This window comes from Rhinatrema bivittatum, chromosome 2 (genome assembly GCF_901001135.1).
Source record: "Rhinatrema bivittatum chromosome 2, aRhiBiv1.1, whole genome shotgun sequence".
NCBI lineage: Eukaryota > Metazoa > Chordata > Amphibia > Gymnophiona > Rhinatrematidae > Rhinatrema > Rhinatrema bivittatum.
The window spans coordinates 550,411,748-550,483,836 of record NC_042616.1 but is presented as its reverse complement, the minus strand read 5'-3'; positions in this window follow the sequence as shown (position 1 = coordinate 550,483,836).

Below are 72,089 nucleotides of genomic sequence, written 5' to 3'. Positions count from 1 at the left end.
CAAACGGAAACACCTCCCCCAAAGTCTGACCTCTGGTTAAGGATGCTTGCTCTTGGGCTCGCGTGGTTACAAAAGTGTGCCTATCCTCCATTAATTCTCTAAGGCGCCTCCATTCTCTTCCCAGAATGAGTTGCACTGGTAGCCCTTTCACCATAGCTACTTCTATGAAGTCCTCGTAACCCCGACATTGGATCCATACCTTCTGGACAGGGTGTCGGATCGCATGCCCGTGTACACATCTAACAGTTACGTAATTTCCCTGTTCTTGTGTGTCATATAACCCTATTTCCTGCGCTGTGTGGTCAGAGATCAAAGACTGGTTGGTACCAGTATCTAGTAATGCCTGAACCTCATGTCCATTCACTTTCACCCTCTGTAAATAGGGATTGCTGGTAGAGTTATTCCCCTCCTTTTCGGCTTGTGGAGGGTAAGTGTAGGCCGCCGTATAGTGCGGACATTCACTACGGTAATGCCCTACAGCCCCACAATGATAGCATCTCCGGGGTCCGGCCATACTACTCCTTACTGGCCCTTTTCCTTTCTCCTTATCGGGAGGCCCCTCCCACCTAACTCCAGCAGGGTTAACTCGAGGGACACCTAAACCTTCTTGTCCCCCATTACCAGAGGCTTTAGGTCCTTTGTGCTCCTCTACCCTCCCTTTATGGGCTGAAGCTTTTATCGTAGATTCGGATTCAAGATACCTTTCCGTATTTATAATGGCCCTTTCCAACCCTCCGGCCCCTTGCCGTACCACCCAGGTTCTCATTGGCAAGGGAAGCGCCTCTATATATTGTTCTAGTACCACCATTTCTATTATCTTGGAAACCGATTTGCCCTCTGGTTCTAGCCAGCGCTGAGCTAAATCTTTTAGCCTTTGGGCTACGGCCCTAGGGCGCTCATTAGGTTTTAGGCAAGTTTCTCTAAAACGCCGTCTATAGGAGTCTTGCGTTATACCTAATCTATCTAAGATGGCTGCTTTGACTGCTGCATAGTTCAAGGCCTGTTCCGGTGTCAGGGCTCTATAAGCAGCTTGTGCTTCACCTGTTAAACATGGGGCTAGACGCGCTGTCCATTGTTCCCGGGGCCAACTGGCCACGCTAGCCACCCTTTCAAAAGTTACTAAGAAGGCCTCAGGATCGTCCCCAGGTCCCATCTTTTCCAAATGCAGTTTCTGACCCCAGTCAGGCCAGCTTTGTCCTGCCGTATGCACTCCCCTTTCTGTGGTACCTGTGGCTTCCATAGTAGCCTGTCCCTTTAGAAGTTGCAAAGCTTTCTGTTGCTCCTCCAATAACTGCAATAAGGGTCTCTGTTGCTGCTGCTGAAGGTCCATGAATTGATGAAGCATCTGCTGCATGCCTTCTTGCTGCTTTTGCATTTGGCTTGCCAGCCATGTTAGGATCTCCTCCGATGCCATGTCTGTAAAGAAAGGAAACACAAAAAGGAACCCAAGTGCGGTTGTATCACACAACAACCCTTCCCCTTTTTAATTCGGTAACTCCGGTTTTGCCGTGCCCACTGGAGGGGTTTGGCCTCTTACCGGATATTCCTTTTAAACAGCACCCTTTTTTTTTTTTTTTTTTTTCTTTTTTCTTTTTTCTCTATCCCGCCTCTTTAGTGCTCCCTGTGCACCTTTACCTTAAGACAGTTTCATCAAGCCTTTAGGTGCACTTTCACATCCAATCTTCTGTGGTAAGCGAACTTCAGGATCCCACTGCTGCCACCATTTTATGTCGCGGGCACCTCTGGAGTTCTCACCAGCGAGATGTAGTTCCTTCTCTCACAGGGCTGTCCTCCCTCTAGGCATCACAGCAAGGCTGAAACGGCTGGGCTCTGCTGCAAATTCAGACACTCTGGCATTTCTTTAAAACAGTTAGGAGCCAACCTTTTGAGCGAGGTTTCCCCTTCTGTCTCGGACTGGCCCTCATCCAGTCAGGTCTTTTTACTGAGCTCTCACCGAGAGGCAATTATCAGTTCTTCCCCCTCCTCCACAGAGGAAGGATTCACAAACAAACATATAATAGTTTATCAAAATCCAGGCTTTTTGTCCTTTCCTAAGATTGTGCAGAAATTGTAATTCACTATTGCCTCTGCACTGAAACCGAAATGTCTGTAGTCATGCTTCTAACCTTGCACTGACTACCCAGCGTGGGGATCCAGCATCAACTCACCCCTTCTCCCCTACAGTTGTGCTCCCCGTCCTGTCTCACCTCTATCTCTTGCGGTAATCAACCGTGTCCTCCGTATAAGTGTGTAGTGAAACCAGGTAACACCACCGCTGCATGACACACTCATTCCGTCTCCATGTCAGACCCAGATGAATCCTCAGAAGGCAGCTCCCAGTCCATCTCCTCCTCACTCTCCATGCTACTGCTCTCTGAGCTTTCTTCCTCACTCCTGGACACACCCTCGGCTTCCCACAGCATGCTCTCAGCTGCCTCCAATTCCTCCAGATTACCCTCGGCTTTCACCTCAGCCTCCTTCTGGTTAGGAGCCTTCCCCTGCCGCTCTGGGATTCTGGGAACTGTAGTCCATACAGGGTGTCTCCACACCCCCTGCTGTTTCCCCTTGGTATCTTTGGACCACTGCTTAGCGGGGACCTGCAGAATATCCTGCCGTGCTAGGAGTTTGTTACTCTTCTCCTGACAATATATATATATATATATATATATATATATATATATATATAGTAATATACTAATGATTGATCATTTATCTTCCATCCAATCAAACAATGAGGTTGAATTGGCACAAGTTGTAAACTTGTGAGCTGTAGCGCCAAATATCAAGGCTCCATCCCCTGCTATACTGTCTATTCACTCTCCTTTCAAAATCATTCCTGCTCCATGCATACCTTCATACACAAACATTGGTTTTGGAAGTGAATCTGAGTCAGTGACCCCCCCCCCCCCCCCCACCCAAGGTTTTCAGTGCAGACAGACTCACAGCCCAGTAACTCTTTTCGACTATGAGTCTGTCACTGTCACCCAAGGTTTGTAAGGCTGATAGAGACACAGCCCAGAAGATCACCTATGATTCAAGTCTGTCACCCAAGAGTTTCAGGGCAGACAGTCACAGACATTTCAAATGTCCAAATGTTAGAGTTCTAGTCCTGAGAGGCTAACAAACAACACAGATGTTTCAGATGTTCTAAAGTGGGAGCCCCAAGAATCTTAGATGATGCATTCACTTTAGTAGTGTTAAAGAGAGGAAGTTCCTCTCAGAAACTACTGATGTGAGACTTGTGAAAGAGTTTTTCTATCCTACAAACTCTGAAATGAGAAGACTTAAAAAACTTGGAAGGAATTTGGAAACCTTGTCAATTTGTACAGTGGTGGAGACAAAGGCCTTTCAAGTTTCTGCACCAGAAATTGTGTGCCCACTATTGTCTGCCTGACCTCTTCCTTACTTGGTAAACATAAATAACATAAGCAACTTTCTCTCCATTTTTCTTGCCAATCACAGTGAATTTCTGGGAAACCAAGAAGAAAAAGATTAATTTTGATAAAAAAACAGTTGCTCAACCAACTCTGAGACATTAATGAACTGTGTGAACTGACAACATTCCTTGTTATATAAAATATTCATTCACTTGGCACACTAGTTGGCGGAAAGGAAAGGAAGTGTTAAGCTATTTTGGCAAGGCTGGGCCAGGTTAAAGCCTTGTATGCCCAATATACCAAGGGATCTGTAGCTTTGTTCTTAATTGACTCATACAGGTAACACTTGAATGAAATTACTGAAAGCTTCTCCTGAGGGTAGTACTCATCACTTACACTTCTGCTACCAACTGCTGAAGCAATCGCCTTTGACATGGGAGGCACTCAATCATAGATACATAAAGATTGCTGGTGTCTCATGGGAGGGGAATGGGAAGATGATGCAACTAATGGGGAACAGCCGATACTACCAGAACTAGATGTGGGACCTAACTCTTTTTCACTGCCACTCACCCTTTTAGACAATACCTTTTCAATTCTCGCAATCAACTTAATTTTTCCAGTAAGATAAGATCATTATACCTGAGTGCAATATTGATTTTCACACATGGATAACACATAGTAGTTATTAGTTAACATATAGCTATCCCACTAGGTAAGAGGTTTTAACCTTTTTACTACTTGCTTCTTTAAGCATTTCACAAGTACCAATTCCTCCGTTGACAAATCCTGCTGCTGCAGAAATTGCTCTAATACCTGTTCCAAATAGTGTACTACAGGGATGATGCCCCCCCAAAGTGGCCATAGCAAAACTAATTGCATTAGTATATTCTTTGAAAAGCTTGAGGACAAATACCATTTGTGCAATATTTGTCCAGTCCTGACATCAGAAAGGACTTTCCAATTCAATTTTAGCGGCCATAACCAAATCATGAAAAGATGTCTGCTGTTCAGACAACTCTGCAACATAAGAAACGTAGAATTCCATCTGGTATATACATCCTGGACAAGGTCATGCAAGGGTGCCCTGACAGCTTCTTGCTTCTCTCTGAGCAGCTTCCCACTCTGTCCACTCTGATTGAGTGCTCAGCTACTTTGTAACACTTCTCAATCAACTGCTTCAGGACTTGGCTGCCCCCTTCCTTACATCCAAACCCCAAATCATCCCTCACTACCAGGTGCAGCGTATGGGTGAAGCATCGGATGCCCTTGAATCCTCCATCAGTCAGTGCCTTAGTAATATTGGTACTATTGTCAGTAATAAAATAATATCCATTCAAAAAATCCCTTTCATTGCTTCTAACTAGCCCATGACATCTTTTCATCATCCCCAGTATTAGCTCCAGTGTTTTCTGAGGTATGGCTCTTGTCTAGCACTTGAGTGGGCAGCACGTCCCATCATCATCCTGCAGGAGTTCCCTTTTTAGAGGTGCTTTTTTTTTTTCAGCTAATGCCTCATCTATTTCCCATCAGTGTGCTGTTAGTGACAAATAGGTATGCATTGCATTCATACTAGTCCATATGTCAGTAGTGAGATGGATGCTCCTCCCCTTTTGCCAGCAAAGTCTGCAATTAAGCACAGCACTGTGTGCACAGGGAAGGAATCTCGTGATGGCTAAATGTCATTCTGGAAGGAACTGTGTAACTGGGGCAAAAAAGTGGATCAGCTGCTTAAACATTCTCTTTCACCTGCAGCGGATGATTATCCAAAGCAATCATTTTATCACTTTCTTCTGCCAGGGAAGAAGTTGCACAGTACTTGATGAGGGTGAGGACTGGGGTGGTAACAGTAGAAGATTGACTACAATCTCCCCTACCATGCTCCTCTGGCTTTTCTGTTGCATAGTTATTGATACATGAGCAACATCAGCAGCAACCAGTGTACCATCCTCTTCTGTAGGTAACAATGCTCTATGTTGCTTTCCCATGTCACCAATTATACTTTCCAATTTCTAATTCTTTTCCAGTTCTTTGCACCAGCCTCTGTTCAGCTGCTTAGTTACTGTAGGGGCACTAGTGGTGGTACTGCTAGTAGTACTAGATGAAGAATTAGTAGGAATGGTAGTCAGTGTCACTGCCACTGGCTGATGCTCTTCAGATGGTATAGGAGTGCTGCACTTGTTTTTGCACTCTGGAAAACATCTGTTGCAAGTACATTGTTATTATTATTATTAGTACTATTACCATTGCGATTGGTCTCCTCCTTAGTAATCTGATTAGCAGCAGTTAAAACCTCACACTCTTCCTCTGTAACCGTCACTTTGCTGACAATAGCAGCAAAATCACCTGAGATTTGGAAAACCTCATCAGATTCTTCTTCCCAGGCAGACTCATCATCATCTTCTTCATCTGATAAATCATCTGCATGCAAAACCTTATCGAGCACTGATCGCTGATCAAAGAATAAAACACACTGCGCAGATTTGGTCTTTGTCTGCCCCTCATATTGTTCAGGTTTCTCTCCTTTCTTGCTGCTGACCTGAGCCTGCAAACAACCTTCATCTCCATCCTGAGAAGTTTTAGGATCATTGTGCTTTCCCTTCCCAAATAAGCACTGTTTCTTGCTATGGGCTGGGGGGGGGGGGGGGGGGAGGGAGGATGTGACCGTCTATTGCCTGGTAGGGATGTGCAGAGCAAAATTTTATGTTCATATTTTTTATGTCCGAAAGGGGGTCCCACTTGCGGGCAATATGGACATAAAAAAAATCCAATGAGTTGGGTATATGTACATATGTGCAAAAAAAAAATTTAAACCCCCTCACCCTCCTTAATCCCCCCCCCAGACTTACCACAACTCCCTGGTGATCGAGCGAGGAGTGAGGACGTCATTTCTGCAATCCTTGGCGAGAAGCATGTGACGTCGGTGGCACGTCGAGTGACGCGGCGTCACGTGATTCCCGGCGAGTTCGCGCCGGACGGCTCGTTCGGCCCAAAAAGAACTTTTGGCCAGCTTGGGAGGGCCTCCTGACCCCCTCAAGCTGGCCAAAGTTCTTTTTGGGCCGAACGAGCCGTCCGGCGCGAACTTGCCGGGAATCACGTGGCGCGGCGTCACTCAGACGCGGCGTCACGTGATTCCCGGCAAGTTCGCGCCGGACGGCTCGTTCGGCCCAAAAAGAACTTTTGGCCAGCTTGGGGGGGCCTCCTGACCCCCCCAAGCTGGCCAAAAGTTCTTTTTGGGCCAAACGAGCCGTCCGGCGCGAACGAGCCGGGAATCACGTGACGCCGACGTCACGTGATTCCCGGCAAGTTCGCGCCGGACGGCTCGTTCGGCCCAAAAAGAACTTTTGGCCAGCTTGGGGGGGCCTCCTGACCCCCTCAAGCTGGCCAAAAGTTCTTTTTGGGCCGAACGAGCCGTCCGGCGCGAACTTGCCGGGAATCACGTGACGTCGCGTCTGAGTGACGCGGCGCCACGTGATTCCCGGCTCGTTCGCGCCGGACGGCTCGTTCGGCCCAAAAAGAACTTTTGGCCAGCTTGGGGGGGCCTCCTGACCCCCCCAAGCTGGCCAAAAGTTCTTTTGGGCCGAACGAGCCGTCCGGCGCGAACGAGCCGGGAATCACGTGACGCCGGCGTCACTCGACGTGCCGCCGACGTCACATGCTTCTCGCCAAGGATTGCAGAAATGGCGTCCTCACTCCTCGCTCGATCACCAGGGAGTTGTGGTAAGTCTGGGGGGGGGGATTAAGGAGGGTGAGGGGGTTTTAAATTTTTATTTTGGCTCAACAATCGCGATTTCCCACATATCGAACATATCTATGTTCGATATGTGGGAAATCCGATCGTTTATGTCGAATCAATTTTTTAAGTAAAAAAAAAATATGAGTTGCGTTTTACTAATGCGGTCAATCCGAATGCACACCCCTATTGCCTGGTGCTCCTCTTGCTACTGCCAGCACTGCTGTTGCTAGTTGCAGCTTTATTAGTGCCAGTGCCAATACCAGTTCTCTTGCTACAAGTAGTGCTATCATATTTTAACACCTGACAGAGAGCACCACATTTTTTTCTGAATGTTAATGGCATGATTGATTGATTATTTTATCATTGCTAATAGAGTTAGTTAGTTACTAGTACTACTGTTAGAGATGGGCATTCATTTTTAAACACTGCTCTTAAAGGCAAGTGTTGCAGGAGCGGCAAAAACAGGACAAGTATTATAAGAGGCATTCCTATTTTTCACTAATGAACAAAATCTCAAAACAATTCAGTGAGTGAACAGTGTATCTGTGGTGGTAACAACAACTCTTAAGTCTATATGCTTCAGAACTAGGAGGAATGACCCAGAATCGTGTCAGTGATTGAAAATTTCAACAATCATCAAAAACCAAAATGGAAATATAAAGATGCACAGGATGTCCTGTAGATAGAGACCCTCTCAGAGTCTGCACTCAGCTCAGCAGCAGCTACAGAGCCAATACGATCAGACTGCAATTGAAAATAAGATGTCATTGAACATACCTCCACCAACAGTACAAAAGAACAGAAATGCAAATTACTTCTCACTCAGCTTAGTGTGCTAGTCTGAGTCTCCTCTGTGCTGTGCTGAGCTGTTTTGCAGCAGTGCTACTTAAGGACTAGGTATTTAATCCTTATATAATCCACAAGTTGTAGTGAAAGATTAGCTTTGAAAATCCAATCCACTTCCAGCAGCACTACAGTAAAACACAAACTGAATAAGAGGTATTAGTAAAACGTAATCAGAGATAGCACAGCAGTCAGTAGTCTCAGCAGCACTAGCATTAATAATACTTCTTACTGAGATCAGACTGCTACAGTGCCCGCCCGCCAGTCTTCCACTGTTACTTGCTTCCTGTGTTACTTATATATCTCTGCTTTCCTCTATTCCCTGCACACATGCACAATGAGATCTGCTGTAGAATATTAATGACTAGGTTTGAAAATCCACTCTACTTCCAGCACTATAATACAAGACAACTGAATGAGAAATTAGTGAAACAGGAGTCAGTAGTCAGCAACACTAGCATTAAATCAATGAGGTCAGACAGCCACTGTGCCAGTCTGCACTGTTGTGTGCACAAACGGAGAGACCTGTAAGGGTAGGGTCAGTACCTAGCTGCTTGTTGTGGCAGTGAAATAGATGTATCCTTTTATAATTTATTATCGCTGAGGTCAGTTGGTCACAAGGCCAGTGGAAAAATGCCAAGTCACAGAGACATACAGTGAAAACAATCTCACACTAAGGCCAAAGGCACTCAGTGCACAAGCAAAGAGTCAGTGAGCCTTTAGAAATGAATGATATTATAAAGCAGCAGAGACACTCAGCCTCCAGATAACAGGCAGCTGAGGACGGGCACAGAGAGAAGCCCTCCTCTCCCCCCACCACACACACACCTTACAGGCAGGCAGGCACTGGCTGGTAGTGACTAGACTATTGGACCCTGTGCTTCTACTGACTGTGGCCACTGGCTAGCTAGCTTGGCCTTCCTCCCAAGATCGACAATTAGCCAATCATCAACATCAATCAGTTCACTTGCTGCAGGTTAACAATGATTGATTTTATAGTAATAATTTGAAGTTTGTTGTCTTTACAAACACATTCAATTGACCAAAGAGCTGTTGCCGCCTCAGATTCCACAGAGGAAAAATGCAGACTACTACCAGAGCAACCCTTATTATATCAGGCAGCTAGTAGACACTGCTATTGAGTCAAAAAGGTGGGGGTGAAATGGTGAAATGACCACTTGAATGGCGGATTCAAAAACACTTGCACCAATCATCACCAAGGATCTCTGTCTCTTATACAAACGAAGCAGTACTGGGGAAATCAAAGTATGTGTACAAAATACCAGGGCCCCTTTCCTAAAATAATCAGGGATTGGTGAAATCAAAATATGCACTTGTTGAGTTTCTTATGCTACTGCTGACTTCTTAACCGTACTCTTTGTTTATCTTTGTAACCAGGCAATGTGGCAGATGGTTCACCAGCCCCCCCCCCCCCCCCCCACACACATCACTCCCCCAAATGACACTTTTTAACCAAAATGTAACATTTACTGATTCTGCGCAGTAACCCCCATTACCGCACAGTAGCTCAAAGGTACTTTGCATTTACTTCACTTAGGGGTAGATTTTAAAAGAAGCGCGATCAGCCTACTTTTGCTTGCGCATCAGACTCAAGCAAAAGTACGCTGGATTTTAGTAGATACGCGCGGAGCCGCGCGTATCCACTAAAATCCTGGATCGGCGCGCGCAAGGCTATCGATTTTGTATAGCCTGCGCGCGCCGAGCCGCGCTGCCTCCACCCGTTCCCTCCAAGGCCGCTCCGAAATCGGAGCGGCCTCGGAGGGAACTTTCCTTTGCCCTCCCCTCACCTTACCCTCCCTTCCCCTACCTAACCCACCCACCCGGCCCTGTCTACACCCCCCCCCTTACCTTTGTCGGGGGATTTACGCCTCCCGGAGGGAGACGTAAATCCCCGCGCGCCAGCGGGCCTGCTGCGCGCCGGGCCGCGACCTGGGGGCGGGTACGGAGGGCGCGGCCACGCCCCCGGGCCGTAGCCACGCCCCGTACCCGCCCCCAAAACGCTGCCGACACGCCCCCGCAACGCCGCGCGCTCCGGCCCCGCCCCCCCAACACGCCCCCCTCCGAGAACCCCGGGACGTACGCGAGTCCCGGGGCTCTGCGCGCGCCGGGAGGCCTATGTAAAATAGGCTTCCCGGCGCGCAGGGCCCTGCTCGCGTAAATCCGCCCGGTTTTGGGCGGATTTACGCGAGCAGGGCTCTGAAAATCCGCCCCTTACTGCGCGGTGCATCCTTTACCATGCGGTCGCATCATTTCCATGCAGTAACACAAGATATCAGTTTTGCACTAAATATCAGGAATTTTTCCTTCGTTTTCTACCCCCTACCCCCTCCACTGAAATGGGACAAAATAAAAATGTTTGTTGCTGTCTATTTCTTAAAGCACTACAATAGTCTAAAATAGCCACCAGAAATGCGACTTAACTTTTACTCCTTCCCTGACCCTTGTGTTAAATTTCCTGCATTAGAAAACATATGCTGAAAGGTCTCCCTGCTAACGTGACTCTCTTTATTTCCCTGCAATAGCTGAAGCCTTTGTTTACATGAGATTTGCATGCCCCCGCACAAAGCATGCCAGAGTTTTATTAGCATGTGTTTTTTTTTCCAGCGGTGTAACCCATATTTCAAACCTGCGTAAGATTATCGCCAAAAAACACCCACTAAAACCTGAGTAAACCCTGCAGTATGCTCAGCACGGCTTATTACATTGGTCCCTATGATACATGTAGGCTCCTTTCCAGATGTCCACTCTTTCCCCCATTTGATTACCTCTCCCCTTCAATTCACATTAAAACTAATAAAGTATCTAGAATTTGCAATATTTGTCATAATTCTGCCTGAGATTCATCTAATAATGATCCTTTTATTTGCTCATATTTTAAGCCACCTGAATTGTGCAAATACAAAGGTATGACAACCATCCTGCCCCAGATGTTCCAACAGGTGTTCTGGCAGTATGTTCCTAATCCCTAGAGCCTCTGTTAGCAAGCTTTTATCCTATTAATTCAATACTCGGAATTGGAACCTGATTTCTTCCTCATTTGAAAAAAAACAAGTATATTTTGAATGATCTGCTTTATTTATTTGGTCAGTCCACTTTACTCTATCACCTAATGATTTCCTAAATTTGAAATGCCAAGATGGTTCACACACAGTTACTGCATGGAAACCTTGAAAACTGTTTAATTGTAATATTATACCCTACTTCACATCTTCCTCTAGTGCACTGTTTATCCCTGTTGCCTCTAGGCAAAAGTACCACGTAGCTATTTTACTATACCTAATAATTTTGATCCTTTGTTCTCATACTGAATTTCATTATTGATTCTATTGCAGGTGGTTGAGTTTTGTGTAAATGGAAAAAATATGTCAATTGACCTTTTTCTTAACTGCCTATTATATTAATAATCCATCCCCGGAAGTGCTCATTAAATGCCAGGTAATAATGGATTAGTAGACACTTGTTCAATAAAGATTTTTCCAGCGGCACAGAATATAAGTAATTTTTTCAATAAAACCCAGTGTTTAAAAACCTTTTTTTTTTCATTTTTAGGCAGTATTTCATATATTTGACAAGAATAACATTGATTTTATGATAAATATACAAATAGGTTCAGTCTATGCAAAAGAAATTGTAACAAATACTCTATAATCGTAATTCATTCAATTAAGAATTCTAGGAACAATGCAATAAGGGACTGAACATTTAAATGAACTGACAAAGCAAAGATAAAGACAGAGATCAAATATCAAGTTTAGTATTTCAACAAGAAGAAAAATGGACAGATTTGAAGAGATTTTATTTGCCATAATATTCTATCTTCCATTTTTATATGAACTTATTTTATTCAGAGATTAAGGATGTGCATCCATTTTAAATGAATTTTAAAAATGTGACAAATAAGGGCAATTTGTTTCATTTGAGGAGTCCCAAAATAAATTGAGGGCCCCTGAATGAATAAAGTTTATTTGTTGCATTTGTTTAAAATAAATGCATTAGGCCTAGGCCTAGGCCAGGGCCTCACCTACGACATAAGCCGAGGCCCAAAACAGGAGCCATAGTTTATGCCCAAGCTGATGCTGGAGTCTTGCCTAGGCTTGCAACAATTCTGGGGCTTTGGCCGAGACCCAAGAACCCCCATTCAGTCACTTTCCTGATCCATCAGTTATCTGAGGGAAGGCCAGGTCACGATGCCTGGGCCTCAGCCTAGGGACAGTCACACGCTCGGAGCTCTGTCCTCACAAATCCATCAATTCCATCCTCTTCTTTATTTCTTCTTTAAACTGATGCTGTGTGCTGGGATTTCACCAGAGTTAATTAATTCTGGTGCATTCACCACAGCAGATGGCGCCATTTTGATCTAGGGCATTGTATGGCACAGGCGTACATCAAAATGGCACCAACTGCTAGGGTGAATGCTCCAGAGTTAATTAACTCTGGTGTGATCCCAATGCATGGTGTCAGTTTAAAGAACAAAGAAAAAGGAAGAGGATGGCATCGATGGAGCTGTGAGGCCTGTGCCAGGCGTCAGGACCCAGCCTCCAGACTAGGCTCTGGCATTGGTCCTGAGTATGGGCTGAGGCCCTGCTGTCAGGAACTGGCTTCTGTGCCAAACTGTGGTTTCCATACTCTAGCCTAGGCCGAGGCCCAGCTGTTGCGACCTGGGCCTTTGGCCAGATCCCAGTGTTGGGCCTGGTTCACGGCTGAGGTTCTGGCATTGGGATCTGGCCTCCAGGCAAGGATTTAGCATTGGGGCTGGGTCTAGGCTCCAACCTAGGCCAAGGCCCAGATTTTAGGACCTGGCCTCCCATCCATGCCCCAGCATTGGCCCAGGTCAGGGCCAAGGCCCCAGCATTGGGACATGGCCTCCGGGCTGGGCCATGGTGTTGGTCCTTGGCTCAGTCTCCAGCCTAGACTCTGGCTGAGGAGTCATCATTACATAGGCTCAGGCCAAGGTTGCATGAACCTACTGTAGCCTCAGCCTTTGTAAGGCTGAGGCTTCGGTCTGGGCTTTGGCCTCGCCAGAGGTATCCTACCAGACTGGGTAAGTGAGGGCTGGGAGAATCCTGACCCCAGCATTTTTCTACCTGGGTGGGATGGGTAGTGAGAAATGATGCCTTGGGAGGCCCTGTTTTAAATTTTTGGGTTGTTTTTGTCTTTTTTTTTTAATATTTAATTAATATTTTTTATTCTAATGTAGCGAATCAAACATTCCATGTACCAAAATGTATAGGAAAAAACTGACTGAGAATGAACAGGAAAAAAAATGTTTAGCCCTGTACACTCCTATCAAAGATACAGAGATGATGCATATTAAGACAGTGAAGATAGATTTGACATCTGAAGCCTGAAAAAAAATTGTAATAAGGCACAAATTACATTTTTATCTGATACACATTTAAAATGTACTATATGCAAATTTAAAATAAAGAGGGTGTGAAGGGGATCAATGACCCTTATTGGAAAGCCCACAAAAAGTGTTATAACAACGGGAAACATGAAAAAAATACAAGCAGAAAAAGCAGTGCAGGTGGTCAGACCAAATAAAAACATAAAATCAAACAAGGATGGTCATGTTAGAGAACTGTTGAGCCACTGAGGCTCCTGCTTATCCTCCCTAGAAATAGACATCTGGCAGACAGAAGGGATGTGCTTTCATTTAAAGCAACTGTGACATCTAAAACAAATGTTTACCTATGTGTTTCACTCATGGAGACCCAAAATGAATATGGGACATCACACAAATGAAACATATTTTATTTGTTTCATTCAATTCACTCCACATTCATTTCTATAGGCCCATTCTAGACTATGGGCCATAAAAAGCGATTGGGGAAGTTAGGTATAAGTAGCCATAGCAACAAGCCCTTCCTTGTGAGTCATGTTTCACCTCATTACTTATCAGAGACTGGTCAGGACATGTTGGCAGCAATACAATATATCAGAAACATTTTCCAATTCAGCCTGTCTCTGCTTTGTGGATTCAGTGATGAGGATCCTGAAGTCCTACCGTGTAAGAAGAAAGTGTACATTTCTTCTGAGACTTTGCCATGGATGGAGGCTCAATGTTCTTGCAGAGTATTCAAAACTTAAAATTTCACTTGTATTTCAACTTTAGAATATTTTTGGCTGCCTGCTGCTAATACTGTAGCACTGGGAACTTTGCTGCTGATTTTTTCTCCTCTACAGGAGGGTACAAGCACAGTCTGGCTGAGTGTGAGAGAGGGTAGGGAGAATTGCAGCAGATCAGCAATGCCAGAGGACTGCAGGTGGCTCCCAGTGTTTGTTTTCTGGAATCTATGAGAAAAGCAGTCTCAGCTGTGCACTAGTGCATATCATAGACTAAATTGTCTTTCTGTGTGTGTAGTTCTCCACACTTACACACAGATTGGTACATTTAGTGGTATAAACACATTCAGTTACAGTACAACTAATAAAGAAAACATCCTGTTATTGTCCAAATCCCCAGTATGAAGTGGCAAATTCCATGATGTCAGGGAAAGGCAGAGGCTGAGGGAAAAATAGTGTTGGCAGAGGAAGCACTAAAACAGGGAATTCTGCACCTAAATTGAAAAGGAACTTTTTTCAAACCCAAAATAGGAGAAGCAGGCAGTTCCATCCAGAAGAAACTAAAATTTGGAGAGTATGTGCCACCATCTGTTTCTCTCCTTGTTTTGGAGGTAAGGAAAAGGGTGAGGTAGCAGAAGTGCAAGACCATAAACCATCAGCACATCTTCCTCTGCTAGAAATGCAGAGCCAGTGAATGCACTATTTGCATATGATTCTGAAGTAAAATCTTCCTGTATGGAATTCCATGAAGAAGAAATTAGAGAACTATTAGCTGAAGAAAATTGTGAAGGATTAGTTACTAGAATCTTAGCTTTTATTTCAGTGACTGAGGAGACAGGAAACTAATGATGATGGTGAGGAAGAGCAGGCAATGCAGGTACAGAGTGTGACTGCTGCCCCCTGGCATTGTTTCTCAGGTTCCACTCTCTACCTCAGTTCCAGTGCCAGCATCCACTCCAAGCGTATAGAGAAGGGATCACAAAAGAAATCCATGTTCTAGAGGCACTACAAAGACAGCGAGGATCATGTTTGGCTCAGTGTCTTTAATGTGCTAAGGATATCAGATGAGGCAAGCAAGTGTGGCATCTTATCTGGTATCCTTTATCACCTGCAGAAGCAACATCAACTAGTGCTTGTGTCTGGGAAAGGTGGCAGTATTAGCCAGTAGGGATGTGAATCGTTTTTTGACGATTTAAAATATCGTCCGATATATTTTAAATCGTCAAAAATCGTTAGAGCCACGATAACAATTCCCCCGATTTATCGTCAACAAATCGTAAATTGGGGGAAGGGGGAGGGGGAGGGGGAGGGCGGGAAAACCGGCACACTAAAACAACCCTAAAACCCACCCCGACCCTTTAAAATAAATCCCCCACCCTCCCGAACCCCCCCAAAATGCCTTAAATTACCTGGGGTCCAGAGGAAGGGTCCCGGTGTGATCTTTCACTCTCGGACCTCTGTGCATTATAGAAATGGCGCCGGCGCTACCATTGACCTGGTCAAAGGTAGCGCCAGCACCATTTTGTTTTTTTGTCCCCCGATGTCAGGAGCGTAGGAGATCGCTCCCGGACCCCCGCTGGACCCCCAGGGACTTTTGACCAGCTTGGGGGGGCCTCCTGACCCCCACAAGACTTGCCAAAAGTCCAGCAGGGGTCCAGAACGATCTCCTACCGCAAATTGTTTTTCCGTACGGAAAAACGATTTGACTGCAGGAGGTCATTCCGGACACCCGCTGGACCCCCAGGGACTTTTGGCCAGATTGGGGGGGCCTCCTGACCCCCACAAGACTTGCCAAAAGTCCAGCGGGGGTCCGGAACGATCTCCTACCGCGAATCGTTTTTCCGTACGGAAACACGATTCGACTGCAGGAGGTCATTCCGGACCCCCGCTGGACTTTTGGCAAGTCTTGTTGGGGTCAGGAGACCCCCCCAAGCTGGCCAAAAGTCCCTGGGGGTCCAGCGGGGGTCCAGGAGCGATCTCCTACGCTCCTGCCGTCGGGGGACAAAAAAACAAAATGGCGCCGGCGCTACCTTTGACCTGTCATATGACAGGTCAAAGGTAGTGCCGGCGCCATTTCTACAACGCACGGAGGTCCGAGAGTGAAAGATCACACGGGACCCTTCCTCTGGACCCCAGGTAATTTAAGGCATTTTGGGGGTGTTCAAGAGGGTGGGGGATTTATTTTAAAAGGTCGAGGTGGGTTTTAGGGTTGTTTTTATATATTTATATATTTTATATATTTATATTTATATATATATATATATATATAATATATATAATATATATAAATCACTATCCGCTTGCGATTTAACCTCACTCGTCGTATTCCTTTCCAGATCATATATATATATATATATATGTATATAATATATAAATCATTTATATATTTTATATATATATAATATATATAATATATATAAATCATTTATATATATTTATATATATATAATATATATAAATGATCTGGAAAGGAATACGACGAGTGAGGTTAAATCGCAAGTGGATTGTGATACATTACAGGAGGACCTTGCAAGACTGGAAGATTGGGCATCCAAATGGCAGATGAAATTTAATGTGGACAAGTGCAAGGTGTTGCAGAATGTCATAATGCCTCTATATCGCTCCATGGTGAGACCGCACCTGGAATACTGTGTACAATTCTGGTCGCCGCATCTCAAAAAAGATATAGTTGCAATGGAGAAAGTACAAAGAAGGGCAACCAAAATGATAAAGGGGAAGGAACAGCTCCCTTATGAGGAAAGGCTGAAGAGGTTAGGGCTGTTCAGCTTGGAGAAGAGATGGCTGAGGGGGGATATGATAGAGGTCTTTAAGATCATGAGAGGTCTTGAACGAGTAGATGTGAATCGGTTATTTACATTTTCTAATAATAGAAGGACTAGGGGGCATTACATGAAGTTAGCAAGTATCACATTTAAGTCTCATTGGAGAAAATTCTTTTTCACTCAACACACAAATAATAAAGCTCTGGAATTTGTTGCCAGAGGATGTGGTTAGTGCAGTTAGTGAAGCTGGGTTCAAAAACGGTTTGGATAGGTTCTTGGAGGAGAAGTCCATTAACGGCTATTAATCAGATTTACTTAGGGAATAGCCACTGCTATTAATTGCATCAGTGGCATGGGATCTTCTTAGTATTTGGGTAATTGCCAGGTTCTTGTGGCCTGGTTTGTCTTCTGTTGGAAACAGGATGCTGGGCTTGATGGACCCTTGGTCTGACCCAGCATGGCAATTTCTTATGTTCCTGTCATGGGAGGGCTATGGACAAGAAAATAACTCGTGGGAACCTATGGCTAATATGGACAAAGAGATGCTGAATCAGTATCACCAATCGCATCCTCAGAAACCCAAACCAGGTAAGGGGTCTGGAGGAGGTCCTTTGAACAGGGGTACTGTTGCGTCCGTCGGACTCAGACAGCTGCGTCCTACATGCCTCACCTCAATATTCGCTTTCTTCACCAACCTCTGGAAAATGGCGACCACCACATCTGCTTGCCACACTCCCCAGCATCCCCGGAAGGGCTATGGCAAGGCATTCTGCCATGATTCACCTGAGAGCCTCCTAGGATGTGTGCGAGCGCGTCACCGACGTCTTTATTCCAATGTTGGTGCGAACCTCAGGGGTGTCCCCCTTGAGTGACATCAAAACATCTGGGTATTTAAGCTGCCCATTTGCTGACTGCCTTTGAGTTAGCAAGGATTGGATTTGTCTGGTCTAAGCTGCTCTGCTGCTTCTTGCTGCTGCTGGAAGCTCTCGTTAACCTCCGGGGTTCTACTAACTTAGGTACCCGCTTCTCGGGGACCCTATGCTCCTTTCCAGTTGCCTATCCAATATCCAGGAACTTGCTCCTCTAGGGCTTGAGTTGTCTACCTTGGGGCCTGCTACCATTACTTCTCCATGCTGGAAACTCCACCTCTACAGCTACAAGAGTGTGAGCAATATAACATCTACCAGTCTGTCTCACCTACAGCTCCCCATTGAAGATTTGCATCAGAGCTCTTATACCACCACTGTGGGACGGGTCTCCTCAGCTGAGGAGACCCTGCTGCAGGAATCTACTCACTACTGCCACCTCTGGTGAACTCTACAAACTGTACAATAAAAGCTATCTCTGTGTTTGTGCATCTGAGTCTAGCCTGGTACTGCAGTTCCCCGTAGGGCTCCTCTCCGTGGGAGTGGCCATCACTGCAGCACCTAAGAATCCACCAAACACCTCAAAACCATAACAGCCCTGAGCCTCCACAAATCGTATTCACTAAGGGGCAGATTTTAAAAGTCCTGCACACGTAAATCCAGCAGGAGTTATGCGCACAGGGGACTTGCGCGCCGGCACACCTATGTTGTATAGGCCACCGGTGCACGCAAAGCCCCAGGATGCACGTAAGTCCTGGGGCTTGCTTGGGGGCATGTCGGGGTCACGTCGTATGCGTGTCGTGGGTGTTGTGGCATTTGGGGGGCATTCTGGGGGCGGGGCCGTGGGTATGGTGTCAGCCCAGGGGTGTTCCGGGGGCGTGGACGAGGCCTCCAAACCAGCCCCCGGGCCGGGGAATGGAGCGCTGGCAGCTGGCCGGCATGAGCAAGTTACGCCTGCCTCGGGCAGGCGTAACTTTCTGCACAGAGGTAGGGGGGGATTTAGTTAGGGCTGGGGGGGGGGTGGGTTAGGTAGGGGAAGGGAGGGGAAGGTGGGGGTGGAAAACAAGTTCCTTCTGAGGCCGCTCCAATTTCATAGCTGCGCCCGAGCCGATAAAAAAAAACAACCCACTCCGACCCTTTAAAACTACTCCCTTAGCTTCCCCTACCCTCCCGACCACCCCCAAAATGTTTTAAAATTACCTGGTGGTCCAGTGGGGGTCCTGGATGGCCCGTGCCATTTTTAAAGATGGCGCCGGCCATCCATTACCATGTGACAGGGGCCGGCCAATGGCACGGATACCCTGTCACATGGTAAGCGCAAAGGGCCATTGGTGCCATTTTTATTAGTGGCAGCCGATGGCCCGAGAGCGGGAGTTCGCTCCCGGGACCCCCACTGGACCACCAGGTAATTTTAAAATGCTTTGGGGGGGGGGGAGGTCGGGAGGGGGAATCCTAAGGGAGCAGTTTTAAAGGGTTGGGGTGGGTTTAGGACTTGTTTATGTGTGCCGTTTTTCCCACCCTCTCCCAAAATGATAAGAGAACCCCATGAACAATTTCGTGGAGTTTTCCTATCGGTTTCGGGGAGCCCCCGATTTCTAACGACTTTGAAAATATCGTACAATATTTTCAATCGTCAGAAATACGATTCACATCCCTAAAATTGAATATCTGCAGGAACCGATAGATAAGTGCAGAAAAATAGTAGGGCACTGCCACAAAAGCATGAAGGCAGAGCAGCTTCTATGTGAAAAGCAGGATGAATTTGGTTTGCCTCAGAAACATCTCATTAAGATGCTGACATCCACTGGCATTCCACCTATAATGTGCTGCAGAGGTTAGTGGAGTAGCAGACACCTCTTTATGCTCTGTCTCGGGAAATAGAGATTAGGGATGTGCAATCATTTTTCCCAAATTAGGCAATTTCAACAAAAAAGATCTAACCGTCATAGTGGATAATATATTGAAATTGTCGGTTCAGAGTGCTGCGGCAGTCAAAAAAACAAACAGAGTGTTAGGAATTATTAGGAAGGGAATGATAAATAAAGTAGAAAATATCATAATCCCTCTGTATCACTCCATGGTGAGACTGCACCTTGAGTACTGTGTACAATTCTGGTCGCCACATCTAAAAAAATATATAGTTGCAATGGAGAAGGTACAGAGAAGGGCAACCAAAATGATAAAGGGGATTTAACAGCTCTCCTATCAGGAAAGGCTAAAGAGGTTAGGGCTGTTCAGCTTGGAGAAGAGATGGATGAGGGAGAATACGATAGAACCGGTAAATGTGAATTGGTTATTTACTCTTTCAGATAATTGAAGGACTAGGGGCACTCCATGAAGTTTGCAAGTATCACATTTAAGACTAATTGGAGAAAATTATTTTTCACTCAATGCACAATTAAGCTCTGGAATTTGTTGGCAGAGCATATGGTTAGTGCAGTTAGTAGGTTTAAAAAAGTTTTGGATAAGTTATTGAAGGAGAAGTTCATTAACTGCTATTAATCAAGTTGTCTTAGAGAAGAGCTACTGCTATTACTGGTATTAGTAGCATGGGATCTACTTAGTGTATGGGTACTTGCAAGGTACTTGTAACCTGGATTGGATATTGTTGGAAATAGGATGCTGAGCTTGATAGACCCTTGGTCTGACTCAGTCTGGCAATTTCTTATGTTCTTATGTTCTTAAGACTTGGTTCAGCTCCTGGAGTTAATGGTCAATCCTTCTGACCAACACAATGAGAAAGACTAGGGAGTCAGGAAGCTTATGAGCCTCCAGTTCCTCCTTAAATTGGGATGACAATACATCCAAAAAGATGGAGTGAAGACAGTCCTCTCCCAATGGACTTCTGCAGCCAAGGTCCTGAATTCAATGTTATAGTCTGAAAGGGAGATACTGCCCTGACTGATGTAGAAGGGATCCAAAGCAGAGGCTGCCTGACAGCCCGGATCATTGAGCACAGTCTTGAAGAGTTCCAAAAACTGCTGGAGGTCCCAAAGGATACAGTAGAAATGCTCCCACATGGGAGAGGCCCAGGCCATCTCCCATGTGGGAGAGAATGTAAGAAGTCTTTGTGGCATCATCCTGAAACCATGCAAATTGGAGGCAAAAATGATTGTTGCACTGGTTGAGGAACTCCTGAAAGAGTTGAGGCTCCCTGGAATAGCAGGGAGGAACTGGAAGAGGTATGATGGAAAATGGAGGGGCCTTTGGATCAATAGGAGCGGTAGGAGCCGGTGTAGAAGGAGTCTATACTCCCATGGGAATTAAGGAGTCTAGGCGGTCGCTGAGCTACTCCATAGAGGCTGCTAGATCAAGAAAATGCTGCTGTTCTTGATTTTTCTGGGCCAGGTCTGTAATGGCCTGCAGAGCAGAAGCCTCTGCTATGTCCATGGCCTTGGTTATCTGTTATGCTGGTGGACCCTTGGACCAAGGGGTAGTTGGTGCTACCTGTAGGGAGGAGCCCCATAGGTCCCTACCATTGGTAGGTGGAGCTGGTGGAAGCAGAGGCCTGGCTGGAGCTTCACCACTACCAGCTCACATTCCCCTTAGATTGAGCTCTTGGGTGCTGGTGCCAGCTGGTCTTAGGTAGGGCCTCTGCAGTGAAGAAGTCCAGATAGTCAGGAACATTGCAGCCTGCACTCCGAAGGGTCAGCAGAAGAGCAGCCAAAGGTCTAGAGAAACTTAAATGAAGTAGGTACACAAGCCAAGTTCAGGGGCAGGCAGTGAAGCTCAAGGTCAGAGTCAGGGAAATGGTTGAGGCAGGAGGCGAGAGGTGCAAGGTCAAATTCCAGTCCAGTGTCAAGCCAAGAGCAATCCAAAGGGGAAGGAGAAACAAGGCAAAGACCACTGAAGAAGAACAGAATGCTGGAACTAGGTGAAGATGGGCAGGACCAGAAGGCAGAAACTAACCAAAGAGCCGAGGAACTTAGGAGCTCAGGAACTCAGTCAAAATGCTACTCTAAAAGGAGTTGACCTATTGCCCAGGCAAGGATTGAAACCAGGAGCTGGCCTTAATTAGTCCCGGGCCATGAGATCATCATTGAGCTTTGGAACCTGTTTCCTGCCGCTGGCCCTTTAAGAAGGGCAGGATGGGCGTGCCACTTAGGAGAGCAGCTCATCAGGGCCAGAGAGATTGTAGCAGCAGCTCCGTAAGCAGGAGGATGGTTCTATTCAGAGCTCCCATGCAGCAGCCAGACTTCCTTGGCATCGGGGAAAGCAGAGGTTAGTACAGCGGCTTGAAGGATGCCGTGAGCCGCCAAGCTCAACACTTTCTCTCATGCATTCCAATATATGGTGCAGATTTTCTCTCTCATACACATACAGACACACACATAAACACTGCCAACCCCCCCCCCCCCTTTCTCTTTCTCACAAACAAATAAATGTATAGATCCAGTGCCATTCCCTTCTCTCTTCCAATACTTGTCCCCTCTGCCTCATTCCTCCCTTTGGTGTTGATCCTTTCTTTCACATATGCACATACTGCTGCCCACACCTACCTCTTTTTTCACATACATATGAACACACATACATATCTCGCCTGTCACCATCTCCTTTCTCAGGCTCACTCTTTTCACCACCTCACCCCTTCCCCCACTAATTTTTCCTTTCCTTCTTTCCTTGTAAATTTACCCCTTTCAACTCTCTGCCAATTTCTTGTTTATGGTTAGGGATTTCATATGAGCATTCAACTTGGCAAAGTTTAGCCAACCTAATCCATTAGTAATACGTTTTGGCAAATCTCATCTTCCTTCAAAACTGTGAATGGAGCATTCCTTGATCAGATGGTCAGCTATGTGTATTTATTCACATTCACAAGCCAGGGAGGCACAAAGTTTGCAGCTATGAAAACAGGTTTGAAAATATTAAGCCAGCCATTGCCTCTGACTTTTTTCTTGATTTCCCACAATTCAACAGCGATTGAGCAATTCCACAACAAAGTTAGGATTTTATGACCCTTGGCATGTCTGTGGAAGCCAGCAAACATCGGGCTTTGAATATAACCTTTGGACTTCTATCTCCCCAAGTTTTCTGATTCTATTTCCATCATCTGTAACATCCATCTGATCTCCATCAACCTATCCCAGATTTTTAGACTTGTCAACATTCTCAAGTATGCCACAAACTAGATGCTCGTCTTTGTTTCATGCACACTCTGGATTTTCTGCCACCTTTAAGCTCTCTTCATTTTCTGGCCTTTCTTCCCTATTTAGATTTTCTATTCCCTTATAATTGATATTATTTAAAGGTCTCCATAATGCATCCATGATTGCTTTTTGATGAGAAAATTCCTTACTATGCTTTTTTGCTTTTGTTTTTCATGCTGAAAATTGCTAGGCAGATCAAGAAAAGGTAAAATACATTTTTCTTGCTGTAGTTACTTCTATCCTATTAGGTTCTTGTGCACTTGGGAACATTGCCAGAAAATTGAATTAGAATAATATTTATTGGTATTGGAATGTAAATATCTTTTATATATACCAAATTAATTACTGTATAATAAACAAAGTATAGCTAAAGCATGCAATTTATATTTTTATCTGGAAGTATCTACTGGGTTGTAACCCTTATGTAATTAATATCTCCCTATAATTGGCAACCAAAATCTCTGTGGTTCTTTAAATCACTTATACTTTCTTGAACTTTCATATATCCTTAATTTATAACCAATTAGCAGCTTACATCTCTCCATTTTATCCAATTAACAGACTTTTTCCCTACTGTGATTTCTTTCTCACTACGATGTAGAATATGTCTGCATATTGGGACACATTTCTGCTTTCTAACCGCTTCCCATTATATTTCACTACTTTCATAGTTTTCTTTATTTTAGCAATCTGTCATTACACTGCTAAAAAAAATGCTGAAGTAAACACAAGTGATTTTAATTTTAGCAAGCACAAATACTAACTAGGTCTTACATGGTAAATATCATATCATACCAAAAAAATGACCCATCATTGGATGAATAACTGAACACTGTCTGTAAGAAAGGAATCCAACCCTCAATCATTATTTGCTCTTCTAAACTCTATTTATGCTATTTACCATGTGAGAAACACAATTGATGAAGGGACCTAAGTGTTAAATGCTGAGGTAGATCTTGAATAAGTACGCCGGATTTTATAAGATACGCACGCAGCTGCGCGTATCTTATAAAATCCGGGGTTGGCGCGCGCAAGGCTACGCAAAATCACCTGCTTGAAGCAGGCGTAACTTGCACGTGCCGCCTCGGCATCCCCCGGCACAGGCCGCAGTGCCGGGGGACTCAGGACTGCCCTCTCGGCCTGCCCCTGAACTGTCGCCACGCCCCAGACCCGCCCCGGACTGCCCCCTGACCCCAGACATGCCCCTGGACACGCCCCTCCCGCCCCTTTTACGAAGCCCCAGGACTTACACGCTTCCCGGGGCTTTGCGCGCACCAGCGGCCCATGCAAAATAGGCGCACTGGCACGTGCAGGGCTTTTAAAATCTAGCCCTTAAAATGTAACTTAAATTTAGGGACATAAAACAGGGATGGTAACTTTTAAACAGGCGTTTGGTTGCACGTGTATGCGTTCAGTAGCCTGGGCCCAGGGATGTGGCTATTTTATAATATATGCGCATATATGCATGCATGTTATAAAATAGTCTAAATGCATGCAATTGTGCAAGCAATTTTAAGTTGATGCACCTATGCACACAAATGCTGCTTCTACCCTGTATGTGGAGGGATTTTAATAGACAAGTGCCCCTATACCTTTACCAGTTTTCTCAGTTTGTTCCTAACTTGCCCACATAAGGAATAGGAATTCCAAACCCCTCTAGTTTTAATAGCTTCCCTTCTCCCCTGTTAGCCTTGACCCTTAAAACCCCACTGATGTGTTACATTTTTTTTGTTTTATGACTTACATGCCATCCATAGCAGCAGTAAAGTTACATGCTAAATTTAAGTTGAAATCCAGGAATGCCCATACCCCACCTAGACCACACCTATGCCCTGCCTCTTTTTTGGAACTTTTTATTTGTGCGTGCAATGGGAGATACACACGTACTTGGGAGGCTTTTAAAATCCACCAGACATGACATGGAGGGGAGACAAGATGGCCGCTTATTGAGAGAACCAGCAAGGCATTTCTCTCCTGTTTTCCTGATATTGACGCTGTTCTTCTTACATAAATGCCTCATATGAAACAGAAAGCCAAGCTAAGGGAGAGTATTGTTAGCTCTCCCTCAATGGAAAACAATCAACTGTGGATCGAGTCATTATTTTGCTGGAATGCCAGGAACAATGGGTGTGAATGCCTCTGAGGAGATGGGTAGAGATCAAACGCGGCCTCCGCTGGTAGAAGCCATCTCCTTAACCCCTGAAGCACTGAACATGCCAACGCTCCCCCCCCCCCCCCGTTCTCAAGGCCTCCTATTGTCTCTGGATGGCTCATCGACCCCCCCCCCAAGAGGTAACTTGGGAGAACTTTAACATCAAGTGCAAGGCTTGGGAAGGGGTTGGACTCTCAGCTGATGCCACTGAAGGGATGCGGCTCACAGCTGTTTGTGGTGGAGGTTTTCCTGAAGATTTGGACCCTGTTTAGCTATTTCTGTCTTGAAGCCAGTCTCCTTTGATGCCGCTAGTGGAGAGTGATTTGGCAGTGGAAGCATTGAGGTGAATGTAATTTCTTTTAAGTTCTGTCTCCCTAAACCACCTGAAATTACCTTGGAATTGGTTTGGGAAGCTCTGGGAACTCTGGAAGCTTCCATCTCATCCTTAACAAAAATCATGCTAGATACTAAATCAATTGCAAAATAACACGGCTTCTATATCCAAGATTGTAACCAAATTGGATGCATTTGAATCTCATGTCGCTATGATGGAGAAAGTTCAATCTACATTGATTCAGTCAGAGCAACTACATACTTAGAAGTTGGAAAATTTAGAAAACTCTTACAGAAGTTTGAATTAAAGAGTTTTGAATTTTCCCATTATAAGACTGATTTCGCCTATTTAACTTCTCAAGAATTATAATTCTCAGGTTTTGACAATTCCTAGTGATACAATGCTGGTAATAACAAAACATATTATTTACCATCACCTACTGAAGGAGTAGAAGGTGTCTAATCACAAGTTCAAGGCCATAATTTAGATCTCTCAACTGTTTTGGAAACATCGCACGTCCTAGAGATCTCCCAAAGAGGAACTCTTTTGGAGACATTTGCTTTTCATTCAGATAGGAATAATGTTCTCAGTTTCTTTTTTCATAATCGTTTATCATTGTTTTATCAACAAAGGATTTGGATTTATCCAGATTGTACCAGAATCACCCAAATGTACCGAAAAATATTTCTAGCTATGTGTTATGTGGTGGTTTCTAAAGGGGGTCATTTTGTACTTCGTTATCCTTGCAAATATTCCTTGAAGTATCAAAATGTGAATTATATATTTTTTGAGCCATATCAGCTTCAAATGTTTCTAGACTTGCACGCTTGACTGCCTTAATTGATTGACGGTAATAATTAATAACTGGCACTATCTCTCAGTTTTCCTTTTCTGTATTTAAATTTTTCTTTTAAACTTTTGCTTTATTTGCTCTTGTCTCCCCCTATTTCTTTTTAACATATGAGAATGTACAAATATCTTTTGTACTAATACCGCAGTATTGCAGAGAGTATTTTTCCTTTGGTAGAATTTTCTGTACTGCCCTTCTCATTTCTGTAACAAGAATTCTTGTTGGTATATTGTAAAAGCATGAAAAAATAAAATTTAAAAATTTAAAAAATCCACTCGATGCACACCGGCCTGACATATTTGCATATTTCCCAGTTTTGGCATGTGTCAAGCTTTTAAAATTCACCTTTAATTTTGTAATTTCATGGTAGTCAAATAATGCAGCTTGCCTCTAAATTTACAAGCTGTATTATTTAATGAAACATTAACTACATCTCATGAAATAATGCAGCTTGCAAATTTAGAGGCAAGCTGCATTATTTGATTATCTTTGGGTGATGGTGATAGATTTTGACAGAAATATTTTCATAGGTATGGTCAAGCCAAGCTATTGGTTTTGCTCTGAGAAGGTACCTAATGGTATTGGCTGGCTGGCAAATGTGAAACCTAAACTGCCAGGGTGACGCATAAAAATCTCTGTGGCACAGGTGATACTGGATATGGCTGCTGATGTGGCATTTCACCTCTGTTGCTCTTCCAAACACACCAGCAAACAATCCACAAAATGGAGGTAACAAAATCCAATAACACTACATAACCCGCATGAAATGTTTTCTTGTTTTCTTTTCTTCTTCTTTTATCATTCACATCATTGAAAACATGCCGAACCCTCGGTCACCAATATGTCATCAAAACTTGTAGCACACTTTTCACTACAAAAAACTTTTTAAGAGAGGAAAGTGATGTTTCATAACATTCATTCAAGGCACCATCCAGGTTACCTCATTGTTTTTTAATCATGAACACCACCATCCACCCTTTATAGAATTTATTTTTCTTGTCACAAAAACGTATTTAAAATATATTTATATTTTATGAAACTGTTGTGAAAAGTACATCCTTAACACGAATAGGAACAGTCCATCAATTCATTGCTTAGGAATTAAATAAACTTTGATAAGCAATACTTAGCTTTAACTTAGACGCTGAGACAACAATTTGGCACAAGTGTTTTTGCCCAACCAGGCCAAGTTTTGAATGTCTTCTTCATCAGGGGAAGTCACTTATCCACTGCCCATCTCAGCTCTCCAACATTGTTAATCCATAATCTCATACTAACCAGGCCAAGTTTCGAATGTCTTCTTTGCCAGGGGAAGCCACTTATCTGCTGCTCATCTCAGCTCTCCAACATTGTTAATCCATAATCTCATACTAACCAGGCCAAGTTTTGAATATCTTCTTTGTCAGGGGAAGCCACTTATCCACTGCTCATCTCAGTTCTCCAACATTGTTAATCCATAATCTCATACTTCAATTCAAAGCTCTATCTTAAAAAATGCTCGCAGCGTGCTGCCTATATGATAAAAAATGGCGCACCAAACACACCAGCAGAGAGGAGGTACAATGAGGCAATCACATCTATTTGCTCATTCATGCAATGTACCTTTGGTATGCTAAAAATTCATTTTTTGATGTTTAAATAAAACAGGAGGAGGGTGAAGCCTTACATTAAGACCCTTACACAGTAACAGATATTGTTCTGGCCTTCACAATATAGCTATCTCATATGGCATCCCAGCTGACATGATCCAGGATCTTGAGGAGGATCCAGTGTATCCCTCCAACATTTCTGGGGGGAACCACATGGAGTTGCATTCAGGTTTATCACTGAATAATAGAGCACCACTTTGCCTCTAAGTACTGTTTGTTGCCTTTTTATTTTGTTTATAGAACAGTGCTGCTGAGTGACTCTTGCATTGAAGGTCTCCATCTCTCAGTCCTTGCCAATTTTTGTGTTTTGCAGGATTTGCTGGCCCTATATGCATACATAGAATCTATGCCTCTACCAACATGGTATACCTTGGGATAAATCAAGGGCATGGATGAGAGTTAGACTAGCATGGAATAGCAGTGCTATGGCTTGGACATAACATGTTGTCTTTAATGTTCAATTAGAAAGGATGGCTATGCTTCTTCTTTAAAGAGAAGCAGGCACATTTCCTCTTTATGGCAATACCTGACATGGTAGTTCAAGATAATACAGCTGGCACACTTGTGCTTATGAACCTTCTACATATGTGCCTTGCAGTTCACAGGCCATGTAAGGCATGCTGCTATAGTTAGTAAGAGAATGGGTGGATCTTGTTTTGAGCCAGTGATGACATCTTTGTTATCATATAGTTGGCCTTTGAGCTTATTGGTCAGCTAGAGTTCTTAGACGTTTGCAGTCCAAAATCTCTGGGACAATATGCCTAGCATTTCAGATCCTTTCTTAACCTGGCCCACCCACATCCCTGCCCTTAGCCATGAAATGAAGAACTATAATGGGCTTGAGATAGGTTTGGGGAGTTTATATAGTTTTTAATAATCCTGACTGACTATGGCCTTTCGTTGTAAAAATGTGTATTTTCGTTAATATCAGAAGTTGATTTTTGATGCCTGACTGTGTGTCACCATCTGGACTATGGGCTATGATTAAAACCATGACTGCCCTTCACATGAAGTGACTATCATCATATATGTATGATTGCCACTTAGTCCTTTCAAGGTGAACATGCATCTCACAAAAGTGTTATTGTAGCTGTTAGGCCATTACTGCTCTAGCTGATTGGAAGCCTACATTAGTAAAGGTTCAAGTGCTCACAAGCCATGTGTCATGAAACATTGTGTGCCTGTTAGACTTGCTTTTGGAAAGACAGTCTGAGTGAATCTTTAGCCTTGCGGATATCTTGAAGAGGTCAGTTGACTTGCTACCACCAATTATCCATCTCTATCTACCTGTAACTGAATTTTGAAATACCTGTATATGATATCCCAAGAGTAGAAACTATGCTTGGATGCAAAGTCTAAAGGGGCTACTCTTGGCTAATGACATAATAACAAAGTATATTAATGCATTGCTAATGCACCAAGGTGTTTACTAATGAGGATGTTGGGGAGATACCAGTTCCGGAGATGGTTTTCAGGGGTGATGACTCAGACAAACTGAACGAAATCACTGTGAACCTGGAAGATGTAGTAGGCCAGATTGACAAACTAAAGAGTAGCAAATCACCTGGACCGGATGGTATCCATCCTAGGGTTCGGAAGGAACTCAAAAATGAAATTTCTGATCTATTAGTTAAAATTTATAACCTATCATTAAAATCATCCATTGTACCTGAAGACTGGAGGGTGGCCAATGTAACCCCAATATTTAAAAAAGGCTCCAGAGGCGATCCGGGTAATTATAGACCAGTGAGCCTGACTTCAGTGCCGGGAAAAATAGTGGAAACTATTCTCAAGATCAAAATTGTAGAGCATATAGAAAGACATGATTTAATGGGACACAGTCAACATGGAATTACCCAAGGGAAGTCTTGCCTAACAAATCTGCTTCATTTTTTTGAAGGGGTTAATAAACATGTGGATAAAGGTGAACCGGTAGATGTAGTGTATTTGGATTTTCAGAAGGCGTTTGACAAAGTCCCTCATGAGAGGCTTCTACGAAAACTAAAAAGTCATGGGATAGGAGGTGATGTCCTTTCGTGGATTACAAACTGGTTAAAAGACAGGAAACAGAGAGTAGGATTAAATGGTCAATATTCTCAGTGGAAAAGGGTAAACAGTGGAGTACCTCAGGGATCTGTATTGGGACCGGTGCTTTTCAATATATATATAAATGATCTGGAAAGGAATACGACGAGTGAGGTTATCAAATTTGCGGATGATACAAAATTATTCAGAGTAGTTAAATCACAGGCAGACTGTGATACATTACAGAAGGACCTTGCAAGACTGGAAGATTGGGCATCCAAATGGCAGATGAAATTTAATGTGGACAAGTGCAAGGTGTTGCACATAGGGAAAAATAACCCTTGCTGTAGTTACACGATGTTAGGTTCCATATTAGGAGCTACCACCCAGGAAAAAGATCTAGGCATCATAGTGGATAATACTTTAAAATCGTCGGCTCAGTGTGCTACAGCAGTCAAAAAAGCAAATAGAATGTTAGGAATTATTAGGAAGGGAATGGTTAATAGAATGGAAAATGTCATAATGCCTCTGTATCACTCCATGGTGAGACCGCACCTTGAATACTGTACAATTCTGGTCGCCGCATCTCAAAAAATATATAGTTGCGATGGAGAAGGTACAGAGAAGGGCAACCAAAATGATAAAAGGGATGGAACAGCTCCCCTATGAGGAAAGGCTGAAGAGGTTAGGGCTGTTCAGCTTGGAGAAGAGACGGCTGAGGGGGGATATGATAGAGGTCTTTAAGATCATGAGAGGTCTTGAACGAGTAGATGTGACTCGGTTATTTACACTTTCGAATAATAGAAGGACTAGGGGGCATTCCATGAAGTTAGCAAGTAACACATTTAAGACTAATCGGAGAAAATTCTTTTTCATTCAACGCACAATAAAGCTCTGGAATTTGTTGCCAGAGGATGTGGTTAGTGCAGTTAGTGTAGCTGGGTTCAAAAAAGGTTTGGATAAGTTCTTGGAGGAGAAGTCCATTAATGGCTATTAATCAATTATACTTAGGGAATAGCCACTGCTATTAATTGCATCAGTAGCATGGGTTCTTCTTAGTGTTTGGGTAATTGCCAGGTTCTTGTGGCCTGGTTTTTGGCCTCTGTTGGAAACAGGATGCTGGGCTTGATGGACCCTTGGTCTGTCCCAGCATGGCAATTTCTTATGTTCTTATGTTCTTATGTTCACTGAAATGCTTGGGGAAATAGGCCCCAAATGATACCATCTTATTGACTGCATATGTAGAAGCCAAATATACAGTCAATGGTGTCTTTTTGATGAGGAGGCATTAAATAACCCCTATGAATGGCCAAGCCATCAAAGTGTTATAATGATGAATACCTTATAGCATATTAGATCTTTGCTGTATAGGAAGGTATAGTGCACATAGTGGTATGGTATGTGCAATTATATACCTTTCTACCAGCACTTTGGTATAGCTGCTGATACCTGATGTGTGAGGATTACTTTATTTAGTAGCCTCTGATATTTTGGCTTAATCTTTTGAAGCTAAAGCTACCGTGCAAGTTATTTTATAGAGTAAGATACATTATATTTGCTCTGTTGGAGGAAATATTTGTTATCAGCATTTGAAAGCAATGCGACTGTAACTTTCTTTGAATTAGGCATGCACCAGAGGATAAATATATAGCAAATACATCCATGTAGTAGCATTTCTGCAATGTTGTATGCTGTGGGGGTTTGCTACCAAGGCTTTTTGTTTTTCATATGCAATGGTGTCATCACTTGTGGTGTATTTGGATGTCATCCATACTTGGTTGGCATGTGTCACAGAGGTCACATGTATGTATATAATTTGTTATTATTTGTTGCAGTTAAGGCTCTGATATGTTTCACTTTGCACCTCCCAATAAGAGATGAGGAATTTGAATGGAATGTGTATTTTTATTGTTGCACTGCAGCCTTTATGATGTAAACTTTTTTAATACTTTTGTTTGGGAGTATGTATTGTGGGCTTTCTGTTCAATAAGCACGAGTGTGGTGACTTCTGTAAAACATTATGGCCATTGTATAACTTCCAAAACTACTGGGTAAAGGAAGAAGTGTGTAGAATGATAATGGAGGTAATAACATACATTTATATATAAATAAAGACAAGAGATGTGCTACGAGTAAAAATTTTGTGTCGGGCTTCATTTTGCTCCCCCCCCCCACACACACACATGGAAATGTCATTTTTCCCATGGTTCGGGGTTTTATTTTTTGGGTGCCCTGATTTTCAGGTTAGTGCGCACTACCGGGAGTTTTTTGAAAAAATTCAATCTTTTTTTGGTTCTCCAGAACCATTCCGAATTAGGCATTTTCACTGACATTGCCTAATTTGGGAAAACTGATTGCACATCCCTAGTAAAGGAGGAGGAATAGCCTAGTAGAGATGTGAATCGTGTCCTCGATCGTCTTAACGATCGATTTCGGCTGGGAAGGGAAGGGAATCGTATTGTTGCCGTTTGGGGGGGGTAAAATATCGTGATAAATCGTTAAAATCGTTAAAACCCGCTAAAATTGTTAAAACCCGCTAAAACCCACCCCCGACCCTTTAAATTAAATCCCCCACCCTCCCGAACCCCCCCCCCCAATAACTTAAATTACCTGGTGGTCCAGCGGTGGTCCGGAACGGCAGCGGTCCGGAACGGGCTCCTGCTATTGAATCTTGTTGTCTTCAGCCCGCGCCATTTTCCAAAATGGCGCCGAAAAATGGCGGCGGCCATAGACCAACAGGATTCGACGGCAGGAGGTCCTTCCGGACCCCCGCTGGACTTTTGGCAAGTCTTGTGGGGGTCAGGAGGCCCCCCCCAAGCTGGCCAAAAGTTCCTGGAGGTCCAGAGGGGGTCAGGGAGCGATTTCCCACCGCGAATCGTTTTCCGTACGGAAAATGGCGCCGGCAGGAGATCGACTGCAGGAGGTCGTTCAGCGAGGGTTCCGGCGCCTCGCTGAACGACCTGCAGTCGATCTCCTGCTGGCGCCATTTTCCGTACGGAAAACGATTCGCGGCGGGAAATCGCTCCCTGACCCCCGCTGGACCTCCAGGAACTTTTGGCCAGCTTGGGGGGGGGCCTCCTGACCCCCACAAGACTTGCCAAAAGTCCAGCGGGGGCCCGGAAGGACCTCCTGCCGTCGAATCCTGTTGGTCTATGGCCGCCGCCATTTTTCAGCGCCATTTTGGAAAATGGCGCCGGCTGAAGACAACAAGATTCAATAGCAGGAGCCCGTTCCGGACCGCTGCCGTTCCGGACCGCCGCTGGACCACCAGGTAATTTAAGTTATTTGGGGGGGGTTCGGGAGGGTGGTGGATTTAATTTAAAGGGTCGGGGGTGGGTTTTAGCGGGTTTTAGTGTGCCGGCTCACGATTCTAACGATTTATAACGATAAATCGTTAGAATCTCTATTGTATTGTGTTTCATAACGGTTTAAGACGATATTAAAATTATCGGACGATAATTTTAATCGTCATAAAACGATTCACATCCCTATAGCCTAGTGGTTAGAGCAGTGGGCTACAAACCAGGAGACCAGGGTTCAAGTCCTACTGTCATTCCTTGTGACATTGGGCAAGTCGCTTTATCCTCCATTGCCTCAGGTACAAAACTTAGATTGTAAGCCCTCTGAGGATAGGGAAATACCTACAGCTCCTGAAAGTAAACTGATGTGATATCTCAGATCAAATGTTGGTATATAAATAAAGACAAACTTTGGCTATGGTGTTCCAGGAGAAATGGTCCATAATTATTTCCCCCTACTTAAAGATACTTCTTATGGTGGAAGCCTGCCATCGGCTGTCACAACATAGTACATTGGGTGTTCATCAGGTGTAAGTACCTTTTGGAAGCCTTTCCTATATCAGAGAGACCCACGACCTCAGTCCTCTCAGAAAGTTATATGTAACAGCAGCAAGTCTAGGCTTGTAATAATGGAGCCATTGTTGTGCTTCCATAGATCTTAAGGCATCCCAGGTGCTATGAGGACTCTTAAAGCTTGGGTATATACTAGGCATGACCACACTTGTAGTACATCTGATTTCCCAATAATCTACCATTGATATTTCTGTTCATGATATGCTTGGCCTCATCTTTATCCTAGAAGTCCTGTCATAATTGGAGTTATCAATTGGGCTTTATTGAGGCCAGCCTTTGTATCAATATCATCATCAATGCAGCCTTTCAGTTCTGATAATATATTAAAGGTTACAGATATAGGGGCAGATTTTAAAAGAAGTGCGCGCGGCCCATAGGTGCGCTTGCTACCCAGTGCACGCACATGTATGCCTGATTTTAGAACATGCGCTAGGGATGTGCAGAAGGAAAAAAATGTGTTTCAGTTTGGTATTTGTTTCAGTGGGACCCAAATCCATTGCATTCGTTTCAGGGGGGGGGGGGGGGGGGACCCAATTAATTGATTAGTTTTATTTGTTTTCCGATTTCCCATTAAAGTCAATGAGGGAAGTATTTGTAGCCTATTTTTGGCTGCAGAATTGGAGTTTTCTTATGAATTCTGATGAAACTTCTGGAAGCAATCATCAGAATGAGAAAAGAGCTCCAAGGTACTAAGACTGTGGCGAAATGGCACCAAAGTGGCATGGATAGCTTAAGGCACTTTAAAGAGGCAAAGGGGTACCAGGAGTGGCAAGAGTGCTCTAACAGAGGTGCAAAGCAGCAGCGAGAGTGTCAAAAACACACCACAGCTGTTGGATTCGTGGACCCTTGGGCCGATCGGAACCAGAGGATGAATTGCTGTAGATGTTGGCAGCAGTGGCCCCGACTGGGAGGCGGCAAGACAGACTTGTGGATGGCCGAAGAAGGAACTCTGGAAGCCCTATGCGACCAAGGGCTTTGGCGAGGAAGGGGAAGACGATAGAGCTGGTCCTGTGGTGGAAAGGTCTTCGCCCTGGAAACCGATCCTCCCCCGAGAGGAGCTCGTAGGAGTTCGGCCGCTGGGACTTAGGAGATTCACCCTGGAAGCCGGAGTTCCCCCAGGAGGAGCCCGTAGGAACCCAGCCGCTGGGACTTAGGAGGGCCCGCGGGGGCCGAGTCAGATGGAGTCCAAGGTTGAGTGCCGGAGGGTCGTCGCTCGCCAGTCCAGAGTCAGGAACCAATGGATCACTGTGAGCCAGTCCGAGTCCAGGAGCCAAGGAGTCAACGTAAGCCGGTCCGGGGTCAGAAGCCAGAGGAATATCGTAAGCCAGTCCGAGTCCAGGAGCCAAGGAGTCAACGTAAGCCGGTCCGGGGTCAGAAGCCAGAGGAATACCATAAGCCAGTCCAAGTCCAAGAGCCAAGGGGTAAATGTAAGCCGGTCCGGGGTCAGAAGCCAAGCAGAATCAAACGAGACAGGAACGGAGCAACTGGAGACAGGGAATACCTGGGAACCTCGTTGCAAGGCAAGGAGATGATCTCGGTGCAGGGTTTAAATACCCTGAGCGTCTGACGTCATCCAGGGGCAGTGCTGTGGATTCCCACGCTGGCCCCTTTAAGATCCGGGGCCTGCCGCGCGCGCGTGGCTAGGGGGCGGGGCCTAGCTGTGGAGAACTCCGGCAGCCAGCACGGCGTGGGAGCGCCGTTTTCGGGGCCTGCACGGCCCGACCGTGGCTCGGGGGAGCCCGGAGATGCGGGTAAACTGGAGGGGAACCGCGACGAGGTGAGTGGCGGTCCCGGGGACGGCCCGAGATCGCAACAGTACCCCCCCCTGCGCCCCCTCCCCGGAGGCCGGGGCGCGGCCGAATGGGCCAGATGGAACCGGTGAAGGAGATCCTTATCCAGGATGTAAGAGGAGGGTTCCCACAAGTTCTCCTCGGGTCCGTACCCCTCCCAAGAAAGGAGGTATTCCCAGCGACGACGTCGTAACCGGACATCCAGCACCTCCTTAACCGTGTACGTGGCTCCAGGGTCAGAAGTGACATTAGTGGGCTCCGGAGGCAAAGGTCGAAAGCGGGAGAGGACCACCAGCTTGAGGAGAGAGACATGGAAGACGTCATGTATGCGAAGGGTAGATGGAAGACGTAGGCGGTAGGAAACCGCGCCAACACGTTCGGCTACTCGGAAGGGCCCAATATAGCGAGGCGCCAGCCTCATGGAAGGTATCCGGAGCTGGATGTTCTTGGTACTGAGCCATACCTTTGAACCGGGCAGAAACACTGGAGCGGGTCGCCGAGACTTATCCGCGTAAGCCTTGAACCGTGCGGCGGCGTGGTGGAGCTTCTCTTGTGTAGAGTGCCAAAGCTGATGAATCTGGCCGGCCGTCAGTTGCGCCGCTAGCGAGGGGGTAGACACTGGTAATGGTAGTGGCGGTTTGGGAACCTTTCCATAAACCAGCTGGAAGGGAGACTGTAGCGTGGCGGAGTGTCGATGGCGATTGTAAGAGAACTCGGCCCACGGGAGAAGAGCAACCCAGTTGTCCTGCTGCTCCCCTACAAAGGCTCGGAGGAACGCCTTCAGAGTTCGGTTCGTGCGTTCGACTTGGTCATTGCCTTGGGGATGAAATGCCGTGGTTAAATCTAGCTGAACCCCAAATTTCCTGCAGAGAGCCCGCCAGTATTTCGCCGTAAATTGGGGGCCACGGTCCGAGGCAATGTGTAGAGGTAAACCATGCAGTCGGAAGATATGCTGGACAAATAGTTCAGCCAACTCAGGGGCCGTAGGTAACTTGGCAAGTGGCACGAAATGAGCCATTTTCGAAAAGCGGTCAATGGTGACCCAAACCACGGTCTTACCCTGGGACGGCGGCAATTCTACCACGAAATCCGTGAGTGGCTGGAGGAGGCCCCAGGGACGGCCTGGTAACGGCTTCTGTTGTGCGCACGTGGGACAAGACTGGACATATAGGCGGACATCCTCCTTTAACCGTGGCCACCAATAGAACTCGGTTAGCAGCTCAAGGGTCCGGGCGATCCCGGGGTGGCCCGCTGTCAGCGAGTCGTGCGCCCAGGCTAGGACCCTTTTCCTTGAACGGAGAGGAACTACCGTCTTCCCCGCGGGTGCAAGTTCAGTGGCAGATAATTGGACCTTCGCCGGATCCAGGATGTACTGAGGGGTTTCAGAGGTGTCCTCAATTTCTGTGGTGCGTGAGAGGGCGTCTGCCCTAATATTCTTGGCCGCTGGTCGATACCGCAGGGAGAAGTCAAACCGACTAAAAAAGGGACCAGCGTGCCTGTCGGGGATTGAGCCTTTGTGCTTGGGATAAATACACCAAATTCTTGTGGTCCGTATATACTATGATTGGATGTTGGGCCCCCTCCAACCACTGGCGCCATTCCTCAAAGGCCAGCTTGATGGCCAGTAGTTCCTTGTCCCCGATGCCGTAGTTTCTTTCGGCAGGCGAAAACTTCTGGGAGAAGTAGGAACATGGCCGCGCTTTACCGTCCTTGGAGACCTGGGATAGTACGGCCCCAACTGCCACACTGGAGGCATCCACCTCTACTATGAATGGGCGGACGGGGTCTGGGTGCCGGAGACAGGTGTCTTGAAGGAAGGCTTCCTTAAGAGCCTGGAAGGCCTGCACGGCAGTTGGAGTCCAGTTTCGGGCATCGGCACCCTTGCGTGTGAGGGCTGTTAGGGGTGCCACCAAGGTGGAGTACTGCGGAATAAAGTGATGGTAAAAGTTGGCGAAACCTAAGAAACGCTGGAGCGCCTTTATTCCCATCGGTTGCGGCCAGTTCCGGATAGCAGCGACTTTATCGGGATCCATGCGGAAGCCGGTCGAGGAAATGATGTACCCCAGGAAGGGTAAAGATTCTTTTTCGAACTGGCATTTCTCCAGCTTGGCATACAGTCGGTTCTCTCTTAATTTTAGCAAAACCTGGCGCACGTGTTGACGATGTTCCTCAAGGTCCCGGGAGTAAATCAACACGTCGTCCAGGTAGACAATGACTGAGGTGTACAGGAGGTCGCGAAGCACCTCGTTCATTAAATTTTGGAATATGGCTGGGGCGTTGCAGAGACCGAATGGCATGACGAGGTACTCATAATGACCGTCCCTGGTGTTAAAAGCGGTCTTCCACTCGTCTCCCGGCCGGATGCGTACGAGGTTGTACGCCCCTCTAAGGTCCAGCTTGGTGAAGATGCGGGGCCCCCTGCAGCCGATCCAGGAGTTCCGGGATCAGGGGCAACGGATAGCGGTCTCGTCGGGTGATCTGGTTCAGGCCCCGGTAGTCGATACAGGGCCGTAGAGACCCATCCTTCTTGCCCACAAAGAAGAAGCCGGCTCCTGCTGGGGACTTGGATGGTCTTATAAACCCTCGGTCCAGATTCTCTTTAATGTAGGCAGACATGGCCTGGGTCTCAGGCAGGGACAGAGGATAAACTCTACCATGAGGAGGCGTGGTATTTGGCAGTAAGTCGATCGCACAATCGAAGGGGCGATGTTCTGGTAGTAATTCAGCCTTCTCTTTAGAGAATACGTCCCGGAAGGCCTGGTACGGAGGTGGCACTGTCACCGGGGCTGCCAGAAGCGGAAGTGGCTGAAGCGGACGAGCAGGGAGACAGCTGTGGGAGCAGGCTGGCCCCCAAGATGTGATCTGAAGCGAGTGCCAGTCTATCACTGGCGAGTGTTTCCTTAGCCAAGGCAGTCCGAGGATGAGCGGGTGAATGGATTTCTCGAGGATGAGGAAAGAGATCTGCTCCTTATGAAGAAGCAGGACCTGAAGCTGGAGAGGACTCGTACGGGTAGAAATGGAACCTGGAAGGGGCAGCCCCTGGATGGAGGACACTCGCAAGGGTGGTTCCTGAGGCAAGACCTTGAGCTGCAGTTGTTGTACCAGATCGCGGAGGATAAAATTCCCCCCGGATCCGGAGTCGAGCAGTGCCAGGGTATCGAAGCCTCCTCCAGGAAGACAGAGTTTCGCTGGAACGGTACATGGGGAGTTCGGAGAGGTACTGCCTAGAATCAACTCCCCACTAGACTCTAGGTTCGGGCGTTTCCCGGACGCTCTGTGCAGCGAGCCAGAAAATGCCCCTTACCACCGCAGTAGAGACATAACCCCTGCGAGCGTTGACGCCTCCGTTCTTCGGCCGAGAGAGGGCCCCGGCCCAACTGCATGGGTTCTTCAGGCGGGGAGGCAGCTGCCGCAGAAGGTGAAGCTCAAACCTGAGGTGGCGAGGTTCGACGAGCGGGCGGCCCCTGGGCAGACCTTCGCTCTCGAAAACGGCGCTGGATGCGTCGGTCCACGCGTCCGGCCAGTTCTATGAGTTCCTGGAGGTCGTCCGGGAGATCCCGAGCCGCGAGTTCATCCTGGAGCCGTGGAGAAAGACCCTCCAGGAATATCCCATGTAAACTGTCCTCCCCCCAGGCCAGCTCGGTGGCCAGGGTCTGGAACTCCATCGCATATTCCTCTAGGGGGCGATTGCCTTGTCTCAGCTGGAGGAGTTCTGAGGCAGCTGTGGAGGCCCGAGATGGTTCATCAAAGATCCTCCGGAAGGCCTTGACGAACTGCACGAGGTTATTTAGTCGGGAGTCTTGGCGCTCCCAAAGGGAGGAAGCCCAAGCCAAGGGTCTCCCGTCCAGAAGAGAAATAATGTAGGTCGTCTTAGACCGGTCCGTGGTGAACTGCGCAGGCAGGAGGTCAAAACGGATATAGCAGTGGTTGAGGAATCCCCGACACGCCTTCGGATCTCCAGAGTACCTAGGGGGTGCTGGCATCTGTACCGGGACAGGGGAACCCGGGTTGACCTGAGACGGGGATGCTGCGGGGCAAGCTGCGGAGGCCCCTTCAACGCGATCCGCCAAGCGTTGAACGGCTGACATCAATGTATCGAGGCAGGATTGTTGTAACTTGCTGCAGCTTCTGGGCTATGCCCGGAATAGCCTTTAGACCGGCAAGGTCCGCCGGGTCCATGGCCTTGCAATCTGTTGGATTCGTGGACCCTTGGGCCGATCGGAACCAGAGGATGAATTGCTGTAGATGTTGGCAGCAGTGGCCCCGACCGGGAGGCGGCAAGACAGACTCATGGATGGCCGAAGAAGGAACTCTGGAAGCCCTATCCGACCAAGGGCTTTGGCGAGGAAGGGGAAGACGATAGAGCTGGTCCCGTGGTGGATAGGTCTTCAACCTGGAAGCCGATCCTCCCCCGAGAGGAGCTCGTAGGAGTTCGGCCGCTGGGACTTAGGAGATTCACCCTGGAAGCCGGAGTTCCCCCAGGAGGAGCCCGTAGGAACCCAGCCGCTGGGACTTAGGAGGGCCCGCGGGGGCCGAGTCAGATGGAGTCCAAGGTTGAGTGCCGGAGGGTCATCGCTCTCCAGTCCAGAGTCAGGAACCAATGGATCACTGTGAGCCAGTCTGAGTCCAGGAGCCAAGGAGTCAACGTAAGCCGGTCCGGGGTCAGAAGCCAGAGGAATACCGTAAGCCAGTCCGAGTCCAGGAGCCAAGGAGTCAACGTAAGCCGGTCCGGGGTCAGAAGCCAGAGGAATACCGTAAGCCAGTCTGAGTCCAAGAGCCAAGGGGTCAACGTAAGCCGGTCCGGGGTCAGAAGCCAAGCAGAATCAAACGAGACAGGAACGCAGCAACTGGAGACAGGGAATACCTGGGAACCTCGTTGCAAGGCAAGGAGATGATCTCGGTGCAGGGTTTAAATACCCTGAGCGTCTGACGTCATCCAGGGGCAGTGCTGTGGATTCCCGCGCTGGCCCCTTTAAGATCTGGGGCCTGCCGCGCGCGCGCGGCTAGGGGGTGGGGCCTAGCCACGGAGAACGCTGGCAGCCAGCACGGCGTGGGAGCGCCGTTTTCGGGGCCTGCACGGCCCGACCGCGGCTCGGGGGAGCCCGGAGATGCGGGTAAACTGGAGGGGAACCGCGACGAGGTGAGTGGCGGTCCTGGGGACGGCCCGGGATCGCAACAACAGCTTCAAAAGAGAACACTGATAACAGATGCATGAACCCTCAAAAGCAGCACAACAGCAAAGCGGCATGTCAAGTGGCATCAACATCCTACAACACAATGAAGGGTAACATAGGAAGCAGAAAGACTAGCACCAACACACTGAGAAACCAAGATAGTGGCAAGAATACCACAAAGAGTTGAGTGAGTCATCTGGTATATGGCAGCAAGGCAGAGTGGCAGAAATCTAATAGGGACAAGACAGGCTGGGAGAGCTGAGGTAGTTTGGTCCCTGTGGTTTTGATAGGGGCAAGACAGGCTGGCCCCGGGGAGAGTTCCCTTTCCTTTGAGCAGGAAAGGGTTCCCTAGAATAGGTTCGCTCCTAGAGTGGGGTGTTTCCATTAGCGTCTAGTGAGCACTCATTGGTCTTTTAAAATCTGGTGGAGTTAGCAGATATACAAATGAGGTTTTTCTTGGCCGAGGTGGAGGATGGTACCATGTGAACAGCAGTTCAACATGGGTCAACAGGTACTAAGAGATAGGCTGGCCATCTACCCCAGGGAGAGTTCCCTTTCCTTTGAGCAGGAAAGGGCTCCCCGGAATGGGTTGACCCCTAGATTGGAGCTCAAGCCTTCAAAGCGTGGCAATGTGGAGCAGGGTGCCATGTGAACAGCGGTTCAACATGGGTCAACAGGTACTAAGAGGTAAGCCGTCTACCCCTTTGAGCAGGAAAGGGCTCCCCGGAATGGGTTGGCCCCTGGAGTGGAGCATGAGCCTTCAAATTGTGTTTGGGTTAATTAAGGATCCATGCTGTGAATGATAAGTATTTTGAAATGCCAGAGACTGAGGGTTCCCTTTGCAATGAGGGTTCAGCCATTAGGAACAAAAGAAGTGCTGACATCATCTCCCACCCAAATCTACAATATCAACCTATGTTGACTTTGTAGTTTACACAGTGCCTCTGTAAATTATGGGAAGACAGAGGATGAACTAGAGTGCAACTACCACCAGTTTTCTATAGTACTGGCACCTAAGAAAGATTTTGGGAATATGGCCCATATTATGGAGGTCAGGAAAATTATTGAGCATATGAACTATGCAAGCTCCAAACATCTTAAGTCAGCTGTTTATGTTCTTACATTCAAAATGTGTATGGACAGGCACAGCATTCGAGGTCAAGCACTTTTAGGGACATAAATCCTGGACCGTCAGGCACAGCATTAGAGTTAAAACCCTTTTAGGGACATAAGGCCTGGATGGACAGGCACAGCATTAGAGGTCAAGCCTTTTTAGGGACATAAGGCCTGGATAGACAGGAACAGCATTTGAGAACAAACCCTTGTAGAGACGTAAAGCCTGGACAGACAGGCACAGCATTCGAGGTCAAACCCTTGAAGAGACGTAAAGTCTGGATGGACAGGCACAGCATTCGAGGTCAAGCCCTTTTAGGTCATAAGGCCTGATGGACAGGCACAGCATTCGAGGACAAACCCTTGTAGAGACATAAACCCTCGACGGACAGACACAGCATTTGAGGTCAAGCCCTTTTAGGGACATAAGGCCTGGATGGACAGGCAAAGCATTCAAAGTCAAACCCTTGTAGAGACATAAAGCCTGGATGAACAGGCACAGCATTAGAGGTCAAGCCCTTGTAAATACCCAGAAGCTATTAACTGTACTTATGCACTTCAGCCGATGACAAAGGAACATAAAGAGCTCTCAGAAATAAGAAAACCGCTGCTCAAGTCCAAATGTATAATATCAACCTATGTTGTCTTTCTGGTTTCTACAGTGCCTCTGTAAACTATGGGAAGACAGAGGATGAACTAGAGAGCAACTACTACCAGTTTCCTATAGTACTAGAAACATTATTGTTGGCACCTAAGAAAGATTTCGGGAACATGGCCCATATTATAAAGTTCATGAAACTATTGAGCATATGAACTATGCAAGCTCCATACATCTTAAGTCAGCTTTTAATGTTCTTACATTCCAAATGTTGCAAAACAGGAAAAGAATATTCTGGAAAGAAGTGATGCACAAATACATGAAACTGAAATTAGAAATACTAGAACTAAACTCAGACAGGCACAACATTTGAGGTCAGGCCCCTGTAGGAACTTATGGCCTAGACAGTGGATGAACAGGCACAGTGTTTCAGGTCAGGTGCAGGTGCTGATGTTATCTGGAGCATAGGAGTACTATTGTTGGGTGTTGCCTCTTCATATGATGCGTTTTGCCAAAATTAGATAGATGTCCCATTTGCTTGACTCTGCTAATAGCCCTGCCACAATAATTATACTGAGCAAAACACGGGACCTCTGTCACTTTAAAGTGGTTCCAGATCACAGATTTCTTTCATGATCCCTTCTCTATAGCCTTCGGGGTGGATGCTGGCACTGGAGCTGAAGTAGTGGGTGCACCCTGAGAAGCAATGCCAGGGGGATCTGTCACACTCTGTGCCTGGGCTGACTGCTCTTCCTCATCATCATCAGTTTCATCTCTCCCATGCTGCACTGAAGTGGAGGCTAAGGCAGGACTAACTAATCCTCCTAAACATTCTTCAGCTATTACTTCTTCCATTTTTGATGAGAATCCCACACAAGATGATTCTTCATCGGAATCAGAAGCAAACCATGCCTGCACTACATTGTAAACGCTAAGTCGAGTCTGCTATCCCACGGCTGCTTTTGGGTGTCACCATTTTGTCTGGCATGACTCAGCCTCCCCTTCCCTCACCTCCAAAACTACAGGGTCAGAAACAGGTGGTGGCGATGCATCATCTTTAAATTTTGTTTTTTTTGCAGATAGAACTACCTGCCCTTCCAGAGATTTTAGTTTGGAACAGGTCCCTTTTTAAATTTAATGGGGGACTGGCACTGCCTTTTGAAGTGCCTCCTATGCCAGTCCCAATCACTTGACCATGTCTAGCTTTCCCTGACATTATGCATTTAATGTCCCTGCTTACTAGGGGTTTCAATTTAAAGAATTATTTCCAAAAGAGGACCACTGGGGATTTGGCTTCAGAGAGCACTGCTGCCCAATAATATATATGTGAGTCTGCAAATGTGATCCCAGGCCCACGAGGCTGCGCCTGGATATACACTAAAACTGGGACTGCTGTATTTGTGCACACACCAAGTTTGTAACTACAAAAGAGACCCACTGGGGATTTGGTTCAGAGAGCACTGCTGTCCCAATAACATATACTTGAGTCTGCAAAGGTTCCCCCAGGACCACGAGGCTGGGCCTGGATGTACATTAAAACTGGGACCACTGTATGTGTGCACACACCAAGCTTGTAACTAAAAAAGAGGCCCACTGGGGATTTGGCTTCAGAGAGCACTGCTCTGCCAATATACATGAGTCTGAAAAAGTATACCCAGGCCAATGAGGCTGGGCCTGGATGTACACTAAAACTGGGAATGTTGTATGTATGCACACACCAAGCTTGTAACTACAAAAGAGGCTCATTGGGGATTTGGCTTCAGAGAGCACACCTGTCCCAATATACGTGAGTCTGCAAAAGTGCACCTAGGCCCATGAGGCTGGGCCTGGATGTACACTAAAACTGGGAATGCTGTATGAGTGCACACAGCAAGCTTGTAACTACAAAAGAGGCCCACTGGGGATTTGGCTTCAGAGAGCACCCCTGTCGCAATATACGTGAGTCTGCAAAAGTGCACCCAGGCCCATGAGGTTGGGCCTGGATGTACACTAAAACTGGGAACGCTGTATTTGTGCACACACCAAACTTGTAACTACAAAAGAGGCCCACTGGGGATTTGGCTTCAGAGAGCACCGCTGTCCCAATATACGTGAGTCTACAAAAGTGCTCCCAGGCCCACGCCAGGAGCTGAGGTCTCAAAGGTCCTCTTTGGAGATCTTCTTTCTTCAATCTCCTTCTTGTCTTTTTTACATACCTCCACCTGCTTGCCACATTTGCTTTCAACTGGATCTTCTAATTATGAAAGCAGTGTATCACCTGCTCACTAGTCTTCTTATTGCCACTGCATCTATATATGGTTTTGCTAATCTTCTTCTATATGATATTCTTTACTGCCTTAGAAGTTTTGGTTGCCTGGATCCTGAACAGCATCGAGTAGTTTTCAAGGATACCCTGGATTAGCAGCTTGTTGTCCTCAACACTTCCTTCCCTCTCCTTGCCTACCTAATGCTTGAGTTTTCAAATCTGGAGGAGTGGTGTCACTACTTCCCTCAATCTACTCCATCTCTCTTGCTTCTTTCCCCCACTCCCTGAACCTGCCTTGTTTTCTGGCCCCCAGTCCTTCTAATCTCTCTGACCTGACCTGTCTTGCTCTTCCCTCCTGACTCACCTATCTGCTACCACCCCCTTCCTACTCCTACTTTCTCTACCCTCCTCCCTGCCTCTAACCCTCTCTTTTACTATTCTCCCCTCTATCACCCCTGCTTTCCTCTACCTTCTACTGCTCCTGGCCCTCTCTCCTCTGAAAATCCGCCCCATATTGCACAATATTTCTTATTATTTAACACATATAAGTAAATAGACCCCAGAAAGTTTGCTTATGTATTTGGGGACATGAAATTACTTTTGTAGTAAGGCAAGAAGAATGACATAATTTACTATGATTTGTTGTACAAAGGGATCTTCATCAATAAAAGGGATTATTCAGCTTGGTCTGATATCAATCATATTTGCTGAATACCCATGGTTTACGCAAATTTTATAGACTTGAATTGCAGCATGAATTACTAAATTGTTTCAGATTTGTATGAGAATTTGTAGGCAATCTATTGACAATTCACAGTTATTGTCATGAGAAACACGTAGTATATCATGGAGAATATCTGTTTTTTTACTGGTTCACAATTTTAGGAATGTTCTATAGTTACAAAATGAAAATAAATATATTGTGTTGTTTGTTGCCTGTTAACTGATGATTATAATATCTCTAGAACAAGGGCCTTTTTTGATTGGGTGAAACTGATTGATTTTTTTGATAGGGTGAAAAAAGAATTATATCAAAGACAAGTGCTTGATGTAACTTATTTGGGTTTCAGTTAAGCTTCAGATATTGACCATATATGAGGCTAATGAACAAAATGAAAACATGGGAGTGGGTCCCAAAGTGGTGGAATGGATTACAAATTGGTTGACTGATAGACAATAGGGATGTGAATCATTTTTTGATGATTTAAAACAATCGTCAGATATATTTTAAATCGTCAAAAATCATTAGAGCTGCGATACAATAGCAATTCCCCCGATTTATCATCAAAAAATCATAAATCGGGGGAGGGGGGAGGGCGGGAAAACCGGCATACCAAAACAACCCTAAAACCCTAAAACAAATCCCCCACCCTCCCGAACCCCCCCAAAATGTTTTAAATTACCTGGGGTCCAGTGGGGGGGTCCAGGCGCGATCTCCCGCTCTCTGGCCATGGCTGCGTTAATAGAAATGGCGCCGGTGGCCCTTTGCCCTTATCATGTGACAGGGCAAAGGTAGCACCGGCGCCATTTTGGTTCCTGGCTCCCGACGTCACGAGTGCAGGAGATCGCTCCCGGACCCCTGCTGGACCCCCAGGGACTTTTGGCCAGCTTGGGGGGGCCTCCTGACCCCCACAAGACTTGCCAAAAGTCCAGCGGAGGTCCGGGAGTGACCTCCTGCACGCGGGCCGTATTGCCAATATTCAAAATGGCGCCGGCGCTACCTTTGCCCTCACTATGTCATACGGGCCGACGTTGCCCATATGACATAGTTACAGTGAACTATAGAATGAGAAACTACAAAAAACAGGGAAATGGGGAGGGGATACAAAGAACCAATAGGATAGAAAGGAAAGAGCAAGAACAAATGCAACAGGCTAACTTGAAAACCTTGAGAACAGGTGCAAGGGAATTCGAACATGTTAATGTAAATGGGCATAAACAATTAAAACATTACAATGCACAGGATGAACAACTGGGGTGGGGCTGTTAAGGGTTTTGGGGAAAGGCTTGTTTGAAAAGCCAAGTCTTTAATTGGGATCTGAATTTTATAATGCATGATTCTAGCCTGAGGTAGGTTGGAAGTGAGTTCCAATGCATGGGGCCAGCAATGGAGAGCGCCCGATCTCTCATGGATGTGAGGTATGCTTTCTTTAAGGAGGGCACATGAGGGTCCCTTTTTTGGAGGTCCTGGTGGGCCGATTCGGGCATGTGAGGCGGAAGGGCTCGTCAAGCCAATTGGAGTTGTGTGTATATATGGCTTTGTGGATAGTGGTAAGGGTTTTATAGAGGATACAAGATGGGATAGGGAGCCAGTGCAGGTCCTTAAGGATAGGGGAGATGTGATCATATTTGTGTGCATTGGAGATAGTTCTGGCTACTGCATTCTGCAGCATTTGGAGAGATTTTATAGAGGAGTAGGGTAAGCCAAGAAAGAGGGAATTACAGTAATTCATTTCGGACTCAAGTGTGGCCTGGATGACAGTACGGAAATCACTGGCATGAAGTAGAGGTTTCAGTTTTTTCATAACGTTGAGTTTGTAGAATCCCTATTTGAGGATAGCTTTGATGTGTTTTTTGAGGTTCAATTGCTGGTCAATCTGAACCCCAAGGTTTCTAGTGCAGTACTGCACGTGAAGGATCTTGCAGGCTGGGTCATTTGCGAGTGAGGATTTAATAGGTAGATGTTGAGAAATGAGGAGCAGTTCTGTTTTGGAAGTGTTTAAAACCAGATGGAGGTTAGTGAGTAAGGTATTGATGGCTGCAAGACAATTTCCCCAGAATTCAAGAGCGTTGGATAGAGAGCCCTGAATAGGTATGATGATTTGCACGTCATCAGCATTAAGAAAGAATTTTAGGCCGAGTTCCAAAAGGAGTTGGCAAAGAGGGGTGAGATAGATGTTAAAGAGTGTAGAATAAAGGGAGGAGCCCTGAGGGACTCCCTAGGGGAGAGCATAGTAAGTGGACTTAGCATTGCCTATCTTCACAGAGATTTGCCTGTTGGCAAGATAGGAGGAGAACCACTTGAGGGCCGAGCCTGAGAGGCCAATGTCAGATAGGCGGGAGAGGAGGCGATTGTGATTTATTGTATCAAAGGCCGTAAAAATGTTCAGCAGTGCAAAAATGTAACTGTGTCCTTGGTCCATTCCCCTAATTTATGTATTTATTTATTTATTTAGAATTTTTATATACCGACATTCTTGATAAAAATATCAAATCATATCGGTTTCCATTAAAACAGAACAGTCGCAGCTATGGCGTTACATTGAAACAAGTTGACAAATCGTTAAATAACAGGTGAATATAGAAAATAATAATTGTAACTAAGCAATTGTAACTAAAACAGGTGAATATATAAAAAAATAATTATAGATGATTAAAATAATTAAATTAAAATTAAAATAATTAAATTAAAAATAATTATAGACCACCCTAATGAGGTGGTCGGTTAAGGAGAGAAGAAGGGTCTCAGTATTGAGATATTTACGGAAGCCAAATTGAGAGGAGTGAAGTAGATTGTTGGTTTCAAGGAAGACTGTTAACTGCAAATTGACGACCTTTTCCATGACTTTTGAGATGAATGGTGGATTAGAAATAGGGTGAAAATTAGCGGGGTCCTTGGGATCTAGTGAGGGTTTTTTGAGCAGTGGTTTACCCATGGTGTGCATGAGAGAGTCAGGGACGATGCCTGAGGAAAGGGAGCAATTGATGATATCAGCAATGGGTTTGGAGATGGTGTCAGGTATAGTGAGGAGAGCTTTGGTTGGGATGGTATCTGAAGGGTGTGTTGAAGGTTTAATCTTTTTGAGGATTGATGTGATTTCTGTGGACTAAACGAGGTCAAGGGCATTGAAGGAGGCAGATGTTGAAGTAGCGCCTGTGGTTATGGGGAGTGGGTGGGGGTTGGGGGAAAATCTGAGGAGAATATTTGCAATTTTATTATGAAAGTAGAGAGACAGTTCTTCACATTTACTACTGGCTTCACTGTCTGGAATGGGGGGGTGTGTGCTTGGTAAGAGAGGACACATAGGTAAAGAGGGTTTTGGGTTATATTTGTAGTCATGTATTCTTAAGGCGTAGAAGTCTCGTTTAGTTTTCAGTGTGGCTAGTCTGTAAAGATGTAGGGAGGATTTGAAAATGGATGCTTTTCGAGGGGTGAGTTCATTTTTCATTTGTCTTAAATCTGTGGAGTACCATGGGTTTTGCTTTTTCACAGATGGTTTCAATTCGCGTCTGGTGATGGGGCACAGTTTGTTTGCGATATCTAAGGTGACATTGCTCCACGAGTTGAGGGCCATGTCAGGGATTGAGCAGTCGAGTTTAGTCGAGAATCCGGCAAAGGGTAGTGAACTATGTGTGCTCCTGAATTGCAACTATATGTCTATACTGAAACAAGTGTGTGTACTTTTGGGGGCAGAAATACATAGTATTTTATAAATTATGCAGATCCTATCACACAGTTTATAAAATACTAGAATAAATCTCTGTGCGCTCAGTTACATGTGCAAATGGTGTGCTGCAGATAGTTTTGGAAGGTGGGCTCTGTGGATATCACCAGTCCTTTTTATTGAATAGTACATTAAAGCATGCATACATATGCCAATTTAAAACAACTCTATCTATAAATGTTCTGTTACAATGTCCACTAATATAAGCTATGTCCACTAATGTTAGCCAGTTAGACACTGACAACTCTTGATTTATTAAAATTTGGAAACAATTCAGTAATAATGTCATGCAGTTTTTTTTACTGAGATTCTCTTCATGCTTTAGTTGTTGATAGCACATTTAAACATAAACAGCATTCAAGCTATATGAAGCAATCAATAAAATTATTTTGTCAGTGCCTTCAGAGTGAATGCATGATAACTGTTGGTGGGAATGTGGCTTGGCCTTGGGCTGATTATGCATATTCCTTATATCATACATTAGCTTTCAGGGTGGATAAAACCATGCATCATTTTTTTTTCTGTTGATTAGTTTTGATAGTATGAGGCTCAGTTTTTCCTAGAGAAAACAGCATTAAGTTTAAGGTCATCATCTGAGCACTACTGACAGTTATGTTTGTATGATCTGTTTGTTGGTTGCACTTTCTGCCAGTTCCTAATGTCAAAAATGTCAGCTTTAGTTGATAATTAAAATTATGTGTTTTATATATTTGTAAATAGTTCATGCATTGCATATTTGCACTAAATTTCTACAAATTAACCAAAATGATGCTTTAATCATAATAAAACATCATCATTGTTTATCATTTTAGTAACAGGTTCAATTTAAAACAAGCTGTAATGATATAAGCGATTTAAGAACACAAGAACATAAAAATATGCCATACTGGGTCAGACCAAGGGTCCATCAAGCCCAGCATCCTGTTTCCAACAGTGGCCAATCCAGTCCATAAGAACCTGGCAAGTACCCAAAAACTAAGTATATTCCATGTTACTGTTGCTAGTAATAGCAGTGGCTATTTTCTAAGTCAATTTAATTAATAGCAGGTAATGGACTTCTCCAAGAACTTATCAAATCCTTTTTTAAACACAGCTATACTAACTGCACTAACCACATCCTCTGGCAACACATTCCAGAGTCTAATTGTGCGTTGAGTGAAAAAGAACTTTCTCCAATTAGTTTTAAATGTGCTACATGCTAACTTCATGGAGTACCCTTTAGCCTTTCTATTATCTGAAAGAGTAAATAACTGATTCACATCTACCTGTTCTAGACCTCTCATGATTTTAAACACCTCTATCTTATCCCCCCTCATCCGTCTCTTCTCCAAACTGAAAAGTCCAGCCTCTTTAGTCTTTCCTCATAGGGGAGCTGTTCCATTCCCCATATCATTTTGGTCGGCCTTATCTGTACCTTCTCTGGACCTTCTCCATCGCAATTATATCTTTTTTGAGATGCGGCGACCAGAATTGTATACAGTATTCAAGGTGCCGTCTCACCATGGTGCGATACAGAGGCATTACGACATTTTCCGTTTTATTCACCATTCCTTTCTAATAATTCCCAACATTCTTCTGATGTTAAAATTGATATTCTACTCTGTATGAACTAAACTGTATAAGGTGAATTTTAAAAAATCATGCATATAAAAATTAGCATAGATATACTTAAGTAGCCTCTACTTGGGTATTCAGTTTTGTTTTTTTATAAAAGTGCAAAATATGCATGTATGTTCACTTTCACACTCACAAATAGGGATAGTCTAAGGGTCAGCTAACAGTTATATGTATGGTGCTATTTTTAAAAGCACTTACATGGGTACATTTTCAAACTTACTCATATATTTCTACATCTACTAATTATCTGGTGATAATAAACGTGTCTATTGTGTAGAATTGACATGGTGGGAGGTCTGGGTGAACTGGGGGGAGAGAGTTCAAGCTGAAGAAGCAGGAGAGTCTCAAGTTTCAGATGGACTGGGAAAACTGGTGGACTAATTGGTAAAACTGGTTATTTCATCGATATGCGCATGTTATAAAATATGTCATCTTACATGTGTAGATCATAAGAACATAAGAAGTTGCCAGAGTGGGTCAGACCGAGAGACCATCAAGCCCAGCATCCTGTTTCCAACAGTGGTCAATCCAGGTCACAAGTACCTGGTAAATTCCCAAAAAGTAAATAAATCCCATGCTGTTAATGCCAATAATAAGAAGTGGCTATTCCCTAAGTCAGCATGGTTAATACCAGTTTATGGACTTCTCTTTCTGGATCTTGTCCAAATCTTGTTTAAATCCAGCATTGTTAACTGCCTTATCCACATCCTCTGGCAATTTATTTTTAATTTTTATATACCGAGGTTCTTGTATGAAATACAAATCACTCCGGTTTACATAAAACAGTGAAATGCCCAAAAAAAGGGAGGGGGGGGGGCTTTACATAGAACAATAGAACAAAGTACAAATTGAACATAGTATAGTACAGTTACAAGAAACGTTTGAACTCAGTATCATAATACAGTTACACAGAAAACAACTGAGCACAGTATCTTAATAGGGGAATAAGGGGACGGGTCAACGTGAATGACTACTGAATATTTAGTATGTGAGTACAAAAACTTGAATAAATCCATCCGAGCTGAAGTCTGTTATAGTCATTAGTCCCGGTAACTGCCTAAAGGAGTTTTCAAGTTATACAAGGGGAGGGGAAGAATATTGTGTAGAAAAGGGCGGGGAGAGATCCTTTAGGAGGGGGGGGGGGCATGGACAGAAGATGAGGATAGTGATATAACGTAGTCTTATGATCTGATAATCAACTTTTAGATGAATTGAGTGGACGACTGACCAAGAGCAGATTTTGGCAATGAATTCCAGATTTTAACTGTGCGTTGAGTGAAAAAGAATTTTCTTTGATTTGTTTTAAATATGCTTCTTGCTAACTTCATGGACTGCCCCTTATCTGAAAGAATAACATAGAAACATAGAAACATAGAAATGACGGCAGAAGAAGACCAAACGGCCCATCCAGTCTGCCCAGCAAGCTTTCACTCTTATTTTTTTCTCATACTTATCTGTTACTCTTGGCCTTTATTAGTAACTTTTTGGTTCTATGTACCTTCCACCACCACCATTGATGTAGAGAGCAGTGCTGGAGCTGAATCTAAGTGAAATATCTAGCTTAATTGGTTAGGGGTAGTAACTGCCGCAATAAGCAAGCTATTCCCATGCTTATTTGTTTACCCAGCCTGTGCAATTCAGTCCTTGTTGGTTGTTGTCTGAATATAAATCCTCTTTTCTTCATTCACCCCCACCATTGAAGCAGTGAGCTGTGCTGGATATGTATTCCAAATGAAGTATCAGGCTTAATTGATTTGGGGTAGTAACCGCTGTAACAAGCAAGCTACACCCATGCTTATTTGTTTACTCAGACTATGTAATTCAGTCCTCGGTTGTTGTCTGAATATAAATCCTCTTTTCTTCATTCCCCCTGCCATTGAAGCAGAGAACTAGGCTAGATATGCATTGAAAGTGAAGTATCAGGCTTATTTGGTTTGGGGTAGTAACCGCTGCAACAAGCAAGCTACTCCCCCGCTTTTTTGTGAATGCAAATCCTTTTTTCCACATTTCCTCTTGCCGGTGAAGCATAGAGCAATGTTGGAGTCACATTAACCATGTGTATGTTTATTGAATAAGGGTATTAATCTCCAGGTAGTAGCTGTCATTCCTGCAAGCCACCCTCATGCCTCTTCTCTTCATTCACATCCTCTAGACTTTAAATAACTAATTCACATTTACTCATTCTAGGTCTTCTCAAGATTTTATATACTTCTCTCATCATCCCCCCTTGACCTCATTTTCTCTAAGCTGATCAGCCCTAACCTCTTTTGCCTTTCCTTATAGGGGAGCCATTCCATTCCCTTTATCATTTTGGTTGCCCATCTCTGACAGTTAAAGCATAGCTGAAAACTCATGTTTCATTTAGCGTATTCATTGTCAGAGGGGCATCTTGGGTTTTGGAATTCTCTTGTCATGTCTTAGAGCAACAGCATGTTGTTCATAGATTCACCTTGTTTTTATGTGCTTTTATTATATATGTTTGGTTTGTTAACCACCTCGCAGTGTATACATTTTAATAAAATGAAATGAAATAAATGTGTAAAGAAGGAAAAACACCACAAAAGGGATTGACATGCTCACCCCATGAATAACAAAAATGCTGTGAAGAAGGTAGCTGTTCTGTCTTGACATGGAGGTTACCCTGTTTACTTCCATTCTATGGAGCAATGAAAGCTTTTGTAAATCAGGACCAAACCAGTGACCTGTGCTTTTTGTTTTGGCTCTGCAATTTCTTCCTACTACTTTGGGCTTCAAACTTGATTAAAGCCAAGGCGTGCAACCTGGTGCCATGACTCTTCCATTGCAGCTATCCTGGGATGAGCACTGGATCTGGCCACCATTTATTTACTTTAAAATTCTTAAAAACTGCTTAACTGATATAATCATACTATTAGGTGTCACCCTTGCAGGTTGAGAATGCAACCTTTGCATGCAGCACCAATAAGCCTCTGCCAGCATGGGGACTGATGTGAGAACCTTCTGCATAGCTGTGTATGGCATTGCCACTGAGCCACCAGCAGAGTCCCAGTTATGGTGACACAAGAGAAATGATCTATAAACCAAATTTCTGTGAAGAAAGTTTTGCAGGATAGGAGGGGTTGTAGTAAGAATGAGGATGATGTTGCCTTAGCAGCAGCTGCGCCATAATAACTCATGTGATATTAGCAGTATCATCATCAATTATCATCACTAAAATGCTACTGCATTGTTATCACCCTACTTACATGGCTAAGTCCTATTTCTCTTTCACACATAAAATATATGCATATATAATTTTAAAACAGGTGGGTAAAGTATACACATTTAATGCATTGATATATGTCTTTTCAAAGCATTTCATGCATTCATACATAAGAATACATAAGTGCTTAAGTTGCAGGGTAGAGATATGCATATTTTATAAAACATGCATATATCATATGCGTGTGTAATAAAATATGATAAAAAAAGTCTATGCCCAGCCATATAAATGTGTATATGCTGCTGTGCACAGTAATTTGAAAGTTATCCTTCCTATTTTTAATTTGAGCATGCTGCTTCATTTTGGCTGATGCCGATGAAAGACGGTTATTAAGGAGGTCAGTTAGCACTACTCAGGAGGATGCTGAGATGAAAATGCAGAGTTCTACACTTCCCTCGGGTATCTGAACAACAGCTGGAAACACTGTATGCATCTCTGATTGTAATGTTAAACGTGACTACTTAACTAAAAGCTATGATGAGAAAGTAGACTTTAAGATTTCATCTGTGAGATAAAAGCTGAAATATGTTGAGTAATCACTATCTGCTACCATATGTGTTAATGTTTACATTCAGTTGTTATACAGCCTAGATTCTAGTGCAGATGTTTAGGTGGGCTCTTAACATTAGTTAAACTGCAGTTTCTATTGTTATGAACCATAACCTTGCCCATTAGTGAGATGAAAGAAAATAAAATTTGGTTCACTTAATAGGTTAGCACTAAGTTTCAATAAAGCTTAATGGAACACAAAATAATTTCTGAGATAGACATAGAGAAAATACCTGCCATTCCCTACCCTTTATTCTGGTCTCTGCTCCTCTCCATTCATCCAGCTTGAATGTCTTAGAATCAGCATTTGAGTTTGACTTTAGTTTCTTCTTGTCATTCACCTCTCAACCATTTTCTTTTAGAAAGAAGTTGGATTTAATGATAATAAGAAGTGATATAAGTCTGTAGAACAAAGTATCATTTTATACCAGTCAGACATTTGCATAAAGGCTTAAAAATAAATCACTGACCCCTTTTACTTTATAGACAAGGCCTTCTATATCATATACATAATTAAAATCATAATTGAGGAGAGCTCTAAGATGACGTCCTGAACAGACGTGTGTAGAAGGAGCTCCTGTGTCTTTTCTTTAAACTATTTTCCAATATGCCACATACCAAGCGAAAAGCCAGGGTGCGTTGTGGAGAAAGTTCCTCCACACCGACCGAAGCTTCTCAGCCACGCATCGGTAGCTTCTTCGCACACTTCCCCCACCCACGCCGGGAGACCAGGTCGCGTTGGGGACAGCCGAGGAGCAAGGCTATCCTCCTTTGACCGAGCTATCTCTGAGTCCCAGCTCACCGGAAAGACCACCGCCGCCGGGCCGAGGTGAAGAGCAGAGGCAGTCGCAGGCTACCCCCCCCTCCGAGGAGAGCAACGGAGAGGAGGAGTTATTAGCCCATGGAGTAACAGCAGTGAGACTGGCCAATATGGAGCGGGGCAGTCTGGATCCGCGGGGAGGAGTGGAGGCTGCGGCCGTAAAGCCTACTCCAGGAGGCGGCCCGATGAGAGCTAAAAACGGCGACGGAGGAGCAGTAAGTGGGGGAAGGGAAGCGGTGGCTCAGGAAGGCAAGTGTACTGTATTAATGCTCCCACCAGGGGAAATAACTCTTTCCATGATTTGGAATACACTTAAATCTTTAGAAACAGCTATAATGGCTTTAACAAGTGATGTGCAAAGCATAAAAGCTCAAACTAAACAGAATGCTGTGGAATTCGCTACTCAGAAAGAAAAAATGGGAAAAATAGAAGAACGGATAGAAATTGTTGAAAAGACACAGATAAATTTGGTACAGAGCGATATAGAAGCAAATAAGAGACTGGAAAGAATTGAGAACAATTTAAGAGCGCATAATCTCAGGTTTATTAATTTTCCAGTCTTCAGAAATATTGCCCCACTGGATATTTTCAAATTATACGTATCGCATGTAGTAAAAATACCTGAAGCAATTATGCCTATGATAACAAAAGTTTATTATCTATATTCTACTGACCCCAATCAAGCTAATGTGGAAGAATTATCGTTACCTGACTTAACAACTCTTTTGGATTCATCGCAAGAAATGGTGGTTGCTCAAAGGAGGCCATTATTAGTTTCTTTTGCTTTTTTGATGGACAAAAATAATGTCTTTAAACATTTCTTTCGTAACAACCAAACATTATTTTTTGGACAAAAGATTTGGTGCTATCCGGATCTAATTAAGCAGATGCAGCAACGCAGAAAATTATTTCTGAATATGAGAATGGAAGTCCTCCAGATAGGGGGTACTTTCAAACTCCAATTTCCATGTAAATGCCATATTAGATGTGGGGAACATAAATACATTTTTTTGGAACCATCTCAACTAAGGGACTTCCTGAACACTCATACCAACCCCATGTAAGCTAAGGGGCGGATTTTAAGAGCCCTGCTCGCCTAAATCCGCCCAAATCCAGGCGGATTTAGGCGCGCAGGGCCCTGCGCACCGGTGAGCCTATTTTACATAGGCCTACCAGCGCACGCAGAGCCCCGGGACTCGCGTAAGTCCCGGGGTTTTCGGAGGGGGGTGTGTCGGGGGGCGGGACCGAGCGCAGCGCCGTTTTGGGGGCATGTCGGGAGCGTTTCGGGGGCGGGTCCGGGGGCGTGGTTACGGCCCGGCCGGTCCGGGGGCATGGCCGCGCCCTCCGGACCCGCCCCCAGGTCACGTCCCGGCATGCTAGCGGCCCGCTGGTGCACGGGGATTTCCACCTCCCTCTGGGAGGTGTAAATCCCCCAACAAAGGTAAGGATGGGGTTTAGACAGGGCCGGGCGGGTGGGTTAGGTAGGGGAAGGGAGGGGAAGGTGAGGGGAGGGCAAAAGAAAGTTCCCTCCGAGGCCGCTCCGATTTCGGAGCGGCCTCGGAGGGAACGGTGGTAGGCTGCGCGGCTCGGCGCGCGCCGGCTATACAGAATCCATAGCCTTGCGCGCGCCGATCCCGGATTTTAGCGGATATGCGCGGCTCCGCGCGTATCTACTAAAATCCCGCGTACTTTTGCTTGTGCCTGATGCGCCAGCAAAAGTACGCCTATTTGCACGGTCTGAAAATCTACCCCTTACTGCTTAGGTGAAAGTGAATGTATTAGGTGGAGGATACAGGACGCTTATTTTGGTTAATTTTGTCTTCTATTTCCATATAATGCTCCTTGTTTCAGGCTCTCCCGTATTGCTTTTATTAAGATTGAGTACAATCATGAATTATTGCCAATTGGAAATATTTCTGTTTGTTATGTATAACTAAAAATTGTACTTGAGTTATTTCATTGACAAGTGAATGCTTGTATATACTTAAAATGCAATAAATAAAAAAATTAAAAATAAATAAATAATTAATTAAAATCATAATTGTAGTGTATTTTTTTATTGCATACCTTCCAATTGGTGTTCTTTATTTTAATCTACATTTGCTAACATGGTATAAATCTGAATATATAACCAAGACAGAACATATGTTTTTAAAGTCATATTTTACCATTTGAAACCTTCTGAGAAAAACAGAGCATTTACTATAGTGTGTGTAGTTGAAGAAAAGAAGAACAAGAATGATAACTATTTTCATTATCAAGTCAAAGTTTTTTAAATAGAAACCTGTGGCGTAGCCACAGATGGACCTGGGCAGGCCATGACCCACCCACTTTGAGCTGAGGCCCACCCACTTAGCGTTGCCAGATGGCCCGAGAAGAGAGAATACATTGATATTTGTTTTAATGAGTGATTGGATTAGATTTTTCTCTTAAGTGTTCATTTACTTTTTATATGATTTGTATTTATAAACTGCAATAAACTGCAATAAATAAATTAATACAAATTAATAAGGCATTTTTAATGCTTATCTTGACCAAGGTGGATCTGGTATTTTGGTCCAGTTTGACTTGTCTGCAGCCTTCGACACCCTTCATCATGATATCTTATAAATACTATGTGTTTGAAGGGTATGGGGGTACTGTTCTAAATTGGTTTCAACTGTGCTTGACCAAAAGGGAGAAAAGGGTTCAAATTGGAGTACAATATTCTGCATGGTATGAAATCAAGTGAGGAGTGCTGCAGGGTTCGGCACTTTTTAATCTCTACTTGGCCCTCATTGGAGCCCCCATAGGAGCTATTTTTCAGTCTTTGAATGTCAAGTATTTAATATACCGAGGAGAGAGGAGATTTAACTCACTTACCAAATATCAATAGACTTGTTTATCCAACAAATGAATTCCCAACAAATGACAATATCATAAGACTTATTGCTCTAATGTTGTAATCTGCGGCCTCTCACCACGCAATGGGTCGCAGGCTGTTATCAGCTTACAGAGCTTAATGTAATATAATCATTTATTGTCATTTGTCCACCCACCAGATACCTTTATTCAATAACCAATCCTATGGACCTATTATAAATTACTACAAATATAAACTGTAACTGAACAGAAACGTTCTTTAAGAATCAAGTTCATCACAAATAAGAATACTTAGCCATGAATTTTTCATCGAGCAGCTACTTTGCTGTTCAAGTTATGTATCCCAACATGTTTCGACTGAACTATCAGTCTTCTTCAGGGGAATTGTGATATCTCGACTCGGGCCAACATATTCATATCCTACAAATTAAAAAAAGAATTAAAAACACTCACACCCAGCCATCCAGACAAGTTTTTAAACTAAGTCAATGAACTAGTCTAAACCATCATTCATTCATTATTACAACATATGGAAAAATGCTCCGCTTACCCGGACCAAGTTTGCAAGTCTCTCTAAAGATTCAAAAATGGCGCCTCAGCGTCCTAGCTGGTCTCTGCAATCGTACTCACACTGAATTTAAACACATCACATCCTCATTAACCACCGGAAATCCGGATCCTCGCTACCCAGTGAACTACATTACCCACAATTCTTCGCTCTTAAACCACCATAGTTCTTAAAAAACTGACCAATCAATGTCTTTATTTAATCCTTCTGGATCAACCGTCTTGAAATGGTAAATCCATTTTTGCTCCCTTTGAAGCAAATAACTGTCAAAATCCCCCCCACGACTCTTAGGCAAAGGCTTTTCTATTACAGCGAATGTTAAATCATCGAACGTGTGAGAATGTAAAAGGCAGTGCTGTACTACCGGAGCTTCTACCTTACCGCGTGTAATGGCACTCCTGTGTTCAATCATGCGGGTCTTTAAAGAACGTATGGTTTTGCCAATATATAAACGAGGACACGGGCACCATAGCCCGTAAATCACGCCTTTAGACTCGCAGTTGGTGAGGGACCGCAATTGGAATTTGCCGTTTGCAAAAAACGGCAAAACACTGCCTGCAAAGGATTGAGTGCATACAGTGCAATTCCCACAAGGGAAATGTCCTTTAATGCCAAGATCTCTATTCCCTTCATCACCTTTTTCATCTGCAAAATCAGAATGCACAATCATATCTCTCAAATTTCTGCCCCGTTTAAAGGCAAACCTAGGAGGTTCATTGAACCCTTCGTGTAGATGTAAAATGTGCCAAAATTTTTTAATGATGTTCTGAACTTTAAAAATTTGTGGGGAAAAAGGTAGTACACACACCAGCCTATTGTTATCTTGTTGTGCATTCTTAGGCAAAAACAGTAGATCTCTGTTAACCCAGCGCGCGCGCTTATACGCCTTCCTAACAATCTGGGGAGGATAGCCTCTTTGTTGAAAATTATGACTCATCACTTGGGCTTTCGATTTATACTCTCTAATGTCTGAACATAATCTTCTTAAGCGCAAAAATTGACCGTAAGGAAGGTTGTTGCGTAAATGGTGAGGATGACAGCTGTCATACCGTAACAACGTATTTCTATCCGTCGGTTTGCGGTATATAGAAAATTCAAAACCCACTGGTCGTAGCATGATTGAAATATCCAAGTAAGATACTTGGCTCTTATCGATAAGAGCCAAGTATCGGTGTGCGCAAGGCTGCCCAAAATTGGCAGCCTGCATGCCGAGCCGCGCAGCCTGCCTCCGTTCCCTCCGAGGCCGCTCCGAAATTGGAGCGGCCTTGGAGGGAACTTTCCTTCCACCTTCCCCTCCCTTCCCCTACCTAACCCACCCCTCCAGCCCTATCTAAACTCCCACAACTTCTTGTTGTACAAGTTATGCCTTGCCAAAGTAGGCGTAACTTGCACACGCTGGGCCGGCCACCAGCGCATGATTACCAGGCCCGGGAGCCGTTTCGGAGGCCTCGGCCACGCCCCTGGGCCGGAACCATGCCTGCAGCCCCACCCCCAAATGATGCGCCGCCTCAACACGCCCCCAACACACCCCCCAGGAAAGCCCTGGGACTTACTTATTTTCCTGGGACTGCTGCAGAAAATAAATATGCATGGCTTATATCTATATATCTATATCTATTAGAGAGATGTGTATCTGTTTTTTTTCATTTCATAATATGGTTCAGGTCTCCCATGGGTTTTTTTTTTTTCCGTGGTGAAGGATTTTTTTTTTCATGGTTCCTGAATCTCGTGTTAGTGTGTATTAATGGGAGTTAGTGCACACAAACTTCCATTTGTGTGCACTAACACGAAATATGAATTTTTCTGAAATTTTGGAAAAATTTCCTTCGTTTCAGAGCACTCCTGAACAATGACAAATATGACAATTTTGTTGAAGATGTGTAATTCATTTAAAATGAATGCACATCTCTAATATCTACATATATCTATATAACTATACATAAGTGTTATATTAGACAAAACTAGCTTGTTACAGAAAATATAGAGTAAGAAACATTTTATTTTTTAATTATCATGTTTATTAGAGAAAACCGTAATAACAGGTAAGTACAATAGGTAAAATGACAGAAAAGGCATGAACAATGGGCCAGCAATATGGATTACAGGTACAGAGTCAACATCAATGTCCAGGGTTAATGACATTCCCCATGAACAACAACTGGTAACATAAGGTTGCTAGTTGCAGGGAAAGTTGCCCTATACCTTTACTGAGTCACCAAATTTTGCTGCTCCAACAGAATACATTGAAAGAACTGTTATTCTAAGTGACTTCCAAGGAGTTTTTCATAGCCAAGGTAGACCTCTTCTTTTTTCTTTTTTCCATATATAAATAAACAAACAAACAAATATATATATATATTAGAGATGTGAATTGTGTGTCCGATCGTCTTAACGATTGGGTTCAGCTGGAGGGAGAAAAAAATCTGATCGCTGGAGATGTGAATCGGAATCGGTTCTGATTCACATTGTTAATTTTTTTTTAGTGAGGCCCGACCCTTTAAAATTGACCCCTTACCTTCCCCCACCCTGCCGAAACCCCCCAAAACTTTTTACGAGTACCTGGTGGTCCAGTGGGGGCGCGGGGACCGATCTCCCGCTCTCAAGCCATTGGCACCATTTTGACTGCCACTCAAAAATGGTGCAGATGGCCCGATTAAAAAAAACCCCACCCAACCCTTTAAAGATGACCCCTTAGCTTCTCCCACCCTCCCGATCCCCCCAAAACATTTTTAAATTACCTGGTGGTCTAGTGGTGGTCCCGGGAGCGATCTCCCATTCTCGGGCCGTCGGCTGCCACTCATAAAGATGGCGCCGATGGCCCTTTGCCCTTACCATGTGACAGGGTATCCGTGCCATTGGCTGGCCCCTGTAACATGGTAGGAGCACTGGATGGCCGTCTCCATCTTTAAAGATGGCAGCAGCCATATTTATGATGGTGGCCGCCATCGTAAAGATGGGGTTGTTTTGGTGTGCTGGTTTTCCCGCCCTCCCCCCAAATAACTCCCATTAGTGGACACTAACGGGAGTAACGATTTTTCACGATAAATCGTGAAAATTTCTATTGTATCGCTCACTGTACTGATTTTTGACGATTTAAAAAATATCTGATGGTTTTTTTAAATCGTCAAAAAATGATTCACATCCCTAATATATATATATATATATATATATATATATATTAGAGATGTGCTTCGTTTTTAGGAATCGGATCGGGCTTCGGTCGACCGATTCGTTTAAAAGTTTAGTTTTCGCGTGTGATTTGGTTTTTTTTACGAACAGAGTTAGTGCGCACTAACGGGGTTAGTGCGCCCAATGTTCCCGTTAGTGCGCACTAACTAATGCTAGTGCGCACTACCAAAAATTGCAACTTTTAAGTAAAACGTATCAATTTTTAAGGAGTTCGTTAGCTAAATGTACGGTTCTGGGCTCCCACTGGTTCGCACCACCTGGAAAACAGCCAATGGGAATGTAGAATCAGTATTTTAACTCATCCGTAGTTAGTGCGCACTACCGCTGGATAGTGCGCACTACCGCTGGTTAGTGCGCACAAACGCGGATTAGTGCGCGCTCTCTTGAGCATGCTCTGTGAGGTCCCCAGAGGCCATTTTGCTGCACGCACTAATAATTATTTTCTTACTACGTGCTGACAGAGGAGAGCAGCAGTGTTTGAGCTGTGCACACACGTCACAGAGTTACAATATCATCAACTTCAACTTTACCACTGTAAGTGTATAATATAATAAATATATAAGATTCTGTTTTAGTTTTTATACAGTATTACTTTACTATTAGTTAGTTGGTTAAGTTAAATAGTTAATGCACTTTTTTTTCGGTGAAATAGCATAAAATAATATAAAAATAATATTAAATGAAGTTACTTATATTAGGGGAAATTAAAAGTTTAACACACAAAAGTACTTCATTTAATTTTATGCTAATTTAGTGAAAAAAAAGTTTAACAGAGATTGTCAGTGTCACACAGACAGCTCCCTCCCTGCCTGCATTACGTAGTGAGAGGCTGGCTGGCTTCACAGACAGGGGGGGGGGAGCTCAGCTGCCTGACCCTCACTCCTCCCCTCCCCCCATGTCCCTGCCACTGAACTGAATAGCGTACTGTCTGTCACTGTGAGGGTGAGGGCCGAGACAGCTCCCTCCCTGCCTGCATTACGTAGTGAGAGGCTGGCTGGCTTCACAGACAGGGGGGGGGAGCTCAGCTGCCTGACCCTCACTCCTCCCCTCCCCCCATGTCCCTGCCACTGAACTGAATAGCGTACTGTCTGTCACTGTGAGGGTGAGGGCCGAGACAGCTCCCTCCCTGCCTGCATTACGTAGTGAGAGGCTGGCTGGCTTCACAGACAGGGGGGGGGGGAGCTCAGCTGCCTGACCCTCACTCCTCCCCTCCCCCCATGTCCCTGCCACTGAACTGAATAGCGTACTGTCACTGTGAGGGTGAGGGCCGAGACAGCTCCCTCCCTGCCTGCATTACGTAGTGAGAGGCTGGCTGGCTTCACAGACAGGGGGGGGGGGAGCTCAGCTGCCTGACCCTCACTCCTCCCCTCCCCCCATGTCCCTGCCACTGAACTGAATAGCGTACTGTCACTGTGAGGGTGAGGGCTGAGACAGCTCCCTCCCTGCCTGCATTACGTAGTGAGAGGCTGGCTGGCTTCACAGACAGGGGGGGGGGAGCTCAGCTGCCTGACCCTCACTCCTCCCCTCCCCCCATGTCCCTGCCACTGAACTGAATAGCGTACTGTTACTGTGAGGGTGAGGGCCGAGACAGCTCCCTCCCTGCCTGCATTACATAGTGAGAGGCTGGTTGGCTTCACAGACAGGGGGGGGGAGCTCAGCTGCCTGACCCTCACTCCTCCCCTCCCCCCATGTCCCTGCCACTGAACTGAATAGCGTACTGTCTGTCACTGTGAGGGTGAGGGCCGAGACAGCTCCCTCCCTGCCTGCATTACGTAGTGAGAGGCTGGCTGGCTTCACAGACAGGGGGGGGGGGAGCTCAGCTGCCTGACCCTCACTCCTCCCCTCCCCCCATGTCCCTGCCACTGAACTGAATAGCGTACTGTCTGTCACTGTGAGGGTGAGGGCCGAGACAGCTCCCTCCCTGCCTGCATTACATAGTGAGAGGCTGGCTGGCTTCACAGACAGGGGGGGGGAAGCTCAGCTGCCTGACCCTCACTCCTCCCCTCCCCCCATGTCCCTGCCACTGAACTGAATAGCGTACTGTCACTGTGAGGGTGAGGGCCGAGACAGCTCCCTCCCTGCCTGCATTACGTAGTGAGAGGCTGGCTGGCTTCACAGACAGGGGGGGGGGGAGCTCAGCTGCCTGACCCTCACTCCTCCCCTCCCCCCATGTCCCTGCCACTGAACTGAATAGTGTACTGTCACTGTGAGGGTGAGGGCTGAGGGCTGGCTTCACAGACAGGGGGGAGCTGCCTAGCCCCTCCCTGCATTAGTGTGTGAGCTTCTGAACAAACAGCTGTCCTATAGCACATACTTTTTTTCATCTTCTTTTTTATTTTCTCATGGTAGGATGGAACGTGAAAGGGAGTCCGGTGAGGACAGGGGGAGGGAGTCTGACTCCTCCCCACCGTCCTCCTCCAAGGTGGCAGCAAGGTCCAGGAAGCCCCGCTTTACCCAGGGCGACGTGGACCTCCTGGCCCGGCTCATGCTCCTGGATGAGAGGAACCTGTACACCCCCTCAGGCAGCAGGCCTAACCTGCAAAGGGAGACTGCTGCCTGGGCCTCTCTCCAGGAGGAGTTTTGCCGGCGGGCCTCCTACCCTCGTGAGGTGGAAGACCTCAAAAAGAAAGGTGAGAAATAATAATGTTGATCATATTATTCAATTATAAATTATGTATATTATTTTGTCATTGAAAATTAAATAGAGTATGATAGTAATACTAGCTACAGTAGCAGCTACTAGTAGCATACAGTGAGTTATATAATTATAATGTAATAATTAACTACTATAAGTAATAAAAGTTATAATGTTAAGTAAATATATTTTAAAAAAACAGAAATACTAGTAGCTAGCTACTAGCTAGCTAGCTACTAGTGTACCACCCTTACCCTATACTATACTAGTATTAATACTTAATAACTAGACTACAAAGGAAATAAAATTATCTGTGGTATATTATTGATATTTATATTTATCTTTTTGAAATGGTGGTATTTGGGATTTTTTTGAAAGCCACATTGAAATATAAATAAAATAGTATTTATGTATAACTAACTTTTGTATGTTGCATAAAAAATAATCTAGTAGGTCAAGGCAAAACATGGGCATGTTGTAAAAATTAATCAATGTTATTCTTTTTCCTGTATATTCCTCTAATTTTCAGGTCGCCATCTGCGATTGCACGAGGGTAGGTGGCTCGAGGAGGTCCGCCGAACCTTGCCCCGTTCCGTGCCTGGTAAGTTGTTTTCAGAATACTACACAAGAACAACACACATTACACAACTATTCAATTAATTGTAATGGAATTTGTGTTAAAAATGTTTCTTTACTATAACAGTGAATGAATCATTGTATCTGATCTCATTCTTGTTTTTAAAATTCTAACTGTTGTTCTCTGAATTTTGATTTGTCTTGTACAGAACAACACCCAGGTAGGGACGAGGCGGGGCTTCCTGGGCCTAGTGGGAGGCAGAGCTGTCACCAGAGGAGGACGGAGGCAGCAACAACAAGTGGTCTAGGTAGGAAATAATATATCTTGGCACAGCCAGTACAGTAGTATATATTATCTGAGGCTGAAAAACAAAATCTTTTTTTTTTTATATCAGTCAGTTATAGTGGCTGGGGATTGGGAATGGGGGGATGTGTGTATTTATTTATTTGTATATATTAAATGACACTGAGTGGCTATGATAGTAAACTAAAGAATTGAAGGTGAAAAAAAAGAAGAGGTTTGTAGTGTATCTCCTACCATCATATTCTGTGTAACCTGAGATTGACTATTATTTCTCCTTCCAATCCTTCAAATTATGTATTCTCTCTAATCTATGTTGATAGATTTGATATCCCTCCACTCTCCCCCTCACTCCTTCTCCCCTGCAATGGACTCCTCATTTTTCTATAATCCTCAAGGTCAATAAACTAAATAAGGGGTAGATTATTTTATAAACTTGCTCACACGCATCCAGTAGTATTTGCTTTTTTATTTGTCATATCTGACTATGTAATGTATGTATAATGTATAGTTCTGTGTCTCATGTTGAATTATTATTTATTTTAATTTCTTTATAGGACCACCAGAAAAAGCTGCCAGGAGCCAGCGGCCCACCACTGCCACCAGCACCACCACCAGCACCACCACCAGCACCACCACCAGCGCCAGTGCCAGCACCAGCACCAGCACTGCCGTACTTCCTCCAGGATCTCCTCCAACATGTAAGTGCTGCTGTGCACAATATTCAAAGTTGGAGGAGATCCTGCAGGAAGTACGGCAGTTCAAGGCGAAATATGATGCCGACTTCATGATGTTGCAGCAGAGGGTCGGAGAGGTGCAGGCCAGTGTCTGCAATGTGGAGAGGAGGTTGTTAGCCCTGGAGGAGGCCCCTCAGGAGCAGAGGGAAATGGCTTCTCCTCCTCATGAGATGCCTCATGAGGAGGAGGTGCCAGTTCCCTCTGCTTCAGAGGAGGTTTCTCCAGTGGCGACACCCTCCTCTCCACATGAGCCTGACCCTGCAACATCATGAAGTCAAGGCATCATATTTCGCCTTGACCTGGGCTGCTGGCCTGGGTTTTTTTTTTTGTTTTGTTTTTTTTTTTTAATGTGTGCATGTACTGTGGTGGTGGTGGTGTGAAATATAAATGTTAATAAATTTGTTTATATTGGAAATGTTTGCTTGTTCTTTTTTATATATTATTTTATTAGTCATTTAACTAATAATTATTATTCCAAAATAATATAGTATGGTACTACTAAATTACAAAGAGCAGACATGTACGGATGTATGTCTATTATAATCCAACACATTTCATTGTTTTAGTAGTAGTAACTAAGTTAGTCATACACTTCCATACAACATTCAGTCTGGCTGAATTAGCACAAGTTGTATACTTGTGAGCAGTAGCGCCAACGTCAAGGCTTCAACCGTGGCTACTGACCATTCACACATCTTTCAACCTGGCCAATACAATATTGTGCACTGTGTGCAGTGTGTGCAGCACTCAAGCTACTGCAATGACTCACACGTCAATGCCAAAAATTGCTCCATGACCAAGACAGCCATTTGAAGCAAAAAATGTAATGCTTGTGATACTAAAGTAGGAGTAAGGACTAGGAGAAAGCAGACTCATGAACAAAAAATCCTTCAGAAATGTACAACTTCTGGGTGCTCAGTTTTCTCTTTTTATTACACTCAAGGGTGTCTGTATATATTTGGTTAATCAATATATTGTTACAGAAGTGGATATAACAGACAGTAACAGTTTATATCCAACTAGTAGCTAGTAGTAGTAGCAGCTACTAGTTGGATATAAACTGGATATCCAAGTAGTAGCTAGTACTTGGATATCCAGTAGCTAGTAGCTAGCTACTACTAGTACAGCCACTAGCTACTTAGTTAGAGTATCAACCTCTCTGTGCACTGTAAGTGCAATTTAATATTGTATTGGCCTGAAATTCTTTCATACTTCATTCACACAATCATGCTGTCGGAGATGGACGCTGAGGCAGAAGAACCCAGTGAGGACTTGCCTGCCTCAGAGGTGGACATTGGGGGAAAGGAGCCTGGGAGTGAGAAGCCTGTGTTGGAGACGCAGCAGGACAGAGTGTTCATGTCTTGTGACTCCCAGACTGGCTTCTCCTGTGGGCCACAAGAGGCAGCAGCGGCAATGTTGTGGCCGCTGCTGCCTCTTGTGGCCGGGCGCCCCAGCAAGCGATGCGGGGAGCACAGCTGCATAGAGCCAAGCCTCTCTTCCACCCCTTGACCTTGGATCTCGGCCCTCGACAAGAGACTCACTCCTCCCAGTCACAGGGAAAGTTCGGATACCCAAGCTGTGGAAAGTTCGTTTTGATAAAAACCAATTGCTCGACTAAGTCTGGAGACAAACGTGCACGGTGTGGACTCACTATGTTCCCTGTCATTGAAAATACTCTTTCACTTTGCACACTTGTTGGTGGGCAGGAAAGAAAGTGCTGTGCTAGTATTGCAAGATCAGGCCACATTGAAGCTTTCTGTGCCCAATATCTCAAGGGATCTGAGTCCATGCTCTGAATTGGCTCAGACAGAAAACTCTTAACATGCAGTTCTGAAACATTCTCCTGCAGGTAGGACTCAGTAGTAACTCTTCTGCCAACAGCTGATGCGATTGCTTGTGACATGGCAGGCAGTTCATTAAATGTGGAATGACTCATATTTTGATGTGTTATGGAAGGGGTAGGGGAGCAGCTGATCATACTAGTACTTGAGCAGGATGGAGTTGGAGACTGAGAGGATGATACTAAATCTTTTTCATCGTTACCAGTGGAACAGACCCTGTTAGACATTATGTTTTCAACCATTGTAATCAACTTTTTTTTCCAATGTGTAAGAGCATTGTTCTTGAGAGCAATACTGCCTTTCACACGTGGGTCACACATCGTGGCTAACATATAGCAATCCCTTTGCATGAGAGGTTTCAATCTTTTTTCAACTTGCTCTTTTAAGCATTTAACAAGCATTAACACTTCCTTAGAGAAATCTGGATGATGCAGAAATTCCTCTAATACCTCCTCCAGATAGTTTATTACAGGGATGACACCACCCAAAGTGGCATTAGCTGAACTCAATGCATCAGTATATACTTTGAAAGGCTTGAGGACATGCACCATGTGTGCAATGTTTGTCCAGTCCTGACATCCAAGAGGATTTTCCAATCCAATTTCAGTTGCCATTGCCAAATCATGAAGAGGTGTCTGCTGTTCAGACAACCTCTCCAACATAAGATAGGTGGAATTCCATCTGGTAGGCACATCCTGAAGAAGGTTGTGCAAAGGTGCGCCAACTGCTATTTGCCTCTTTCTGAGTTGCTTCCCACTTTTTACACTACGATTGAAATGCCCAGCTATTTTGCGACACTTTTCAATCAACCGCTTCAGGAGTTGACTACTACAACTAGTAGTACCACCTTCCTTGCCACTAAGCCCCAAAGCATCCCTCACTATCAGATGCAGGGTATGTGCAAAGCATCGGATGCCGTTGAATCTACCATCAGCCAGAGCCTTAATAATATTGGAACCATTGTCAGTAATGAAAAATCCATTTAAGCATTCCATATCACTGCTTCTAAGGAGCCCATTCCATTTTTCCATCATCCCCTGAATTGCGTGTAAGATATTTTCGGAAGTATGTCTCTTGTCTAGCACTTGAGCATGCAGTAAAGCCCAATGGTATCCTGGCGAAACCTTTTTGGAGCTGCTGCCACTGCCACTGCCAATGCTGCTAGTGCTTACAGGTATTAATGCCTCATCCAGCTGCCACCAATGTGCTGTTAGAGATAAATATGCATGCATTGCATTCATACTAGTCCAAACATCAGTGGTGAGATGGATGCTCCTCCCCTTTGCCCTTGCCATCATAATCTGCATTTCAGCACGACATTTTCTGTATAGGGAAGGAAGCACCTGACGGCTAAATGTACTTCTTGAAGGAAGTTTGTAGTAAGGGGCGAAATAATGGAGCATCCGCTTAAATCCCTCATTTTCTACAATCTGCAGCGGCTGATCATCCAAAGCAATCATTAGAGCAATATGTTGTGTACCCACTTTAGACATTGCCTGCTTCCTGCTCTGTGACATTGCAGAAGAACACCACCCCATCTGCTCCATGGTAGCTTGCCGCTGCTGCTGGGGATGAGGAAGAGGAGACTGCTGCTTCTGCAGATGCACACAATCTGTATCTTCTTTATCTTTAGTACTACTACTACTTTCCTTCTGTGGCTGCTTCCCTGTTGCTTTACTTGAAGCCTGGGCAAGCACAGTGGGACCAGCTTCTTCTGCAAGCAACAGTGCTCTATGTTCTCTTTCAAGGTGATATTTCATGTTGCTGTTAGTAAGATGTCCAATAATTCTTCCACGGCTCACCATCTTTTTACAATGGATACATTGTCCAAATCTCTGGTCAGCCACAACATGATAATGATTCCAAATCTTTGATGTCCTTGTACTGTTCCTTACTCTAGGCTGGATACTTGTCATTTTCATACTAGTAGTAGAAATAGTAGTAGTAGTAGTAGTCACACGTGGATGTTCAAATGGTGTAGGGGACAGGGTACCAGCAATACTGCTGGCACTGGCAGTAGTTGTTTGTTTTGCAATCTGACTAACATTGTCATTGCTTCTGTTCTCCTCCTCCTCCTTCTCCTCAGAATGTTTACTAGCCAAAAACTCCTGATCATCATCCTCCTCCTCCTCCTCCTCCTCCTCCTCAATATCTGATTCATCATCATCATCCAATACTTTCTGTAGCACCATTCTTTCATCTAATCTTTTCACCTTTCCCTCAAATTTTGCTCGTTCCTTCCCTTGCAACAAGTTTCCTTGCACTTCTACATCCTCTTTCTTCTCAAAAAATCGCAGTTTTTTCCTAGGGACTGGCAGACAGCTCTTTCCAGTAGCACTATCACTAGCAACACGTTTTTTTCCAGAGGGTACTGGTAGGGGCATTATGATTCTGTGGTCAAAGAAATATATAATAAATATAGTACATTAAACAAGTTAATAAATTAGTTTGGTATTCATTTTTAAAACTTTATTGAGCTAATAGCATTAGCTAGCTAGCTATTGCTAAGGCTATCCCCAGACCACAGGACAAAGAAGGATATAGTGATTATTTATTAGTCAGTGAGTGACACTGACAATTGATAATTTGATATAGTATACTTACTAATATATTATATTGCAATTTATACCATGCATTGGCCAGAGCATCAAACTGCAGCAGACTGAGACTGAAACTAGGCTGCAATACTTCAGTTCACTCATTACACTAGCCTCCTGGCAGGACTGGCTAGTGGCTAGGCTTTTCTGCATTGAGGTTAGAGAAGTCCTATTCCTATTTTTTCATATCCTTTTCAGGCCTATTCTGTTCTTTGAACTAAAATAACTTCTCCCTCCCACTTCAAGTCTTACCCACAGATCTCACACACAGGAGCAGAAGCCTCAAGCCAAGCACAAGATACATAATATAGGATATTGGACAGACTATTGGCCAATTATAGGTTTAGTAGTAGAATTGATTTGATAGTAGTGACTCACTGGCTTTAATAGCTAGCCAATATAGCCAGTGACACTAGGCTAATAGCCAAGCTAGCTATTAGCCTAGTGTCACTGGCTAGGGCTAGCTAGCTATAAACACTATTAGTGATAAATCTGGTAGATTACACATACATCTATATAATATTGATAAATATAATATTATATAATTTTATATCTTTATAAATCTATTAAAACTCTACTGCTGCAATGTTCAGAAAGCAATCAACGCACCTACCTTAGTACCTTCACCTTGTCCTTTATAAGCAAGCCCTGCTGCTGGACTGGAGTGCTGGTGCCTGCCTATGCCTAGGCTAGGAATGCTGCAAACGAAGAGCTCACTCAAGAAACAGAAAAAAAGAGTAGAGCTCAGCTCAGCTCACTGGTTGTGGCTATTGGCTATTTTGGCTAGTGGCTTGGCTGCTACCAGTAGCTAGCTATATGCTACTGTGGCTAGTGGCAATGGCTGGCTACTGGCTGGCTGCTAGTATCATAGGCTGATACTAGTATCAGCTAGCTAAGCCAGCTAGCAGCTAGTACCCCTTAATAACAATAAAGGCTGTATAATATTAACTAACTATCAAATCAACAGCTGCAGCTAGCTATAAACTGATTGACTGATGTTTTCTCCTCAAACCCACAAAACAAAAGCAACACATAAGCAGAGCACCCCTTATTATATAGCTATTATTGCTACCTATTGACTAAAAGTAGGAGGGAAAATAAACCTATTAATTTAAGTGGCCAATTCAAAAATGATGCAAATGAATATTATGCATAATATATCAAACAAATTCTAGTCACATGATTGATGACATAATCACAATATCCACAGACACACTACTACAGTAGGATTAGAACTTCAAGCTAATAGCTCTATCCCCCATTCCCATTCCCCATCCCCCATATAAAACAATCTGTAAAAAACAGCACCTTGGCTGTTGGTAACCTTGGTAATGAATAAAAAAACAAGAAGACACCCAATAGGAATACATATTCAACAATTTTAAAAAAAGTGTCAATTTAGTATCAATTTACGTTAGTGCGCACTAACATATATCACTGCGCACTGCCATGTACCTAGTGCGCACTAAT